Raw genomic sequence first — 72,089 nt, 5'->3', positions numbered from 1 at the left:
TGATTGCACTACTGCACTCCAGCTTAGGTGACAGAGACAGCCCCCATCTCAAAAAAAAAAAAAAGAATAGAACATTGGCTAGTAATCTTATCAGTGCTAAAGGCATTTGACATTACCAGGCACCAGGCACAGGCTGGAGTAAGACAAAATTGTCATGTTTTGACATGTCATGAGACAAAATTTATCCTTGCCATTTTCTAGGCTCTTGCCTTTCTCCTGATTTTCCCTGCATAGGTCAGACTCCTCACCTTCCCGCTGCATTTTCTTCACTCTTCTTAGAAAAGGGGATTCTCTTGTTCTTTATTAGGTGCTTCAACTGATTTAATGAGCATCAACTAATTTCACTTGTTTGTGTTTGGGTCATTCACTTTTCAAAGTGTTCATTCAGTTACTTCATCCATAAAATGGTGACAATGACATCACAGCTTTGTTTAATAATTAAATAAGACAATCTGTGTAAAGCATTTAGCATATTGTCCCACAATAGTAAAGTTCAATGATTTTATAGATATAATTACAATATCATAAATAAGATAAAGATTTTTTTTCTTTTTTTTTCTTTTTTTTTAAATTATAGTTTAAGTTTTAGGGTACACGTGCACATTGTGCAGGTTAGTTACATATGTATACATGTGCCATGCTGGTGCGCTGCACCCACTAACTCGTCATCTAGCATTAGGTATATCTCCTGATGCTATCGCTCCCCCCTCCCCCCATCCCACAACAGTCCCCAGAGTGTGATATTCCCCTTCCTGTGTCCATGTGATCTCATTGTTCAATTCCCACCTATGAGTGAGAATATGCGGTGTTTGGTTTTTTGTTCTTGCGATAGTTTACTGAGAATGATGATTTCCAATTTCATCCATGTCCCTACAAAGGACATGAACTCATCATTTTTTATGGCTGCATAGTATTCCATGGTGTATATGTGCCACATTTTCTTAATCCAGTCTATCATTGTTGGACATTTGGGTTGGTTCCAAGTCTTTGCTATTGTGAATAAATGCCGCAATAAACATACGTTTTATATTATACTTTCGAAAGTTAGATTTCCAAATAGAAATAGCTTGAGAGCTGGAATGACTGTATTTGAAACTCAGATTTATCAGTTACTAGTTGTGTGGCATTAGGCACTGTTTCAACCTTGATTTTCAGTTTTTATATGATGGGAAATATAGTTATCCATTTAACTACTGCTATTGTGAGGATTAGGGTGGGAAAGCCCTGGTCAAAGACTTGGCACTGAAAACATTCATAGTAAATAAATATTAGCTATTTGCTATTATTGTAGTAGTTTAGGAGCAATTTCATATTATGCTTTTTAAAAAATGCATAAAATGGGGAATGTTGATTTTGTATTTTGCCTGTTACTAAAAGTTCATGCAAATAATGATGTCCAGAAGTTTAGGGGAAAGAATATTTCCACAAGAACGAAGAGAGAGATTTCACTAATTGTAACTAAGCTTTGTTCTTCCTGACCCTCTATTTCTGCTTCCAGAAGCTGAGACTTAGGTTAGCATCTCATTGTATTTCTGTGAGAAGGAGATATTGGTGCAAGATCTCAAGCAGACAAGCAAAATCCATCCCTATCCAACAACTCCTACCTATTGAGAAAATGATTTAAAAAGTGGTTACTGTGCCACCAGAAAAACTGTTGGGGATTGATGTGTCTCTTTTTGTTGAACTGGCTGAGTAGATAAGTACACAGAATGACTTATACCATCACTTTATATTTATGCTTACCTAATATGATATTGTTATAGCTGTCTTGTGAAATCAAGTTGTTTTCAGCTTGCTTCTGTCATTCTTCCTTCTTCTTTGTGATTAAATAGAAACAAGTGATGTAAAATATGGGCTCTTTTCTTTACTCTCCCTGACTTATGTAGGGGGGATGGGTAGCCTTTATTATCTGGGCAAACATAGTGCAGGGATAACTTGCATTGTTGAATTGAGTAGTATAATAGTGACAATGCTAAAATCTCAGTGATAGTTCAGGACTAACCACTGAATATTTGTTATATAATATCTCAAAGTTCTCAGCTGGATTATGACATTATTTTATTTGAAATTTTCTTATATTTAATATGTCTTTTTTCTACATTATTTAAATTATTTTTATATTCTTTTTTGGTTTTAAAACATAATGAATAAGAACATAAAATAAAACATACAAAAAGATTTAACTGCTTAAACATAATGCAAATTTGAGACATATTCATGTAATTGATGGTCTGTAAGCAAGTAATAGTTGATTAAATTGTTTGTAATTTGTAGAAAAATAAATGCACCAAAATGTTTGTATGCTATATATTGAAATATTATTTTATTATTTCATTCATGCTTATTCATTGAAGACTAGGAGTGATATCTAGGAGGAACATTTTCTACTTAAAAATTATAAAATATCATTTATTTTTTATTTTCAAAAATCGGATAAGTAGATGCCTTATATACACTGTAATCTCTACAGCTGGGAGTCTTTATAAATTTATTATGCCAAAATATCCAGTCCATATATTTTTGGCTGCTAAACTAAATCAAGGTGGGCAAGGAAAATGGTAATTGAGGTAGGAGTACAGATAAATTCAGAAGAATCAAGAAGACTGTTTAATGTAGAGAAAATAACAAAATTGAAAACAGTGTGTGGCAGTTATCATTGTTATGCTTTCCTGCATCTGAAAATCCTTAATATATTTAGGCAATTATTGTCATTCATTCACTTACAAATTAATCATGTATATGTGGAGTGCTAACTCTATGTGTGAATATTAGACTGTGTATGCAGCGGTGAAGTCACTGCCTTCATTGAACTTACATTCTAGAAGTTTGTTGTAGGAAAAAACAGGCTACTACCCATTATAACAAAAAGAAAGATACTTTAATTCTCAAGTACCCTCAGTACTTCCCCCCATCCCCCTAACTCCTCCTGTGCCCTGCCCCCTCCAGATCCTTTGCAACATGGGCAAGAACTTTAACCTAGCTTTAATCACTTAGAAGGAATCATCCAGAATTTTAGATTAGCAGCTATTGATGCAAAGAATAAAGAACAACAGCAAATCCATTCTGGTCATCTTATTAATGAAGAGAGCAATACCCAATCTCATATCCACAAATTAGATCCCCCATTTATTGATGTTTAATGATTTATATATTTTTACTACATTCTAATATTCTTGTTATTCAAATATAATATTTTCTTTTTATTTTTTTGAGATGAATATTGCTTCAGTTTTATAAATATCTTTGCAAATTTTCCATCTTAAAATATAATTATGCTCACTTCTGCATACTTCTAGAGCTTCCCTATCATTATTCACTCATAATTAACATAATGCTCAGCAGAACATGTATGATAATAAGGAGGCCCAAGCTAATGTAATAATTGACCTTGACTATCTGGGACGCCTAGGATTACAGTATATATACAATATGTTAAGTTCTTATTTAATTCTCAACTGTGGGAAAAGACAAGTGTCTTAAGTCATAATGCTTATAATTCAAGGCTGTTTTCCTGATTTTAAGCCCTGAGTTTATTTATAGATTCATAGTACTTGAAGAAAGGGGTGTCCAGGTATTTTTCAGAAAAGTTCTTACAATAACATTACAAATACATACTGTGAATCATTTCATTATTTTCTCAAATAATCCTATGATCATTCTCTCAGTATTTGAGTATATGATATAAATAAATACATAATAAATGTCCTTCCAAAATGACAAAATAAGTATCATCACATTGATTGCATAGGTAAATAAAATAAAGACTATTGGGTTAGAAGGTCTTGGAAGTCCCTAGATTTCCCCCTTTATCAAGGTAATAAATGAGAAAGCAATACTACATTCCTGAGGGATGGCAAATCTTCATGTAATTGTCAAAGGCTTGAAAGATTCAGATATGATTATATGTATCATATTACCATTTAATTCTCCAGTTTGCTGATTACAGAAGACAAATGAGACATGGAAAATGATGATGGATTATTTCAAACCTAATTTGGTGGTGACTTTAAGTGTAGATCCAGTTCCAAATGTGGTATTCTTGGTGAAACAAATCAGTACCATGTTAGACACCTTAAATGAAACAATTGATGTCACCTTTTTTTTCTCTATTACAGTAGGACTCGAACTTTGAAAATAATTTCTTTCACCCAATAAGAACAGCAACGCACTTTCACTATTATGTCTTAAATCACAACTATCATCTTCTGTGCCACAATTTAGTCTGCAATGACATTGACAATTTCACTATCCCACAAGACACAATACTTGTTGATTATTTTAATAATATACTGATCATGGGAACTAGAGAGCAGGAAGTAGCGGGAATAAATTTGCCTTGGTAAGATATATTTCAGTAAAGTTTCTGCTGCTCAGTATAATGGGGCATATAGGGATATCACCACTAAAGTGAGCAATCAATTCTGCTTCTAAGAAGAGAAAAAAAACATTAAGTAGATATCTTTGACTTTGGTAGCAGTGCACATTTGCTTTGAGCATGACTCGTGCTCATTTACCTCATACCTGAAAATGCTGCTAGCTTTTTGACCAGAAGGCTCTTTAATGGATCTAGGCTGTACTACAAGCTATGACAACTTATTTGCTATGACTCACTGGATCTTATGATAGTTGAAAGCTCTGTGGATGATTGGTGATGTTGTATGGAGTCTGTAGAAAACACAATTAGAAAATCACAGAGAAAGCTCCAAGTTTTTTGAAATAATGCCAAACTTTTTTGGGTAAATAAATATTCTGCTTCACAGAGATATACCTTGGCTTGGGACTTCACATAAGGATCAACCATAAGACAGAAGATAAACTTGTGACTGACTCATTATGCTATATCCACTTAGCCATTAACTTGATTACATCTAGCATTTCTACTGTAGAGCCCCAGTAAAGTGTAAGCAGTTTACATCAGCAGGATCTTTCAAATATCTATCCTTCCACACTATTGACTCTCTCTCAGTGAACAGCTGTGGTTTCATAGGTCATTCCCTATGACCATTTTACTGAGGTGAGGAAGAAACTGAGTCGGAATCACAGATACCATTATGTGATACATTGGCACCAGCCATAGGTGACTGTAAAGAATGAAAAGAAAAAGATACACCTAGAGCAGGCCTCAGAGCAACCAGCTCACTATTCATCTCAGCTGGCTTTAATAGAATGACTTTAGGATTATATCCACATGTCAGATAAACCCATGTGAGCTACCCAAAATTCAACTGGAATACCATAGTACTTATTCTTATCAACAACTGCTATATGAAAAATGTAACATTTCATAATATTCAAAAGTTTTTGCCATCAGGTGGAAAATAAACCTTTGGATCCTCTCACACCTTCAAGGGTCATTAATGATAAATTGGTAAATATACGCACCCATTTTAAGAACAACAGATTTTTAAAAATTGCATTTCGCTGATCAAACTAGGTGGGCGCTACATTACTTTGGTAATCAGATAAGGTGATGGAGTAGTCACCTTTGAGTGTAGTGGCTGAAAATAGAGTAATTATTTTAAAAATGGCTCATTGAAAATTCTAACTATGCATGTTGGTAGCTCTGGGTCTTACACTCAACTGAAACCTGATTGTAAATAACTTCAATTAACTGCTATGATGTCTGTGTTCTTCCTGGATGGCCAAATTCATTTAAATGTGATGTGCTGTGAAACACTTGAGGGTGGTTTTTTTTTTTCTTTTAATGTTATAAGATAGAACCAAACTCCCTTGAAAGTAATTTTTAAAATCACTTCACTTGTAAACAAAAGAAAAAAATAATTTTCTGACTGACTTTATTAGTTGAAATAACTCCTTTTTAAACTTATTACTCATAAATTAAACACTAATTGTTTAAAGAAAAAGAAAATTCCAAAATATTTGAAAATAAAGCTAACCTGAAGGAAGTATCTGTACACCTAATGGTTTTTGTGGATTGATCACAAACTTGGAAGGGGCAAGTTTGGACCATTATCTACCCAGAATTTTGAGCCTGAGGTGTGTGGATATTTGTATTTTATGTAAATGCATTAGAAGGTCCGCACTATGATGAGTAATCTTGATGATCTAATGTAGTGGTTGGCAAACTACAGCCTGCAGGCTAAATCTGGCCCACTGCCTGTTTTTTTAACAGCTGAAAAAAAAATAGACTATTTTGTGGCATACAAAAGTTTTGTTACTTTTTCAGTGTTCAAATTTCAGTCTACAAAAATAAAGTTTTATTGGTACATACTACACCCATTCATTTATGTATTTTATATGGCTATTTTCATACTCTAAAGGCAGAGTAGAATAGTTGTAACAAAGACTATATGGCCTGCAAAGCTTAAAATATTATCTTATCTTTACAAAAAAAGTTTGCTGACCGCTGGCCTGGTGACTATGATGACATCATGACATGTTCTGTGGGTTTCATTGAATATTGTGCATTCCTCGTAGGAACAGAGAATTATTCTAGGTTTGGCTATGTTCTCTCCAACTCCCCAATCTTTGCAATTGCTGTGATCATAGTCATTTTGCATCCTGGAGGCTGTCAATGTCCTGTGCTCTGTGGCAGCAGCAGCAGTGCCTTCAGCTCTGGGTCTAGTTGAATAGCCTCTTAATTTTTCTGAGTGGTCCCAGAGGTATACTGCTATCCCAGAGTTTCTAGAAACTACCCTCTGTTTTTTCAGTTACTTCCTTTTCAGATTAAATAAACCAAAGTGATTACTTGCAAGTAAGAATTCTGGTACAAAACCAAACTCACAAGTAAGTGACCAAAATAGGATTATGAAGATATAAAGTTGGTAAAGTATTTAAGTGGATTAAGTGGACTTACAAAAATGCTGTGTCACATATGAGAAAGCCAACATCGAAGGATTTCATCCTAAGACATCAGAAATCCATAAAATAGAAAGATAGCCCACCAAGGTTGAAGAAATATGAGACATAATAGATAATTGGTCAAAATTGAGGACTAAATTTGAGCAACTTGTAAAATAAGATGAACATGGACAGTGACACAATGAAGACAGTTTTTAAAACTTTTGCTATATTTTTATTTTCTCCTGAAAAGATATTTCTAAACAGTCACTGAATGTGAAGGAGTCAGTGAGTGTCTGTGAGTAGTTCAATCAATGTCACAAAAAATGAGGGACCAAAAAAAGACTGGCAGGAAGTAAAGGAGGGGGAAAGTGCTGCTCTCTACATAACCTCTAAATTTACTAACTCAGGCAAGTCACTTATCTTCCCGCAGTCTTAGTCCTCTCATCTTCAAATCTAGGATAAATTTGACTTACTTTGAGGATGAATTATGAGGACTACATGAGTACTCGTTAAGAGTATGAACTCAAATCAAACAGTCTGGGGACTAAATTGTCCCCTTGAAATGTACTACCCAGGTAAATTTGGGTGAATTATGTAACCTTTCTAATTTGACTTTCTTTCTGTATGTGAGGATTACAATAGTATCTACCACATAAATTTTTGTGCGGCATTAAATAAGAAACTGTATTTTAGCTCATGGTGGAGTGCCTGTAAAAAAAAAAAAAAAAAAAAAAAGCCCAAAAATGAGAGATGAAAGGAAAGAGGCATAATGATGTGACCAGGGTCTTCAGAAAAGGAAGTGAGTTAACCCCCAATTTCCCCTAATTGTCCGCCTTCGAATCATAATGAAATGCTCTCATAATTGGGGCATATTCCCTCTAGATAAATGAGGGTGACAATACATACAGTGCAAATAATTCTTTTCAGACCATGCATTAGCATCTTTCAAATCACATTCCCATGCTCACTGTTTTCTCAGAAGTGGGGAATCAAGTCCTGTGAACAAACCCGTGTGTTGAGTAAGCCTCCTCCCCATTCCCATGTCCATAACTAAGTCTTTTTATAGCATTTCCCAGTCCTATCCCCCTACTAGCTTTGGCTTGTCCACCCAACAAGGTTATGTGCGATGTCAGTACTAATTTTCATTAGCTTATTTAGTATTAAGACAACTTCTTGAGAAACACAACCCTATTTATTTTGGTTCACTATTTATTTTATCTTGCTTAGTGAAGAAAAACTTCATGATATGGTTAGGCTTTGTGTCCCCATCCAAAACTCATCGTGAATTGTAATCCCCAGGTGTTAAGGAAGAGACCTGTGGGGAAGTGATTGGATTATGGGGGCGGTTTCCCCCATGCTGTTCTTGTGATATGAGTGAATTTTTAGGAGATCTGATGATTTTAAAAATGGTCATTTTTCCTGCGCTGTCACATCCTCTCTCTCACCTGCAGCCCTGTAAGAGGTCCCTTCTTTTCCTTCGGCCATAATTGTAAGTTTCCTGAGGCCTCCCCAGCCATGGGGAACTGTGAGTCAATTGAACCGCTTTCCTTTATAAATTCTTCAGACTCGGATAGTATCTTTATAGCAGTGTGAGAATGGACTAATACACTTCAATCACGTTGTAAAATCAAACTTTTCAGGCAGCAGTTGTCTAGGGCACATGAGGGAGTTTTCACCTGCTTCTTTATCATAGCCCCTGGTATGTATAAATAGACATTTATACTTTTGTCTTTATTTTTTAGCTCAAAAATTTTTTAAATAATAAGAAATTTAAAAAGCATGTGAAGTTAAGACTAAAAGTTTCTCAAATGTCTTGGTTTTGAGAGTTGAAAGTAACATGTAATAACAAATTCCAAACATTTCAGTATGACTATGCTTAAGTACATGTGATGGAAGTATTTGGTCAATCTAATTTACTTCAAGCTACTTAAAAAATCTAGAAATGCTTTGTCATTTTTCAGAAGTCTTTCAGAAGTTGTAGTACATCAAAATAATATACTTTTAAGAGGTTTCGTTATTATCTTCTGGTCATAGATACTTGGCTTAACATGAACACATAACTTTAGACCAAGTTGTTTCATTCTGAAATTTCTATTTGTAATTGCCTACTTTTCCTGTAGAGAAGACTTTAAGCACACTTAGAGCTGTGTTCAATAAACTTGCAATTACTGCTTCAAAATATTTGCATGAATTGGACCTACTGATGGAGGACAAACCTGAGGATACTCAATCTAGTCCTCCTTATTTGACAAATTAAGTTCCGTTTATGCTATCTCTTTTTAAAAAGCATGTCTGATAAAAAACAATAAGGTTTATGAAGTTCACTTTTATAAAAATCATAGAAACCGCATTTACTAATCATATTACCTTTATAGATGTTTTAAGGTAGACTTGAATAAATAAAATAAAAGAATAAGAATATAAATGTTTATTTTTACTATAATAAGAATAAAATGGTAAAAATAAAAAATTTTAATACATTCACTTATTTTCTAATCAAACTGGATTTTGGCCAAACTTATATTTGTAATTATTAAAAAGCAACATTGTTACATAAAATTTATTAGCCTATATAACAAATTAAACCAATTTTCAACCTCTTAAATAAACAGCATGTGTTAGGCCAGCATTAAAAACTTTCATCTGAAAAAAAATCACTTAACGATCAGTAAAAGAATATTAAATTTATTATTTGTTACAGAAAATAAAGGGCCAGATGTCAGTAACAGCAATGAGCTCCCTAAAGTGGAAAAACAAAATTAATTCATGCCAGTAATATAGTGGAGGGGCTTACGCTATATAAGGAATAAATACTCAAGAAAACAAAGGCATAGGTAGAACACATATTTAATTTAATTTAATTTTTTTCTTCTACTAGTTTGAGAAGTGAGAAACCCTTATTGGATAAATTGCCTCGTGTTTCTGACAAAGTTGCTCTAAATAAACCCTTTTTAATTGCCATTTTAAAAATTGAAGTATTAATATATTTAAAGGCTGAAATGCAAGATGATCTTAAAGTTTTCCTACTCAAAAAATCATACCACTTCAATAGCTAAACAAGAAGCATCTCATCAGAAACCAACCTCTTCATCTAATGAAAGAAAGAAGTCTGAAATGGCTGATCTGTAGCTTTCTTGTGTCTATCATTTGTGTAAGAGAATGAGTGATGCTGAAAAATATTTAAAAAAACAACAATTTTCTCTTAATGTTCTAGCATCAGACAGAAATCGTTAGATGGGTATTCGTATAGCAATTCCTAGGATCTATGAATCCATTCATTCCCTAAGTATACTTTGTGGATCAAAACAATATGATACCCAGTAATATGTGCACTACTGTTATTCAAGTTAATATAGAGGTATATTAATATGACTATTAATATACATATTACATAAGACCTAAGACCAGAACAGGAAAAGACTAAAGAAAATGCTTGAGGTTTCTGGCTGAGGGAAAAGGAGTACACCTACAGGATGGGGTGTTAATATTTGCCATTCTGGACAGCATCAACAACTATTATAAAAGAATTTTAACTTCAAGTTAACATGAGAATCTGTCTTTCATTTCTGTTTATATAACTTCTGTCATATATCAGAAGCTCTTTCCAGCTCTGTCCAAAAAAGGTGATGCAATAATAGAACAGAATGACTGAAACTGTAATGATAAGAGTAGGGGCAGGCTGGGCCATAAAAGGTAAGGAGAGTAGAAGGGAAAAAGTGACTGATGAGTCCATGGAAGAGAGGGCCAAGAAAGAAGGATCCACAGAGGAATGAGGCCATCCAAGGAAATGAGCGAGGGATGACTGCCTGTGCCCAGGGAGGAGTGAGTGAGTCCACCTGAATTTCTTTTCTTTTTTTTAAATTATACTTTAAGTTCTAGGGTACATGTGCAAGGATCTAGAACTAGAAATACCATTTGACCCAGCCCTCCCATTACTGGGTATATACCCAAAGAATTATAAATCATGCTGCTATAAAGACACATGCACACCTGAATTTCATAGAGGAGTCAATCCAGATTTCACACCCAGAAGCCACTTCTATTAGTTTGGAGTTGGGAAAGTTTCCAGTAGCATGGTTTATGATTTATTGTTTCAGGGCAATTGTTTTTGATGATGAAGGGTAAAATAACTCCATTATGAAACTTTCAGGTCCTTCTTTAGAAGTATTACCGTATTAAAAATGAAACAAAATGAAACAAAACCTCATACCAAATGTCTATAAAGCTGTAGGCTTCTGTCTTCCTTAATAGCTTCTAAATGGTGCTGATTACAGAGGAGCTCTCTTCATGGGAGTTTTTAGCCTATTAAGAACGTGTGGTGCTATACATTTCAATATTGCTATGAGAATACATTTCTAATATTCTCATAAAAAATTTTAATATTTGAAGTAATGATATAGAAATTAGCTTAATTTAATCATTTCATATTGCATTGAAAAGTATAACACCACCGTACACTTAATAAATATATGCAACTATAATTTGTCAATATGTAATAAAAAGAAATACATTTATTCCTTTAAAAGTATGTGTACATGACTATTCTTCAAGTGACAGTCTAAGGGAAGAAACTCAAGCTCTTTGGCAACAAGTTAAATCTAGAAAAAACAATTTCCAAGCTTCTGGGAATCATCAATACATATATTAATGTGTTTATTATGTCTCAATTATTGTTAATGAAGTGGAGGTATATACACATAGACATTTTCAAGGAAAAGTGCTTAAATTACTTTACAAAACATGGAATATGTTAACATTATTCATATCAAAATTAAAAGCTATAAAAAAATCTTTAAAAAGTATGCTAATCTCAACTAAGACAATATAACAGGTTTCTTTCCTATAAATAATAGAAATTCACTATTTTGTAAATTGTTTAGCTTGTGGAAATCACATAAAAACTTTCCAATAATTTTACAAAATTAATATGTTTATCAAAATATAACAGAGTAAAAAGTAGGAATCAATAGAAAAGTTTCACCGATGAATAGTTGTAAAAATCTTGAACATTGTTATAGCAAGTCAAACCAGTGTTTTATCAAAACAACTATACCAAATGCAAGCAGTGCTTACTCCAGTATTACACAGATGTATAAAAACAAAGGAGCTGTTATCTTTAACCTAAATTTTTGCCACACAGATGAAAATATCAGCAGTAGGAAAATGTCAGTACAGAAAACCCTCTGCATATGTAACAACATATATGTATGCATATATAGAGACATAAAAACACATTTTTCTTTAATACAATCACAAAATTTGTGCAATGAAATTTAATATTTTATTGAATTTAAAGGGAGAAGTTCAGTGGGCATAGCTTCAATTCATGTTGCTGCTTTTCTTCTATAGGAATATTTCTAAAATCCTGTAAGAAAGAGACATCTTGAAAAATAAAATAATAATGGAAAATATTAAGAATTTGAAGTTAGTTATTTATGCTTTAGAAAATGTCTATTGAATTTCTGCTCTGAAACATAAAATTTGGAACTGGTTAAAATATGTAATGTAGAAATTAGTATTATGATTAATACTAGTTAATATCAGTGTTGATATTATAAGTTAGTTAATTCCAATAGAATAATGGGAAAAATCTATAACATATTCTAAGTGAAAAATATAAAAGTGTTATCAATAGTTCGATAACCAATTAATTATATAATGTTTATACTGGAAAGCTCTAAAGAAAATAATATTCTTAATTTGACAACATTTTTGTCAGGATAGCTGGTCAATTATTTTTCTTTATCTTCTGTGAATGTATCCTCTTTATTTCTACAACGAATACATCTATTGTTTATAGTAGTAAAATAAGTTTTTAACGTAGGTACAGTAGTATTCCAAGTGTGTACGTGTGCATATATATATATATGTGTGTGTGTGTGTGTGTGTGTGTGTGTATAGCCCCACCCCCACTTTATTGGTAACTTTTGTCATTGGCCACCAAAGACAGACCACCAGTAACATACCTGTAGTCAAACAAAGATAATTTTATTACTTACTGCATGGATGTTTCAGAACATGTTTTGGGGGACTTGTTACAGGATCTGGGCTTGGTTTGGTGATTTGGGCTTATATTAGGAGTTTTTGCTGGATTGGGTCATGTATGAAAGTGGTAGCAAATCTATGATTGGATATTACTAATCTTTACATAGGAGGCAGAAAGAATGAAGATGGCCTAAAGTTGTAACAGGAAAAAGAAACCACAGTCACATATTTTAGGAGCGGGAGAATCTTGACCATTTTTGTGGTTCATGCCGAATTCTACTTTTTGACTGTTGAGGCACACTTATACAGTGATTTTGTTTTTATCTTGTTCATTATTGGTACAGGGTAACTTTAAATTATTTTTGTGTTTGAAATTGTAGGAACATCATAGCCTAGCTCTTAGTGCTAGCTGTCAAGGTTGCTTTTTCCTTTCCCCATTGTTTATTGTGGGGATGATGTTCTTAAAGTGTAGGCACTATACTGCAGCTTAGCATCACCTGAGAAACTGTTTGAAATGTAAACCCTCAAGCCCACCCCAGAAGCACTGAATCAGAAACTCTGGGCATGGGGCCAAACTATGTATCTTTTAACAAGCCTTTTGGTCCAGGTAATTCTAATACTAGCTAAAATTTGAAAACCTGTTGCAATGGTTAATCACCTTGACTACACATTAGCATCCTCTGGGGAATGGGGGCTTTAAAATCATACTGATGGCCAAGACCAATTCCTGTTTAATTGCAGTCAAAAATATCTGAGCATGGAACAAGGATTTGGTAATTTTTAAATGTGCCTTAGCTATTATAATGTGCAACCTTGTTAGAGAACCTCTGTTCTATCCTATTTGGGTAAAGGCAAAAAGAAAATGAAAACAAAAAGCAAACCCACAAAGAAACAAAAATAGATCGCTTCCCCCCCTCCCCTTTCTGTGTTCATCCACAATGGTATTGTTCCTATTGGAGAATAATTTTGAAATGCTAATTACATTTGAAAATTCACATAACATACAATTTAGCAATTCCATTTTGAAATATATGCCATAGATAACCTCTTACATGGGCACAAAGTAATCTACATATGAATATTTATCTCATCACTGTTTGTACTAGGAAAGAATGTAAATATGATACAGTCCACAGCTGAGAGATGGATAAATTGTAAGATGTTTATAAAACATCTGTGGTTAAAATAGACAATGCTGTGGTTAAAATAGACTGTATCAACCATATCAGTGTGGATAAACCTCAAAACATAGAATGATGAGTGAACACAGAAACACAAAAATATTACATGTAATTTTAGTAAAACTTAAAAACCTTGAATAATGTTGGATGTTGTTATAGATACAATGTATTGTCCAGTACTAATTTGAAAGGAAGCACACAAATAATTTGCACAGCTTCAACAGAGGCTACTTACTTACATCTGTGGGAAATAGAGTGGGGATAGAATTCTGGGAATTTTAAAAATATCTGTAATATTTTATTTCTCTAAGGAATAAGTGAAGCAATTACAATAAAGTGTCACATTTTAAACATTAGGCTAGAGATTACCACTTGGAATTCTAACAATACTGTCCTCCTTCAACCCAGTGCTGACACTGCCAAGCTGACTCACTTCTTCTAAAGCTTCATCTATTAATTCTGCATTGACCACAAAGCTGCATGTTTAATAATGCCTTTGAAAATAACTAGATAGAATTTCAAGAAGAAAAAAAAAACAAGGCAAAACTGGAAGCTAAATGTTAGCTATGACTGTTTCTGAACTCCAGGATCAGAGAAAAAAAAAAAAGCAAGAATCTTCATGCAGGATGTCCTAATCGGTAAACTGTAGTATCTCATCTTGTCTCTCAAAATTGAAATTCCTTCTATGAGCATTTTCATGCCTGCTCACCCCCTTTAGGAGAACCTAAACTTCTTCCCATAGGAAACAGTTTCACCCTGAGATTTTCCCCTAATCCTCTCTCTACCACCACTCCTCCAGTCATACAATGTTAGTTACCGTAATCCACAAGGGCAAGACAGGGTTGAAGTAGGGTAGTGCTTCAGGTCACAGGGAAAGTTTTGGCAGAATTGTCTATGGTGAGAATTGCCACATTATATTCAACATTCTTTGAGTTTACTCAAGCAGCATCCTGTGAAAGTATGTTCATTCATTCCTTCATTGAATTTCCAGGTTCTTAGGAAAACCTGTTGGGCAACACATATACTGTCATGTGCACATGCAAATATACAAACCCAAGTGAAAACAATAATTTTTCTTGGTAATATTATAGTCAAAATTTGTGTTAAGGAAAATAAACATTTCTTGGAGAGATAATAGAATATACTCTGCCCAAAACGGAGATAGCATTTTACATTGTTATGCAGATAATTTTCATTGATATTTTCTCTTTCTTCTTTCTTGCTCCATGCATTGAATTGCACTGGGCAAAAATAATGTCCTAGGACTGTACCATTTATCCACAATTACTCCCATTTACAATATAAAAATAGGAAGAGTTTTAAAATAAATATTTGTATTTAACTTCAACCAATTTTTAGGATGACTTTACTTCCAGTTTTTACCATTCCATCTTATTGGTAGAAGACTAGAGTAAAAAAAAATTATTCTTTTTCTAATTGTTAAACAATTATTAGGCTGCAATTACTTTTACACCAACCTCATGTTTGAGATTTTAAAAGAAGCATAATTTTTACAAATAAAGAGAAAATACATTCCCATAAATATGAAAGAATTATGATTTTCATTTTCTTCATGTCCTATGTTTTTCAAGTTTTTAAAATAATATGCATATATCTGGCATCAGCAATAAAAATAAATGTTACCAAAATAAATTTCAGACAATCCAATCAAAGGTATATATTAACTTATTTGAAATTTATTTTTTTAGTTTTATATAAACAAATAGTTTTACATATTTATGGGGTACGTGAGATATTTTGATACAAGCATATAATGTGTAATAATCAAATCAGGATAATTTGGATATCCATAACCTCAAACATTTATTATTTCTTTGTGTTGAGAACATTCCAAATCCACTTCTCTAGTTACTTTGAAATATACAGTAAGTCATTAACCTATAGTTGCCCTATTGTACTATTGAACACTAGATTTTCTTCCTTCTACCTAAGAAATAAAATGTATTTTTGTACCCAGTAACCAACCCCTTTATATCCCTGCCTTCCCAAGACCCTTCCCAACCTCTGGTAACCATCATTCTACTTCCTACCTCCATGAGATGAATTTCTTTAATTCTCACATATGAGTGAGAACAGGTGATATTTGTCTTTCTGTGCCTGGCTTATTCCACTTAACATAATGTCCTCCAATTCCATTAAAGTTGTTGGAAATTACAAGGTTTCATTCTTTTTTATGACTGAAAAATATTCCACTGTGTATATGCACCACATTTTCTTTATCCCTTCATATTTTGATGGACAGTTAGGTTGGTTCCATATCTTGGCTAATGTAAATAATGCTACAATAAACATGGGTGTGCAGATAGTTTTTTAATATACTGATTTCCTTTCTTTTGGATATATAACCAGCAATGGAATTGATGGATCATGTGGTAGTTCTATTTTTAGTCATTTGAGAAGCCACCATAGTCTTTTTCATAGTGGCTATACTAATTTACATTCACACCAACAGTGTACAAACATTTTCCTTTCTCCACATCCTCACGAGCATGTTATTTTTTGTCTTTTTATAAAAGTCAGTTTAACCGGAGTGAAAGGAACAGAATGGGAGAAAATGTTTGCAAATGTTTCAACCAACAAGGGATTAATAACCAGAATATATAAGGAACTCAAACAACTAAATAGCCAAAAAACAAATCATCTGATATAAAAATGGGTAATAGATCTTAATAGACATTTCCTAAATGTCACTAATCATCAGAGAAATGCAAGTCAAAACCACAATGAGATTTTTAAAATTCTATCTGTATATCAATCACCATGCCAGTAAATATAGTTATAAATAACATATGGTCTTTTACCTTGTGGAGTTTGCATCTGAAGTTGTGGTAGACATATAAGAGGGACCAATCTCTGGTGCATATGAATGTCTCTGTTTCTCTCTATATTTGTTTGTTTCTTTATCTATAAACACTCTATTTATAAAGGAGTTGTTTTATAAAGAATAAAATAATTATCTTTTAAAAATATTTTTAAGAAAATTTTCAGGCTAGTGGACAGCTGATATGGAATAGTATGGGATTAAGGATAGTAAGAATCAGCCAACTATAGGAAATTTGAGAATGGCTTTTCAGGCATGAAAAGCATAACTATATGAAATAGTATAGTATATGAATCCAAAAATTAGTATTTAAATATAGTTTTTATTTATTGAGAGAGGCCAGGACATTAGCAGTTCAGGTTGAAGAGATAAACACATTGAGAAAGTCAGACCATCATTGGCTTTCTGAATTATTTAAGAGGTTGAACTTTATCCATTATGGAAGAGGACTTTAGAAGGATTTTAATCACGATAATTAGGTGAGCAGGGCTGTACTTTAGAAAAAGGCAAATATCCTTTGCAAAGCTTCTGTCTATATGAACAATTTGATTGAAAAGAATTTCTGGTAAGACATAGTTATTTAAAATAAAGGAGCGAAAATAGATACTTATGATTGTGAGGGGAGGCCTCATAATCATGGTGGAAGGCAAGAAGGAGCAAGTCACATCTTACATGGATGGCAGCAGGCAAAGAAAGAGCTTGTTCAGGGAAACTCCCCTTTTAAAAACCATCAGATCTCATGAGACTTATTCACGATCCCAGGAACAGCACAGGAAAGTTCCAACCCCATGACTCAGTTATCTCCCATCAGGTCCCTTCCACAACACATGTGAATTATGGGAGCTACATGATGAGATTTGGATGGGGACACAGAAACAAACCATATCAAACACCATGGTTTTGGGGACACGTTTAACTGAACAATACAGGTCTTCTCATCGCTGCAGTTCTCTAACACCATCGATTTAATGCAGGTTACATCATGAGTCATGGCACTACATCATTTATCACAAATGCTGGCTTCCAATGACTGTTCCAACGTTGTTATTCTGCTTAGTTGATTGGATCTACAAATGCAAGTCTCACAAGGACAATGCAGCAAAATATGAATGATGATTTTTTCTGGTCATGTTAAATCCTCTGTCCATCATTTTATGGTGTAAACATAAAACTATGTCTTCCTTGAATTCTTTAGGTTCTAATCAGTGAATTCTTAGACTATGATCTCTTTCAAAGTTGCTGAAAGTTGCTTTTCACATACTGCTCCTAGTGGGGAAGATAGGAAAGGGGCCTGTGGCCAGAGTGAGAATGGTATCATTTATGTAGCATTGCTTATAACTGACCTGAGGGAGCAGAGAGCAGGAAGGTGGACATAGGGCAAATGACACTTGATACCACTCCTGATACCTTCATGTTCTGTAGACTGGAGGTGGCACCAGCATGGGAAGGATGACAGGAAGGAGCTGATTCACAGGCCTACACAGAGTTAAGCTAAGGGTCATTTGTAGGCTGATGATATCCTCTAAGCTCTGGTACCCTGAATTCATCCTGTGACCAAAATGCATGAGAATCACTAAAATCAGTATATCAACACCATTCTGGTAGCCTCATTTCACATGATCCCATGAAACAAATACCTTACCTCCTAGTGGGAACAATCTGCTTTGGAATTTGAGCCCCAGAATGACTCCAAAGTCATGAGTCCCTAAACTCTTTGGGGGTAACTGGTTGACCCCACATGTATTAGTCTGTTTTCACACTGGTATAAACACATACCTGAGACTGGGTGATCTATAAAGGAAAGAGTTTTAATTGACTCATTGTTCTGCATGGCTGGGGAGGCCTCAGGAAACTTACAATCATAGCAGTAGGGGAAGAGGCATGTCTTACATGGTGACAGGCAAGAGAGTGAGCGAGGAGCAAAGGGAGATGAGCCCCTTATAAAACCATCAGATCTTGTGAGAACTCACTCTAACGTGAGAACAGCATGGAAGAAAATGTTCCTATGATCCAGTCACCTCCCACCACTAGAGAGACCACTAGAGGTCTACAGACACATGAGGATTATGGAGATTATAATTCAAGTAGAGATTTGGGTGGGAACACAAAGCCTAACCATATCATTCTGCCTGTGGCCCCTCCCAAATCTCATGTCCACACATTTCAAAACCAATCATGCCTTTCCAATAGTCCCTCATTCTTAACTTGTTGTGCATAATTTCAAAAGTCCAAGTCCAAACTCTCATCTGAGACAAGGCAAGTCCCTTCTGCCTAGGAGCCTGTAAAATCAAAAGCAAGTTAGTTACTTGCAAGATACAATAAGGGTACAGGAATTGGATGAATGGTCCCATTCCAAAAGGGAGAAATTGGCCAAAACAAAGTGGTTACAGTCCCAAGGCAAGTCCAAAATCCAGGAGTGCAGTCATTACATTTTGAAGGTCAGAAATGATTTCTTTTTACTCCATATCTAACATTCTGAGGCACACTGATGCAAGAGGTAGGGTCCCATGGTCTTCAGCAGCTACACCCCTGAGGCTTTGCAGGGCGCAGCCCCCCTCCTGGCTGCTTTCACAGGCTGGCATTGAGTGTCTGTGGCTTTTCCAGGTGCACAGTGGAAGATGTCGGTGGATCTACCATTCTAGAGTCTGGAGGACAGTGGTCCTCTCTTTACAGCTCCACTAGGCAGTGCCCCAGTGAGGGCTCTGTGTGGGGAACTGACTCTACATTTTTCTTTCACACTGCTCTAGCAGAGGTTCTCCATGAGGGCTCCACCCCTGCCACAGACTTCTGTCTGGGCATTCAGGTGTTTCCATACATCCTTTGAAATCTAGGCAGAGGTTTCCAAATCTCAATTTTTTACTTCTGGGCCCTCTCAGGCCCAACACCATGTGGAAGCTGTCAAGGCTTTGGGCTTGCACCCTCTGAAGCCATGGCCCAAGCTGTAATTGACCCCTTTTAGCCACAGCTGGAGCTGAAGCAGCTGGGGCACAGGTTTCCATGTCCTGAGGCTTCACAGAGCAGGAAGACCTTGGACCCAGCCTATGAAATTATTTTTTCTCCTAGGCCTCTAGGCCTTAAGAGGGGCTCCTGGGAAGGTCTCTGGCATGTCCTGGAGACATTTTACCCATTGTCTTGGTGATTAACATTGGGTCCTTGTTACTTATGCAAAATTCTGCAGCTGACTTCAATTTCTCCCCAGGAAAAGGGGGTTTTCTTTTCTAGCACATCGTTAGGCTGCAAATTTCCAAAATTCCATAGCAGAACTTTAATGTTCTGCTTCCCTTTTAAACACAAGTTCCAATTTCAGATTATCTGTATCAAGTTGAAAGTTGCACAGCAGGGACAAAATGCCACCAGTCCCTTTGCTAAAGCATATCAAGACTGACCTTTGCTCCAGTTCCCAGTAAGTTCCTCATCTCCATCTAAGACCACCTCAGCCTGGACTTCATTGTCCGTATCACCATCAGCATTTTGGTCAAAACCATTTGACAAATCTCTAGGAAGTTTCAAACTTTCCCACATCTTCCTTTCTTCTTCTGAGCCCTCTAAACTGTTCCAACCACTGCGTGTTACCCAATTTCAAATTCACTTCCACATGTTTGAGTATCTTTATAGCAGTGCCCCACTAGCTTTGTACCAATTTACTATATTAGTCAATTCTAACACGGGAAATAAAGAAATACCCAAGACTGGATAATTTATAAAGGAAGGAGGTTTAGACTGAATGCAGTGGCTCACACCTGTAATTCCAACACTTTGGGAGGCTGAGGCAGGTGAATCACTTGAGATCTGAGAACAGCCTGGCTTACATGGTGAAATCCTGTCTCTACTAAAAATACAAAAGTTAGTTGGGTGTGGTGGCACCTGTCAGTAATCCCAGCTACTCAGGGGGCTGAGGCGGGAGAATTGTTTGAACCTGGGAGGCGGAGGTGACAGTGAATTGAGATCACACCACTGCACTCCAGCCTGGGTGACTCTGTCTCAGACAAAAAAAAAAAAAAAAAAGAGGTTTAATTAACTCACAGTTCTGCATGGCTGGGGAGGCCTCAGGAAACTTATAATCACGGTGAAAAGTGAAGGGGAAGCAAGCTTGGACTTTCTCACATGGTGGCAGGAGAGAGAAGAGTGAGCAAAGAGGGAAGATCCCCTTATAAAACCATCAGATCTCATGAAAACAGCATTGGGGAAACCATCCCCATTGTGAGAAAACATTTTAAATGGTCCATTTTCAAGGCATGATACATCTAAGTACTGGCAGCCAGACTGCGAATGTAACAAACCGCAGAGCTCATGCACCTAGAAGGTCACAATAAGCAAACAGAATGTAGAGGAGGGGTCAGCCCATAAAACGGAAACAAGTTTTGTTATTGCAAAATTGAAACTTAAGCAGGAAAGGGGACTCAGGAACAACCTTATAAGTGAGATAATGAAACTTAGGTGATATCCAGGAAGATTGTAACCCCATAGTACTCAACCAGTGAGGAACTGGGGGAGGGACTTGTGTGCTAGGAAATAAATTACCTTTTATGACTGCCCTGTGTGTGCCTGCCCCCGGCCCCGATCTTGCAAGATGGTTATTAAAACGTCTCACTTTTGCTGTTCTTAGTGCCTCTAAGTCCATTCTCTGGGTTTGGATGGGCGAGTGTGTTTCTCACACCCATGATCCAATCACCTCCCATCAGGTCTCTTCCTAGACATGTGGGTATTATGGGGATTACAATTCAGATTTGATTTGGGTGGGGACACAAAGCCTAACCATATCACCATGTTGTGAGGGATGTGGGATGAGGAGGAGGGTACGTTTAGGGTTGAAGAGGAAAACTGACTGATGCTTAGGTGGGCAATAGTCTAGTCTCTAGGCACTGTGCTGGATGGGATTACTGACCCGGTCAATCCCAGTCACCAGAGGAGGATCTAAACATTTTAACAAAAGCCTCTAAAGCATGGGGCCCCTAAGGCATAAGACCCATGGTAGGGGCCACACTTTCACATTCTAAGGGTGATACGGACCACTTGAATTAATTAGACAAGTGATAACGTGATGACATTATGTTAGGACAACATAACGTATATTAAAAAGGTACAATTTATATTTTTAATTTGAAATGACAGAGTGAGGGAAGTCTGAGTAGTTTTTGGTTTCTGTCTTAGGTAGATCTGTGTCTGAGGAGGGATTTATTTGGATAAAAGCAAAATTTGGGTGGGACAGACAATAAATTAATATACTATCAGATAATTGTGTGATTTCACCTTTATCAAATCACTTATTATTAAACCTGTGTGTAAACTAGTCACCCAGGGATTGTGCTGAAATGCAGGTTCTAATTTAGTAGGTGTGTTGTGGATCCCAAAATTCTATATTTCTAACAAGCTTCCAGATGATACTAACTTTGCCAGTTGAGGAACTATATGTTGAGTAGCAGAGAGCTAGACTATGGTTCTAGATATTACTGGATTAAAGACCTCCTAAATCTCCTAAGAAGGAATATAATCGTATAAGAGGAATTAACTTATTGCACCCTTTCCTGGTGCTGTTTCCAGACTTTCAATTATCTTTTCCTATCTCAATTACTCACTGATAATAGAAGCAGTCATCCTGAATGGCATGTATAATAATGGTTCTTCCATACATCTAAGTATTCACTATGAAGTTGTAGTTATCTATTACTACAAAGGATACCATCTCAAAATTTACTGTCTTAAAACATCAATTTATTACTCTTCATGATTCAGTAGGTTGACTGGCTTGTTCTTTTGTTTCATGTAGTGTCAGATGGGGTGATGGGGTGGTGGGGAGCTACAGTCATCTGGAGACTCAACTGGCAGCTGGGGTGACATTCATGACCACGATTCTCCACTTGGCTGCTTGGGTGGCCTCATAGCATGGTGGCTAGATTTCAAGAAGGAGCAAAAGAGCAAGCATCCTAAAGAAAATAAGGTATACGAAAAAAGTTAATAGGCCAATCAAGGGCTAGGCCAAGAACTAGCATAGTGTTATTTCTAATATTTAGTTTTGGTTTGTTTGTTTTAAATGTCAAACAGTTACAGTGGTGGGGGGTGAAATACATAAGGTTTGAAATAGGGGCAGAATGGTTAACTGGGAAATCATCAAAGTAACAGTCTACCGCAGATATTTAGAGAAATGAAGGCAGTTATTGAGAAGTTGATCGAGTTTACCTTTTAGTTAATTGTCATTTCCTTTCTAACATGTCATTTCCTTTCTAATGATCAAATACCAACTATTTGATCATTAGAAAATGAAATGTGATTCTCCTGTTTGAAAATAGGCATAGAAAACAGCAAAAGAGAGTAAATGAAAAGAAAAAGAATGTAAAGTATACAGAAGAGCACATACACATGTGTGCCCACAAAAACAAAAATAAAAACTAGAACTGTTTTTGTTCTATCCTCTTTGTGACAAAAAAAAGATGTTCTACGTGTAATACTGTAACGTTAATTTGCTATAGGTCTATGGGTCTCTGAAACTCTGGTTATAGCATCTTCTTGCTTTAAATTTTCAAAGAGCCCATTCAGTTGACACTTTATATCTAGCTCTTGAGGAGCTGCAGTCTGAAATTTCACGCAGCAGTTTCTTTCACACAATCCTTAGGCCCGCTGTGGTTTAGTAGAATTAAAACTTAAATAGAGTTGAAATGTAATTTCTTGAACATTTTCTAACTCAAGTAAATTCGAAAACATAAACAAAATTTCATGGAAACAATATATGCTGAAACAGTAGCAATATTAAGCTAAACACTTTTTTCCAAAGAAATAATATTGCACAATTGTAATCAGTTTCAAGAAGTGTTGAGAGAAATAAAATTCCATCTAATAAATCTGTGACAAGACAAATTCATACAACTGATTTCCTCTCTTTTTTTTCAGTGTACTGAGATTCTCAGATACACATAATAGTAAAAAAAAAAAAAAAAAAAAAGGCTCTAAAGGAACATTTACCTAAACGGGTTTTTTTGTTTTAATGCCTGATTTATACACAGAACAAGCATAGCAGATTCCTTAAACAGCTGTATTGGGAATAGCATAAGATACAATTTTATTTATTGTAGAACAGCTGTTTAGATTTTAATGGCTATCACATTTTATTTGTTTTTAAGTATACTCTAATAGCAGCAAAGAAGAATTCTCTGTGGTGTCTATGATAGTTAAACATGTTTATCAATGTTTTATAAATAGAGGAATATCTTTCCAATCACTTATATATTTTTTAGAAGCTTTAATTCAACATAATTTTTAAGTTTTAGAGGGAAATACAAAGATAGTACAAAGAGGCCTTGTATATCCTATGTCCGATTTTTCCCATTGTTCACATTGTATACTTCTGTGGTTCATTTGTCGAAACAAAGAAATCAACTTTGGTATTTTAACTAAATTACAGAGTTAATTTCAATTTTACCAATTTTCCATTAATGTTATCTTCCTGTTGTAAGAACTAATCTAGAATGCCACATTGCATTTAGTTATCATGTTTTTCCAGTCTCCTGTGGTCAGTGAGACTTTCTCAGTCTTTTCTGTTTTTTTTAAGACCTTCAATATCTGGGGCAATACTCACCAGGTATTCTGCAGGATTTCCTCCAATCTAGTTGTTTTTAAAATGTTTTTCTGATGATTATACTCAACTTATGGGTTTATGGGAAGAATACCACAGAGGTGAATTGCCCTTCTCATACCATATCAGGGGCTACATAATATCCACATGATATCACTGGAATGTTAAGCTTCATCACTTGGTTAAAGTATTGTTTGCCAGGTTTCTCCACTGTAAAGTTTTCATTTCTCCCCTTACTTAGTCTATCCTTTGAAAGCCAGTTACTAAGTCAAGCCCAATCTCGTGTGTGTGTGCGTGTGTGTGTGTCTGTGTGTGTGTACCTAAGAACTTCACTTCTGGAAAGGGCAGCTTCTACATGTATTAAAGGTCATTCTTCTGTAAGAAAGATTTATCTCTTTTCTACCATTTAATTCTTTATTCAGTCCTTTATATTATATACATTCATTTTTTACTGGTTATACTTTAATACTAGGTTATTTGTTTTCTTGCTTACATTGTTCCAGCTTTGGCCATTGGTTACAGTTGTTTCCTTTGTCCTCTAACGTGTCCTCATCACTTTGCATTTTCAGAACTTCCTTACTTTCTGGTCCTACAAAATGTACCAGGTTCATGTTGCATTTTCTATGCCTCAGAGCTGGAATCAATTACTACTCCAAGGAGCTCTGGTTTCTTTTTTTTGAGAATGGTATTTAGAAACTAACATCTAGACACTGGGTGTGCTTATTGCTAGAGCGTCATTGTTTTTAGACCTTAACCACAAACAAATTATTATGTATAAATTTAATAATCTATGTGAAAACATAATTGTTTTGATATCCAGCTATCGGTCCATATATTAAACTAAACTTTAGTTCATACGGATATCCTTGACTCTAACTTAGTGCTGCAGAGGTCATTTCAACCTTCTTTTCTTGCTTGTGCATAACCTCCTTCTCTAAAAACAAAACATTGAACTAAATTATACTTTAGTTTTAAATGTGAATTTAAAATTTATCTCATATTTAATAGTCTTGGGATCAACTGTGAGTGACACATTTCTTACATAGAATATAAGATTCACTAACTAATAAGACATATTTATCCCTTGAATGTATTATATTGTATTCATATGTAGCTTGTTAATTTAAAATATTTTATCATTAATATAAGTACCAGCTGTGCTTGGCATGTAAGAGAGGAATATAGCAAGAGGCTAAAAATAATTGTGAGTAAATAATCGACTTAATAAAATTGTCCTTGTGTGCACTGTGGTTATTTGAAGCTGTAGATCAGTGGTATTCAACCACAGTGGCATGAAAAATCACTTGGGGAGATAAAAAAATGCTGTTTCCTGGTTATCACATTGAGAGAATCTGATTTAATATGTTTGGAGTTCAGAATGGTCATAGGAATTTTAAAAGCTCTCCAGGGAATTCTGATGTGCAGCCAAGGTTGAGCCTAGATTCAGAACTTCTCCTGTATTTGGCTATATTAATGCTGATTGCAGCATCTCCATGCTGTCTTGTTTTCTAAATGGATAGATTCCAAGATAAACAAACTCTGAAACAGTAATATGTATTTGAGTTTGGACAATGGGGCACACCGTATTGTTATAGCAAATGCAGTCATTGCAACACCACTGTAGCAGTGGTGGACATGTAGGTACTTATGTCTGCTCCAAACCAAAAAACACCTCTAGAAATTTAGAGATATTCATATATATATATATATATATATATATATATATATATATATATATATATATATATATATCCTGTGACCCAGTGTTATAAACAGAATTGTGTCCCTTCCATATTTATGTCTTGAAGTGCTAGCCTTTCAATGTGACTATATTTGGAGACAGAGCCTAAATATTTAAGTAAGGTTAAATGAGGTAATTAAGATGAAGTTAAGGTTAAATAAAGGTGGGTCCCTAATGCATTTGGGCTGGTGTCTTTATAAGAAGAGGAAGAAGGATCAGGAATGTGCATGCACAGAGAAAAGGCCATGTGAGAACACAGCAAGAAGACTGCCTTATGCAAGCCAAGGAGAAAGACCCTATAGATACCAAGACTGCTGGCACCTTGATCTTGAACTTCTAAGAAAATAAATTTCTGTTGTTTATGCCACCCAGTCTGTGATAGTCTGTTATTGCAAACTGACAGAACTAATACACCCAGAAATTTCACTTCTCAGGGTATAATCAATAGATATGATGTACATATTCAAGAAGTGTTCAAAAATATTCATGGTAGCTGTAGTCTTGTAGACCCTACTGGACACATCCCAAATGTCTAACCTTAAGTGTACAATTCAATGGGTTTGATGCACAGACACAAAATCCATACTTTTTCACAATATAGATCATTTGCACCACACCTGAAAGTTCCTAAATGCACCTTCCTACTTAATGCTTTACACGCAGACTACGTCAATTAAAATTTTTTCACAATAGATTGGTTTTGCTTGTTTTAGATCATAATATAAATAAAGTCATAAAAGCATGGAGATTAAGACTACATACTTTTTATTGCCTGAAATAAGGCTTTTAGTATCTCAATAATGCTTTTACTAAAAAAATTCAATATTTTCACAAAACAGTCTATAAATATTTAGATCCATAAATGTAACTGCACAGAAATAAAATTTATACTTTTTTCTATAGTTACTTGTTTTCATACTTTGGGGCACATCTCCTTACCTTGATAGTGTAGGTATTTATCACATGTTATCCTATGAATCTCAGTCACAACTCCACTATTCACTTTGAATTAAAATAATGCATCATTCTAACTTTAATCAGTGATTTACGGCAGGAAATATAAAGCATTTGTAGTTGATGATTTATTCCATTTAATAATATTCACTCTGCGCAGGTATGGTTGATGCTTCCTGTGTTTCTAAGTGTTCATTTGGGACAAATTTGGATGTCCATACTATCTAATCTCAGTGCATTTAAAGGTATATCTGGAAGGCATTAAGAAGTCAGTGGATTTGCTATAAAAGAATGCAGTCCTTACAAAATCAGAAGAAAAGTGGTGCACTCTTAAAGTACCCTTTTTCCCAGCACCGTTACTTTTTACAAGGCATACTTCTAGTGCTTTAAAGTACTTACCTTTAAGTTTTGACCAGTATTCAGTTAAATAAGTAGTCATAACAATAAATAATACATAAAAATACAAATTTAGGATGCCAGCTACTCTCTCGCTATATTCTAAAATCCATGATCTATTATTTTGCATTATTTTTAACTGAAGAAAAATAATAATTCTTAGATGGTTTAATTATCATAGCCATACAAATAAATATTTTTACAGTGAATATTTAGTTTCTATGTATACTCTGGAAATACAAATTTATACTTTTCCCTGGGTCTTGGAAATAATTTGCAAGTCTAGATATGTATTTAACATATAATAACTATCACTATGTTTATATACAAATGTTACAGGGTGTTAACTCAACTTTACAATCAGTGATGAGACATTTTTGATGACCTTGTAATTATTCAGATTATTGTCCAGCAAATATCTACTTTCTGTGCTCCCACTTAGGCAAAATGCACCTCCTCACCCCATTGATATGATAGAGGATGTGACTTTCTTTGCCCTGTGGAATGTTGGCAAGTATGATTAAGTAGAAGCTCTGAATGTGTTTGTAATATATTCACTTGGCTCTTGTGCTCCAGTGATCCTCCATGAGAAGAGAATGACATCAGCGGCTGTTACCTTTTAGTCTCTGTCTCAGAAAAAACACACGTGGAGCAGACTTAAACTCAGCCCACAGCTTGAATTCAAGTCCAAACAAACTGCATCTTGATGCAGAGCTGTGTGGTTAATCCCAGCCTTGATCAGCTGAACTGCGGTCAACCTGCAGATTCATGAATGTCAGTTTTCCAGGGTAGTGGTTGTGCAGCATTTATAATAATACCATCTTATACCTAGTTAATAATCAGTTATCAAGTGGCAGATACAGAGGCAAACTAGGACGTGATCCTTTCCCCTCAAATGCTTAGAATCTACTTGGTTGAAAAGCTAAGTGAAAAATACAGAAAACTCTGAGGAGGAAAACAAGAATTAGTTGGATCAGGATAGAGATAGCGAGTGTCCTTGGAAAACTATATAGGTAGGCTATTCTAGTTATGTATGCTAGGTAAGTAAACACCCTAAAACTCAATGGGCCAAACTACAATTTGTTGTTGTTATTTATGAGGGTTAAACTAGCCTACCTGAACAGTTCTCCACCGGGTATCTTATGGGAGTAACTGGATGTCAGCCGGAGCTATCATTTGAAGGCTTCACCTAGCTGGATATCCAAAAAGTCTATTACATAATACTTGATGCTGACTGTTATGGGACTTCAGGTGGGCTCTCTGCTGCAGCACCTACACATTGTCTCTTTATGTGGCTTGAGCATCTCACAGCATGGTGGCTGAGTTCTGAGAGGGAGTGTCTCAAGGGCAAACATTTCAAGAGACCCAGGCTTTTTATGACCTAATCCCAGAAGTCTCAAAATGTCACTATTACCATGTTCTTGTCATCAAACAAATTACTAAAATCAGCCCAGATTGAAAGAGAGGGAACTTAGGCTGCAGTTGTTCATGTGAGAAGCAGCAAGTATCAACAGAACTAAAGAAATTGAAAGTGGCCATTTTCTAAATTTATTTACTACAGCGGCTTTATTTGATTAAATTTGGATAAACAGCTTTGTCTATAGAGTGCCCATATTATTTTTCATCCATACTAGGACATGTTCGAGAGTAGAATAGACAATAAATATGAATACGTATCCTTAGCAAAACTGGGGTGTATTTTAGTGTGTTGATAACTCAGCTACTGCGTATTCTTATTCGTGCTTTATTCTGCCTGTGATGCTTAGGCTCTGCCATTAGGGGGCACTTGAGGGATGCCCAAAGGCAGGTGGAGTGAGAACAGACTTGCCCCTTTCTATTCCCATTGTCTTAGCAGTCTCATTAGAGGCAGTTGGTTCCAGTTTTCAGGTTTGATTTTTCTATATTTCCGCAACCAGCTTCAATGCACTCTCTGAGATACACTAATATCAACATGTGGCACTTATTTTTCAGAAATATGAGGCTGAGCTCTGAGAGGTCCCTTCTATAAGCTTCTAGGTTCTAATAATCCCAACGTCTTCCTTTTGTTCTCTGGACCCAAGAGGTATGACCTGCTCTTGTTAGTCCTACAGTAGAATTCAACCAATTTCTTACGTTAAATTCTCTGTCAGAAAAAAAGGATGTAGTTCTGTTCTTCTATTGTCCTAATCTAATTGAAACCGTTATCTGATCTATTGGTTTTATTTTCCTAGCTTGAATAGGTCATATCAATCTAAAAGTTTTACTAAATAATCAGAATGACATTGGTCTCATGCTGAGCACTAGAGATGTTTTTAAAAAGCAAGAACCAATTTCTAGGGACATTAATATACTTCTTAGAGTGAAGTTGGAATCACTGACATTAATTAAATGGCAAAGCTTGGATTCAAATAAGTTTTATTACTGTTTTAGTATAACTCATTTACTTATTAATAAATATTGAAAGATTTTCCCAAATAACTCTATCAACTTATTTTATGACATGTATATGCCTGTGGCTTCTTTAATATAGAACAAACTGATTTTCAGTATAAAGCAATCACGTGTTGCTTAATACGTCTCTAAAGGTGGCACTATGCTATTGTATATATAAAATTATTTCTACTTTTCTGTTATTGTATTAACATACAGGAAAGGGTGTTAACATAAAATATATGTATGTGCAACCTATAAGAGATTTGAAATGCATCAGTACAAATCCTGGGAGTAGCAAACAAATACAAAGTTCCCAAATGAATTTTGGGAATGTATATTCCACATAAAAGCTTATTTATAGCTAGTTTCAGCTATTCAACTCACACATGTGATCTAAGCAATGGATGTATTCTTCTGTAAAGCTAATTATTTGTGTTTAAAGAACCATGGAAAATATAGGTGAAAATTCTAATGTTACAATTTTTAAAAAAATTAATAGTCAAATTTAGTAGGTATTCATTGAAAAACACCACTAGAAATGCAGCACCTTTTTCATTCTCTAAAATTTTTAGTAGCACACCTGCTTTACCTAGTGCGAATTCCATGAATTTTAATGGTAGAAATTTTTCTCTCTGAGATTGCATCCTGATAGCTTTTGGGTTTTGTTTTCTCTCTTCTTTTTCAACACAACAAGAAAACATTCTAAGCCAGGTGACTATATGATTCCCTTTGTCAGACAGGACACTTAGAGTTTGTGCCATTTTTTTCCCTCTCCTTTGATGGAGCCAGAATAGCACTGCAGATACACAACAAAAGTGTTTTGATGCCTCTTTTACAAAAAGTACTATGCATCTTTCATATGAGATCTGCTTATTTAAAAGCATTTTAAATTGATATTGTCAGGGGTCCTACTGTTAAAGTCTACCAGTTAATTATGCTATGGCAGCAGGACCTACCTACATTTTATAACAGATTACATTGACAGGAGGCACAGCAACATAATTTAGAAAAATAGAATCTAATGATTCTGTCTTTTTCAGTCAGCAGGAGGGGGGCTCCATGCAGATGCACAAACCTGTGTCTGCAAAGGTGCAAGTGATTTGTCACTCAACAGTTATAACTCTTTGGGAATATGGGCAGAGATTTGAGGGATTTAAATAATATAGAGGGATAGAAAAAGGTATTATTGACAAACAAAAGAAGACATACGTTTGAAAGGAGAGAAAAATAAAATGTTTCAGAAAGATAGGACTGCATTTGGAAATTATTGCTAAAAATAATGTGTCTAATTTGAGTATTCTAGTCCTTTTGTTTTTATGGAGATGAATCATTTTGATTTGGACCTTTTTAATGTGGGTTGATTATAAATAAATGCTATGGTTTGAATGTTTCCCCAGAAAGCATGTGTTGAAAACACGTGTTGGTAATCTCCAATGCAACAGTGTTGGAAGGCGGGGCCTAAGAGGAGGTGTTTAGGTCATGAGGGCTACACCCTCAAGAAGAATAAGAGTTTGATATTGCAAGTTCGAGTTTGACCTCTTGCTTGCTCTCACCATCTCTTGTCCTTCTGCATTCTATCATCTGCCATGGGATGATGCAGCAAGCAGGCCCTTGCGAGATATGAGCCCACTGACCTTAGATGTCTCACCTTCCAAAACTATAAAACACAAATCTCCATTCTTTATAAATTTCTCAGTCTGGTATTCTCTTATAGGCAGCATAAAATGGACCAAAGCAATGAGAGCACATAGGTTGAGATTAAAAATACATATATATTATTTATTATAACTTCAGTAAAATAACATTTAGAAGTGTATTTTCTGATTGACATTTACCATCTATGTTTTACATGATTGATGGGAATCCAGGGACCAGAATACATTTATCATTAAACCCTATTTAAAAATCTGTTTTTATTCTTCAGTAATTCAGAAGGCTTTCGCAAACTTGCGGGTTGGCAAGGTTTTCTAGAATGATTCCTCAGTCAAAGTAGAGGTGAGAAGGACTGCTGATGAAAGTGCAAACTTAGGGTACCAATTTTTCTCTGTCCTTTCATGGAGCCAGAATAGTACTGCAGACACCCAACAAACATGTTTTGATGGCTCTTTCACAGAAAAGTGCTATGCATCTTCATATGAGATTTGCAGCATCATTCCTCTGAGATTTGTAGCATCACCACACAAGAGATACTTGGGATTCGTCTCTGGAAGCCTCTCACCCAAGAAATAGCCCCACCTATGTACTCAAACACCACTAATTGTGGTGATTCTGCAGACAATGAGTTTCCTGGTGGCCATCGGCATTCAGTTTGGCTCACTTTTTTTGTCTGCATCTTATCCATGATTATAATCACAGATTCAAATCTTAAAACTTAAAAAGGATTGAACTCAAGTGTAGCAAACAGGGGGCTACATGGAAACACTGTGAGTTCAGAGGATACATCTTTGTAGAGCAAGGGCTTTACAACAGTCAAAATTTGTTAGTTTTCATGGGTATTTTGTTTGGAATTCCTGTTCAAATAGCTTCAATAGAAGGAACAGCTTTTCTAATTTTTTTCTCAATAACTGGTCGGGCCATTTAAATTAAACACTTCAATAATACTAAAAAATCCTTTTACTTACAGAGTTCCACTCAAATAAAGCAACAGGTTTAGCTTAAATTTCTGTTCTTCACTGTGATACTTAGCTTATGGTACTTCAGAAAATACATAACCACATGTGTCCTTCTCCATCTGCTCCTGTCCGCCACCCACAAAACATTTTTGCCCCATGTGTTAGTCTTTATTCTTAGCCTGTTGCTTTCCATCATAATCTATTTTCTTAAACTATACTAGACAGGGATTCTATTGCTCCCTTCTTTGGTCATACTTTTGTATTATTATCAAGACCATGTAGAAATGGCAGTGCTGCAACATGAATTTTTAACTTTGGGGATTTTTCTTACCATGGTACTACTTTCAAGGGGAGGGCTGTTTGATTTTGTTAGATAATTATTGAATTCCATTTTGTCTGGGAGTTTTCTTATGAATAAATGATGTTGAAAGAACATAAATGAGTTTGACCTGCAATGTTAAAGGAACGTTTAGTAAATATATTACCCCACATACACTGTAAAAAAATCTCAACATGTCCTTTCAATAATTTGGGTGTTTCACAATGAAAATAAAAAAATTTAGGTTTCAAAAAAATCTGCAGTCTTTGGCCTTTATTATGTCTCTTCTTATTCAAAAATAAAATATATTTTTTATAATTACGTGAAAGCATTTTTAAATGATTGTGGGAAAATTTACATATGGGACATCTATCCATCTATCTGTATGCTAATAAAAAATGGGCAAATCTGAGGATAACAAACTACATCAAAATAAGGCTTAATGCTATGAGTAAATAAAACATAACAAATGGAATTAAAATCCCCATAGCATACAATTGAGTCTCATTGCTTCAGAGAAAATTCCAACCCTTTGCAAGTATCTACCAGAAATTTTCATGTCGTGCTGAAGTTAATATTCAGGGAATGGTGTCTATATCCTTCTATCTTCAGCCTTACCACCTGCTTTCTGTTCCACTTAACTTTAAGAAAGTGTCTCCAGTAATATAAAGTTTGATATGCTTCTTCTAGAACACAGTGAATTTCATTATTCTACATCCTCTGACACATATGAAAATATAATGGAAAGCAATCATAAAGAGAGAAAGACTCCCAGAATTTTAACCAAAATTCCTCAAGTGTAGTTTTGTCTTTGTTTAGGATAAGACTAATGGTATTTAAATGTACATGTCCTTTGGGTATATACCCAGTAATGGGATGGCTGGGTCAAATGGTATTTCTAGTTCTAGATCCCTGAGGAATCTCCACACTGACTTCCACAATGGTCGAACTAGTTTACAGTCCCACCAACAGTGTAAAAATGTTCCTATTTCTCCACATCCTCTCCAGCACCTGTTGTTTCCTGACTTTTTAATGATTGCCATTCTAACTGGTGTGAGATAGTATCTCATTGTGGTTTTGATTTGCATTTCTCTGATGGCCAGTGACGGTGAGCATTTTTTCATGTGTCTTTTGGCTGCATAAATGTCTTCTTTTGAGAAGTGTCTGTTCATGTCCTTTGCCCACTTTTTGATGGGGTTGTTTGTTTTTTTCTTGTAAATTTGTTTGAGTTCATTGTAGATTCTGGATATTAGCCCTTTGTCAGCTGAGTAGGTTGCAAAGATTTTCTCCCATTTTGTAGGTTGCCTATTCACTCTGATGGTAGTTTCTTTTGCTGTGCAGAAGCTCTTTAGTTTAATTAGATCCCATTTGTCAATTTTGGCTTTTGTTGCCATTGCTTTTGGTGTTTTGGACATGAAGTCCTTTCCCATGCCTATGTCCTGAATGGTAATGCCTAGGTTTTCTTCTAGGGTTTTTATGGCTTTAGGTCTAACATTTAAGTCTTTAATCCATCTTGAATTGATTTTTGTATAAGGTGTAAGGAAGGGATCCAGTTTCAGCTTTCTACATATGGCTAGCCAGTTTTCCCAGCACCATTTATTAAATAGGGAATCCTTTCCCCATTGCTTGTTTTTCTCAGGTTTGTCAAAGATCAGATAGTTGTAGATATGCAGTGTTATTTCTGAGGGCTCTGTTCTGTTCCATTGATCTATATCTCTGTTTTGGTACCAGTACCATGGTGTTTTGGTTACTGTAGCCTTGTAGTATAGTTTGAAGTCAGGTAGTGTGATGCCTCCAGCTTTGTTCTTTTGGCTTAGGATTGACTTGGCGATGCGGGCTCTTTTTTGGTTCCATATGAACTTTAAAGTAGTTTTTTCCAATTCTGTGAAGAAAGTCATTGGTAGCTTGATGGGGATGGCATTGAATCTGTAAATTACCTTGGGCAGTATGGCCATTTTCACGATATTGATTCTTCCTACCCATGAGCATGGAATATTCTTCCATTTGTTTGTATCCTCTTTTATTTCCTTGAGCAGTGGTTTGTAGTTCTCCTTGAAGAGGTCCTTCACATCCCTTGCAAGTTGGATTCCTAGGTATTTTATTCTCTTTGAAGCAATTGTGAATGGGAGTTCACTCATGATTTGGCTCTCTGTTTGTCTGTTGTTGGTGTATAAGAATGCTTGTGATTTTTGTACATTGATTTTGTATTCTGAGACTTTGCTGAAGTTGCTTATCAGCTTAAGGAGATTTTGGGCTGAGACAATGGGGTTTTCTAGATATACAGTCATGTCATCAGCAAACAGTGACAATTTGACTTCCTCTTTTCCTAATTGAATACCCTTTATTTCCTTCTCCTGCCTAATTGCCCTGGCCAGAACTTCTAACACTATGTTAAATAGGAGCTGCTATAAAGACACATGCACACGTATGTTTATTGTGGCATTATTCACAATAGCAAAGACTTGGAACCAACCCAAATGTCCAACAATGATAGACTGGATTAAGAAAATGTGGCACATATACACCATGGAATACTATGCAGCCATAAAAAATGATGAGTTCATGTCCTTTGTAGGGACATGGATGAAATTGGAAATCATCATTCTCAGTAAAGTATCGCAAGAACAAAAAACCAAACACTGCATATTCTCACTCATAGGTGGGAATTGAACAATGAGAACACATGGACAGAGGAAGGGGAACATCACACTCTGGGGACTGTTGTGGGGTGGGGGGAGGGGGGAGGGATAGCACTGGGAGATATACCTAATGCTAGATGACGCGTTAGTGGGTGCAGCACACCAGCATGGCACACGTATACATATGTAACTAACCTGCACATTGTACACATGTACCCTAAAACTTAAAGTATAATAATAATAAAAAAAACAGGTAAACTTAAGTTTGCTTCATGTTCAAGTGTCAATACATATGGAAAAAAAATAAATGTACGTGTCACAATTTAAATTCTGAATGTTTCTTTATATAATAAGAAAAATACTAGAATACAACATAAATGATGGGCCTGCATTTTCACATCCAGGCAAATATTTTCATAAAAAGGTAATTTTTTTGAAAAGTGCAATAGGGTGGCTGGCTTATAAAACATAATTATATTACTATTGCTTTTCAATATGACTATAATAACAGTCATACAATTTATAAAGAACCCTATCAGATCTGCAAAAGAAATTACATAGGAAAAAGTAAAACCTACAAAAAAGTCAACTAACACTTAACTTAAAATGATAAAACTATCATTTTAAGGAGACAATATAATGAATGGGAAGAAAATTCCTGGTTGCAGATTTCTGGTGAGTTTTATGTATATACTTAGTTAGTTTATAGCATCTAGTTATTCAATCAAATACTCATCTATGTGTTGGTGTGAAGGTACTTTGTAGATGTGGTTAACATCTACAATCAGTTGACTTTAAGTAAAGGAGGTTTTTCTTGATAATATGGTGGGGTTTGTCCAATCAGTCGAAAAGCTTTAAGAGCAAAACTGAGGTTTTCCTCGGGAAGATAAACTCCCTGAATACTACAGTGTCACCTCTTGCCTGGGAGTTCTAGGCTGCCAGAATGACCTATGGAGTCCATAAGCCAATCCTTAAGCGTATGCTAATTCCTTGAAAAAAAATCATAAATATATGTATCTCCTTGTATATCCTGCTTGTTCTATTTGTAAGGAGAACCTTGACTGATATTGTGTTAGTCCATTCTCATGCTGCTAATAAAGACATACCCGAGACTGGGTGATTTATAAAGGAAAAAGGCTTAATTGACTCACAGTTCAGCATGGTTGGGGAGGCCTCAGGAAACTTGCAATTATGGCAGAAGGGGAAGCAAACATCTTTTTTTCATGAGGCAACAGCAAGAAGAAGTGCTGAGTAAAAGAGGGTAAAGGCTCATATAAAACCATCAGATCTAGTGAGAAATCACTCACTATAGTGAGAATAGCATGAGGGTAACTGCCTCTATGATTAAGTTACCTCCCATGGGTCCCTTCCACAACACGTGGGGATTATGGGAACTATAATTCAAGATGAGATTTAGGTGGGTACACAGCCAAACCACAACAGACATGACATAGCAGCGTTTAGTAGTGTGATGATACTAATCTATCCCAGAAATATATACATATTTAACTGTATTCTAGTTAAATAAATCTGCAATATGAACAAATTTGACAGAAGCTTAACTAGAAAATATTGAAAGAGTGTAAATATACAAAGGTACAATAGACAAACCGTATATGACTGTATATGACTCAACAATCTCTGTAAAAACTAGCCGGGGAAGTCAATCTACAACTTCTGTAGCTTTTTTTTTTTCTTTTCTTTTAGGAACAGACAGGACTTGTTGAACTATTGTTGACTTTGCCCCTGCTTCCAGCTCAGTAAAAACAGATTAAGCCAAATATGCTTCCAAAACTAATCACATGGAATGCCTTACTTCTAATTAGTGTTCTCCAGCTTCCTCTTTCTCTCTCTCTCTTTCTCTCTCTCACTGTAAAGGCTTCCTCTCCTTTGCCTCCTTTCAGTTTCTGCCAAATCTAAATTATGAAGGCTGATTCCCTTATTACAGCAAGCTCCCAATAAAGAGACTCTGTTCTTATTTGAGTAGCTTTCATTTATTTCCCCAGTTCTCCTGGAGCTTCCACAGAGATACAGTCTGCATTGCCTCTAGACATGGACTCCAGCCTTTAAACAGGTGTGACATTCACAGAGGTCGCTTGTGTCTTGCTGCTTTGCTCATGGCTTGTGGGGTCCCTGCCTATGTGCCACGTCAGCATCAGGTCTGAACTTTACTGTCTTTGCCTTAAATTCCATAGCTATTTATTCTCATTTTGGTAGCTAGATTTTTTTTTTTTGGTTCTAATTTGTTTAACATCCTTGGTAGAATCAGGCAATTCCTTTATATCCACTTTTGCTCTCTTTTGTGCTTTTATTTTTGTGTTGTTCTATCTAACAGTGTTACATGTCGTAAGGAGAAACACAAGTTGAACCAAGCATAAGCCTGTGGTTAAATCTGGTCTTGCAGACTGGTATATTTGTGGTCCTCTCCTAACTGGCATCCATGTGAACAAACTGCAGTGGGTCACCAGTAAAACTGGATAAAGTTCTCCTTTTATTTCTGATATTTGGTCTGAGAGCTTGGCTATGATACAGAGAGTACATTTTTTTTCTGGTTTTTCATCTGCTAAGGATCCAGATTGTCAGGTCTGTGTTCTGAGGTGGCCAGCAATGGAGTTGAGGGTTTAAGTACATAAGTATTGCTTTAGACTTAGCATTGACACTTCTCATGGGATATTCTAAATGGTATCATCCTCCAGGAAAAATCTTCTGTTTCTTGCATGTTTCTATCTCATTATAATTCTAATTTTTGTTTCTGTCTCTCTAAATGACATAATTTCAATAAGACTGATTTGGTCACTCTGGGAAACACTTGACTTGAACTAATTGTTTATTTGGAAGTCTCCTTAGAAAAGGAAGGAGATAAGATTCCTCAGGCCCCGATGGACAGCAATATGTATTAGTACACAGAGCTCTCCAAATAAAACCCTGATTAAAAAATTGCTTTGTTGAAAAGAATCCTTGGCCAAATCTAACAAGCAATTTGACAAACTTAAGCAACAACAAACTAGATTCATTTCCTTGGTGAATCCTGCCCCTACTTGTGCTCCAGTTGTCTTTCTATATTGAGTTCGCCTGCTTCCTGCTATGCTCTAATTTGTCTTTTTTCCACCGCTCTACTCCCCTTCCCCTTGTCCTGACCCTCCACCTTTTCCAACAGCTCTTCTAAGATCTCCCAATGCCAGTTGCCTCTAAAGATTCATCCTCCCGTGAGCCAGGTAGCAGGCAGATGAGGAATTTAAATCTTGTATCTCAGCTGAATTAAGACTGGTAATTAAGAATTTCCCTGAATCCAGATAAAATCAACCACTATTCATAGAATGATTTAGAACATTTCAGTGCCTATGACCCAGTGTTACCTGAAGTTGTGATCAACTTCTACACATGTTGATCAGAACCTCAGAAACCGAATCCTGAGAATAAAAGCTGATTGAATTGACCTGGAAAGAGATAACCGGGATCCCTCTTTTCAAAATATACTTGAAGATCAAAAAAAGTTTCAGAAGGTAGAATAGAGGCTCTTAAAACTGCACTCAAACATTTCTAATGAAAATTGATTGGAACATAATTAAATCATGCAAACAAGGAGAAAATGGAACTATAGAATATTTTGAGATAAATTGGGAAATAATTTCTACTTTTTGGTGTTACAGAAGCTGCTGATATAAAAGTGGTCCTTTCATCTTACTTTGTCAATAAAATTAAACCTGAAGTTTGAAACCTAATTTTAAAAAACAGGATTAAAATGAAAAATAGCCTTTTTATCTGAACTACAATACTCAAAAAAAAAGAAAAACATTTTAAAGGAACTTTAGAACAAAAATCAGACAGGACCCAAAATAAACGTGTTGTTCTACAGATCAAATAGCTAGGTGGCCTACTTCTGAACCAACCGCTTATTGAGCAGGACACTTGTAGCTATTGTAAACAGGAGGAACACTGGAACAAAAAAGATTCTCTCATATTACAAAAGAGAAATCAGGATGAAAAAAGTCTTTTTATAGATCAAAGAGGGTACTTCAAGAAAGAAAAAGAGCTCAGATCCTGCCTTACACTTAAACACTCAAGGTGAATTAACTATAAACATAGATGGTCAAACTTATCAATCTCTGATTTATAAAGGTGTAACCCTTTTTATATTAAATACTGCTATCTTTGTTCCACTTCTTACTCAGAGTAAGCATACCACACTGGGTATAGGTATTTCAAATAACCAACAGATTTTCTCTGTCTCCTAACCATTAACTATCACCCTCCAGTCCATGAGTGAATATATTTCTTCCTGCTGTGTGATATCATACCTAAAAATTTAATAAGGAATGGCTTAAGTTGTAAACGAAATTGCACATTTACACCAGAAGGACTATTTCTTAAGTTTTAGACTCAGGACTCCTCTACTCATAATCAAATTGTCTTCTTTGTACATATTTTTGTCTTCACTATTATATTTGATACATTCCCCAAAGATCTTGACATCACATCTGATAGACAAGGTGCTAAAAATTTCACTGACATAGAAAAATAATTGATGCGGAACCCATTAAGTTTCAAATAGAGTCTACTAAAGTGCTACCCAAACCTTCCCAAATCCTTTAAAACCAGAAGTAAAGGAAGGATCAAACCTGTAATGGAAGTTTGTATACCTGAAGACTTACTTTATCATGCACTGCATTAGTTCTTGTTACTTTCCTGTCCTTTCAGAAAATAAGCCAAATAATGGAAGAAAACTATTTGTTCCAGTAAAGAAACCAAATGAATGAAGAAATCGACCTGTTCATGACCTCAGGGCCACCAACAAAATTATAATGCTTCACTTCCCCATAGTATGAAAGCCAAATGCCATCTTATCATCAATTCTGCCTGAAGCTACTACATTTACTGTACATATCTTTTCTCTGCCTTTGTTCCATGTGCCTTTAGACTAGGAGAATCACTAACTTTTTGCCTTCATCTGGGGAAGACAACAATATACCTAACAGTTGTGCCCAGGGGTCCACTGAAGGCCCCTGCTATTTTTCCCAGGTCCTCAATCAAAACTTAAAAGATCTAAATTTCCTTTGATTCAGTTCTCATACCATATGTAAATGATCTTCTACTTTCTTCAGATAACAGGTACAGACAACAATTTGTAAAATGAATTTCATTTACTTGCTCTTGGCCTTAGCTAACAAAGGAAGCATTTGTTTCAAAAGAAAAAGTATAATTTCATCCCACAGTCCATTATTTGGGGCATAACTTTAATAAGGAAAAATAGATTAAGAATGTCCAAACTTATTATAGGCCCCTTAAACGTAATAGTTGAGATGATTTCTAGGTTTAATGGGATATGGCAAAAACTGCATAGAATAAATCTCAAATACATACTAACACACACCCCTATGCATATTGTATTTAAACTACAGAAAAGAAAATACAAAAGGAAAATCTTGAAGGCCAGAGACAGAAAACCAGCTTAGATATAAAGAAACAAGGATAAGAATTACAGCAAACTTTCTGTCAGAAATCATGCAAGCAAGAAGACAGTGGAGTAAAATCTTTAAATTGTTGAAAGAAAAATAAACACCAACCTGGAATTCTATATTCAGTGAAATCATTCTTCAAAGTGAAGAATAAATAAGTACTTTTTTTCAGATAAACAAAATGAAGAGAATTTATTGCTAGTAGATTTTTGTTGAAAGAAATGTTAAGATGTTCTTCAAGCAGGAGAGAAATTATATATATATATGCATAATATATTATATACAAATTATATATATTATAAATTTGAACAACAATTTTGAACAGCTATATTTACAAACAAAACCTTGTTGGCTTGATTAGTATCTGGAGATACTACTATTTCCTAATCATAATGCAGTCAAATTGTTTTAAAAACCATTTCTATCAGAAAGTTGAACACTTTATTTGTCCTGAGAAACCTTTTGTGTGCCTCCCATAGCATACAATATTGACATAATCTGTGCCCACTCTGAAAGATTCATCTTATTCTTTTTATCCACCCTGTATGATACCAGTCCTCCAAACTTGTTCCAACCTACTCCTTCCTTATCCTGCAAAATTATTTGACAGTATATATGAATCAGTGAATAGCAGTCCCTTTGACCCTGTCTCCATCTAGGCAAACTGGAAAACAAATGCATGGTTAAGTGTTCCTCTGGGAGGGTAAAGAAGAGGGCGTGGGAGGGGATGTAGATGGAAAAGGGCAAGTGTTCTCTTTTTCCTCTATCTTTCAAGGCCAAGGCCACCTGAAAGCATACTCTAATACTGAAAAGGACCCCTTCTTCTTGGTGCCAGTATATAGTGCAAAATGATCTGCAAACAAAAGCAAGGTTTTTCTTCCTCCACTAATTGGACACAGGGTATTTATAAGTCATATTCTTAAGATGTAGGTGTGAGTGAAAGGAGAATACAAGCAGTAGAAATAGATGCTTTGAAAATTTGATCTTTTCATGATTCTTATGTCGTTCAGCACCATTTGATAATGTAGAACGGCTGTATACTAAACATGTTGTTAAGAGAATCAGAAAATGCCTAATTCACAATGGGCAGTTTAGCCTACATTGTCAGTTGGTATTCCAAATTCAAGCCATTCACTTCTCTATCAGGGCCCATTGGCAAAGGAGAGTGTTTACTTGCAGAAGATTACATGATTTCTCTCCAAATCCCGAAATGTCATAAACCAAGGGTGAGCAAAGATTTTCTATAAAGAGCCAGAGAGTAAATTTTTTGGACTTTGAAGACTATATGGTTTCTGTCACAACTACTCAACTCTACCATTGTAATAAAAAAGTAGATATAGACAATATAGAATCAAATGAGTGTGTTCAAATAAAAATTTGTGTGCCAAAACAGATAATGAGCTGGATTTTGCCAGCAGGTTGGAATTTTTCAACCACTGCCATAGACACTTAAAACACATTTGTAACAACTGTGTCACGATTTCCATATAGAAGACAGCTGTGCTGAACTCTAGACTTGCTATAGAGTGTTCCCCTTCACTTGACCTTTCAAAACTGCAAGTTTTATAGGCTACTTGGCAGCTAACTTTTAAAAGCATACGTAAATATGTACATATTCACTTAAAAAATCCAAATTCGCACAAGACATTGGGATTTGGATTGGCTATAGATGGTATAAAGTTTTGCTTACAGACTACTGAATCTCTGGTAACTTCACCAAGGAGGCTGATCTTTTAATTTTTGTTAAGGTTTTTCACCCAGCATTTATTCCTATGACTTACTAAGTTCTTCTAGGATAGCTGGTACTTCCAGCTCATCAATTCTAATAAATATTATGTTTTCTGAGGAACAGCATAGTGTTCTGTGCTACAGTGGCAATGCCCTTTTTGGCTAACATCTGGCAAAAACCAAAATAGTTTAATTATCTTCAAGAAAAGACTAAGAAGATATATCATTATAAACGCATACCTTTCACTCTTATGTGAAATAAAAGTGATTGTAGTTTTACTGGTCAACAGATATGATAGTTAACTTTATAGGTCAATTTGACTGAGGAACTGGGTACCCAGATATTTGGTTAAATATTATTTCTTAGTGTGTCTGTAAGGACATTTCTGGATAAGATTAGCATTTGACTTTATAGGTGGAGTAAAGAAGTTGCCCTCCCCAGTGTGTGTGGGAATGACCCAATCCACTGAAGGCCGGCCTGAAATGAATAAAAAGGAAGGGAGAATTTGCTCTATCTCTTATGACTGACTGAGCTGGATTATCCACTTTTTCATGCCCTGAGACTGGGTCTTACACTATTGATTTTCCTGGTTTTTGGGACTTTCAACTCAAAATTGATCTGCACCACCAGCTTCCCTAGATCTCCAACTTGCCAACTGAAGACTGTGGGGCTGTTCACCCTCCGTTATCATGTGCACCAATTCTGTGTGTGTGTGCATGTGTGTGTATGTGTCTAATAACCTATTGATTCTGTTTCTCTGCACAATTCTAATACAACACATATAGAATAAAATTATTTTCTAGAAAAAAAATGGTTGCATATCAAATTCCGTGGGTGATTTTTTTCCAGGTGAGAGACAATGTCCTGAATAGCAGTTGTGAGGTTAAAGGATTATAATCGGTGCCCATTCAAAACTTAATCAAGTGAGATAAATAAGAAAGTGATAGGACTCCTCATTTCTTTATCTTTGAAGTTAATGGATGATGGCAGTTTTTTGAAATTTCTCTAAAATGAAATTTTGCATTTGGTTTACAATTTTGAAAGGAGGGTGAAGTTCCACAGGTTAATAATTTGCCTTTCTCACCAAAGAATCATCCCTCTATCAGTTGGGGAGCCAATGTGTGGATGATGCAAATTTTACACATGAAAATAAAAGCATAGTTCCAAAATAACATATTTTTTAAATGAAATTAACAATTTACAAAATAAAATATTGTTTTAAAGTATGTTATATCATTGGGATGCAAGAGTGATTTAATATCAGGAATTTGTCAGTGAAATCACTCCACTAGCAGACTTCAGAGGAAAATTTCAAGTGACGTATAAAAAGCATTAAATAAATTGTTTTACTAGACTAAAAATAAAAAGAAACTTACTTAATTTGAAAAAAAACTATAACAAAATTTTTTATAAAGGAGAAACACATTTCCCTGCCTAATGTAGAGCAGTATGACGAGCTACGAAAGATCTTAAAATTTGCAAAATTCAAGATCTTTGCAAAGCAACATTTAGCCTGGCACAGTTTCATGGAAACTGATTAAAAAAAATAAGGCTCTTAGATCAGATACAGGGAACTGTACTAATCGCAGTACAGCAAACACTATGAGCATTAGCATATTGTGTCATTTCTCCTTTTTCCCAAGTTCTACAGGGGCAACTAACTGGGCCTTGATGGAGGTTTCCACATGCAATGGGCTATGTTATAGGGAAAGAAACCTGAAATTAGGAAGCCAAGGTTTTTATAATATTCAGTAACTATGTTTGTACCTTACTGCAGCATGAGATGATATCTGTAGTATCCAGGACAATAAGAATGTCTGCCCTTTACTTTGGAGAAACATACTATCTCTATATTCCATGGCTGTATGAAAGGAAACTCAACTTTTGCTACCCAGAGAATCACTATCTCTAATTTCCAAGGCTGTTTGCATTATAAACATTCTTTAAAAATAGCTATAAATAAAAGAGTCACAGTCCCTTCATAAGGCATTCAGAAATGAGAGACGTATAGAGAATGGTCTTTCATCAATATCCACTCCTCAGTCCTACAGTGCCTCGGCTTCTGGCTAATTTTCCTATAAGCACTTCATTCTGCTGGCTACTCTGATTAATCTCACTAACAGAAACTGAAAACAAATCTATTCAATTTGTCTCATATGGCATCTAATTAAGGCTACTATTAGACTCCAAACAGCAGGAAGAGGCCAATGTGCAGTATTGAACTCAACCATATCCCCAGGGTTCTGCACACAAGCAGCTCAGGGGAACCCTTAGGGCATTCCTCCTTAATTTTTTAATTGATCTTTCCACTTATTCTGGTGCATTAATTTCATTAGCTATTGCACAGACACTGTCTTGACCCCAAAGTTGTAAGCCCGGACAATTTTATCATCCGTAATAATCTTGGCCAGCGAGCAGAGGCTGACCTGAATGCCTTCTGGGGCTGAGGTGGTTTTATTGATCACTTCAGCTAATGTCAGGTATAAATTTCATACCACCTTTTCTAATGGGACCATTCCCATTTAGGTCATTTATTAACTCCCCTGCATAAACAAAGGTAATCTCATTTTGGAGACATTTTTGCCTACATCTGAGAACTGCATAATCTATAATGAAGTTTCCTTCTATAGTTGAAAGTCTTTTGTGATTATTCACACGGCGTAAGACACCAAGTTTTTTGAAAGAAAGGCACATTGCAAGTTAATGCTTGGCTTTCACACAAAAAGCAAAGTTCCTGAGGGCACATAGGTGACCCTGGAAAGAAAATAAAATTTACAATTGTATTCTCCCTGAATGACTTCTAGCAATCACGGTTAATGGTCCCCCGAGAATGGCCTCCTGGCCACTGGTTGGCCAGGTCTAGTTCTTGTTTTTAAAGTAACTACCCAAGTACATTCAGTCCAACCTGCCTTGTTTATTCACACTGCCAATCTAGGTGGCATTCATCTACCTCATGAAATTATTGAGCAATGGCTATGGGATTGGGTCAAGGAGAAACATCCAGAGGTGTTGAAATGTATTTTTTCTCAGTGATTTGGACCTTCCTTGTCTCAGCAGACACTACTAAATTGCCTCTTCAGTGGTGACGGAGGGCATATTCACCATTGTAAGGACGATGACTTCTCCTTTGCCTGTATAAGGGAGAAAGAGAAATAACCAAAGTATCATTGGTCACTTTGTTTTAATGCTTCTCTGTCTGTCCAGCCTCAGTAGCCTACAGTATGGTGAAGAATCTTTATACTCCCACCACCAGTACCACTAGTTGGGTGATGACATACACTATTGGATTCATGTCCTCCATCTGGTTCCATTGTGTTGCCCATACAACTTCAGAGCAGGGAAATCAGCACATTTACACTAGTGCTTCTGCTGTTGTGTTATGAGTAATAGTGTCTTGCTCTTATTTGTTGTGTCTCAGCTCATCTACTACTTGCTATATAGAGTTTTAAGTTCCTCCCATGTACAACGAGAAAGAGAGAAAGGGAAAGATTAAGAGCAAGAAGGAAAGGGTAAAAAATGGAAAAAAAAATAGAAATTATACAGTTCTTATGATGAAATACAAGTTTATGTGATAAAGCACATAACATTTTCAGTCTCTTACAGTTAGTAGAAGACTATCCTACTAAGTGTCATAGTGAACATTTGGAAGCTTTCATTTCAACATACGAATTTCTTCTGTATTGATCAATATGCATATAAATCATTTATTTGTCCCACCTACTTAATTCAGGGAAGCCTATTATTTTTATTTCTAGTTGCTTCCAATCTTCAAATCTTGGATTTGTCAAAACAACACTAGATTTCCAAAAATTTAACATATCTATGTTTAAGGAACTTGCCCAGCTTAGAAATTAAAATAAAAAATTAATACCTAACTAATAATTTACCCTTCAGACTATATTTTTTGTCCCTTCCAGACCACATGAATTCATTTGGTCCCTTATGTGTGTCAGAATCAAGGCTTTATCAGTGGATTGTCTCAATTCCCAAACTATCTAGGCAAGAAAGGAGGTTTAGAGTCAGTTGCTCTAATGGTGACATGACATGCAACAATGGCACGCATACAACTTGAACCTAACAATTTCACCATTTCTTTTGTTTCAGGAAAAATTTTGTCCATATTTAAGCTATATATGTTTTGTAAATTGCTTCAGAGTAGGTAAATTGTCTATTGTGGGAACAGAATTTGGTGTTGTCTTTTGCAATATTGGGGAAAATCTCAAGCTGACATGGAAGGCAACAGCACTTTTATGTTTAACCAAAATATAAACATAACTCTGTACTGAAAAACATAAATGTTTTCCCTGATACTAAATATAGAGTAGACATATAAAGAATTCTCACACAGTACAGGGTTGGAAGTTTGATAAAAATGAATACCCTAAAATAAGAAACTTGAAGAAACTTCAATTTACTTTCCAACATTTGAAAGAAACACTCTCAGTTAAGAATATATATTGTAACTGGCTAGAAGCTTGCCTCATTGATTGCAGTAGGTTCTCGTGAGAAAAACACTCGGGTTGGTGACAGTGGTGTCAGGCTCCAAGAGGGGGCTTATGAAAAATTTCCTCCTTCCCCAAACATCATCTGAATACCAACATAAGTATGACCTTTACGGTTACAAAGTTTGCTTTTGCACGTGTATAGTGATGAATGGCATGTAGGTTTGCAGAGCCAGTCATCTATGAAGTGTGCCAATACATATCATCATAGTCATTTAAAGACCTGATGTCAACAACCTAAGTTACCCTGAAGCTAGACAAGAATAAAAGTGTTTAATATGATGAGATGAATGTTCAAGTATTTGTTATTCATTTTTGTAACTTAAGTAAATTGAAAATAATTAAAATTCTCTTCATCAAGGATTTTGGGAGTTCGTTTTCATTGTCTATGACAGAAGAGAATGGATAATCTTTAAGATCTACTCCTGGATAAAATCTAAACATATGTATGACTCAGATGACTTAATGCTATTATTATGGAATTATTTTACTGTATTACAATACAGTTATTTTTTAGAGGTTCTTAAAATGAATGAAATAATTTTACCAATTTTTGCTAACACTTACTGGGTACTTATTGCATACTGTCTTCTACCTAGACACATTATTATTTATTACATTAACAAATATCCTGGAGAATATTCCCATTCTCATTTTATAGATTAGAGACCTAAAACTGAGAGACATAAAAAAAATTTGCTACTACATTGCTATTATGTGCTGAATCGGAGCCATTGTTTAATTCCAAAATCCCTGGATATTAACTAGTACACATACAATTTTCTTGCTAAATGAACTCTGTTGTTGTGCTTTTAAAATAATCTATTTTTGAATTTTCTATTTTTAACCTACTATATTGAAGATTAATGCATATAAGTATACATACACATGTGTAGATAAACACATATACATACATATATACACACATAGTCACACATATGCATACATATATACACACGTAGTCACACATATGCATAATACATATGTGTATGTCCATATATGTTGTTTACTTACATATGTACACACATACGTACATGTACAAATGTATATAAATTCATTCATTCTATTTAGTTTAGGAAAAGTAGGTAACTGCTTGCTTATGAGACTCTTAGGCTAAATAAACTTTATTTTTAAGCTCTAAAATGTATAATCAGAGTATTCAGTTAAAACAAGCAGAACAAATGGCAACTGAGAAGACATTTGCACTTATATCTTCACAACGGTACTCCAGTGTGTTAAGTTTTAGAACTCTTCCATTTAAATAGATGTCATATTATTATGGACAACAGAGTTCATGGGAAATCATCTTCTAAAATAAACCTTGGAACAGCATTTGGTCATGGCACAAAGAGAAACGATTTTGGAAATTATGTTCACCTTCAATAGTTTAACCTCAAGATATTATGAAGATATTATGGATTACGCTGTAGTAGGATAAATGGAGTATCAGACACTTTTATATTAGTGATTTTCTAAATATAGGTATGAATCATTTTTGAAATCTAGGAGCTTTAACAATAATGAGGTTTTTCCTGAATGTACTTCAAAATTGTATATGAAGAATAAATGTAAAAATTTGAAAATCTTTTAATAAATCTAATGGCATTGCAAAAAGAATATAGCCTACCTTATAGAAGTTTCTTTGAAGAGACAAATTTCACTTTCTTACCTAGTTAAAAAGGGCATTCATCACTATTTGACACACAGATGCTGTTGAAATAAATGTACTTCTAAAGAAATTGATACCTAGTTCAATTTCCTCCTGACAGTAGCTTACAAGTTATTTTCCTGGTAACTTTTGTGAGTCAACAGATAGCATTGTAGAAGTGCTAATTGACAGACACATTCCTCAAGTGACAGATGGTAACACAGACCCAACTGGCAGAGTGCAGTAATGTTAACAGTAGAAATGAGAAACAAGCACGTCAGGGTTCCCTGTTTTACACCCAGATACCCTTGTGTGGGTGTGCTGTGCTTGCGTGCACACTCACACTACATTGAATTCCATATAAAAAGTCACATAATTGAAACCAAATATCACCCTAAGACATAAAGGGCATTAGCACATAATATTCCAGAATGTTCCCTAAAAGAGATAACATCTCATAATGGCCTCCAAGATATGATTTTAGGGTAACAGAAATGATTCTGACAACAATTTCACAAAACTTACACAAACCTTATAAACACTGTTAATGTATAATTTATTATTATTATTATTATCATCATTATTATTTTTAACAGAGTCTTGCTCTGTCGCCCAGGCTGGAGTGCAGTGCAGGAATCTCGGCTCACTGCAATCTCCGCCTCCCGGGTTCAAGTGATTCTCCCGCCTCAGCCACCTGAGTAGCTGAGATTACAGGCACGCGCCACCAAGCCCGGCTATTTTTGTATTTTTAGTAGAGACAGGGTTTCACCATGTTGGTCAGGCTGGTCTCAAACTCCTGACTTCGTGATCCGCCCGCCTCGGCCTCCCAAAGTGTTGGGATTACAGGCGTGAGCCACCGCGCCTGGCCAAAGTATATACAACTTTTCTCAGTCATCATAATTCACTAAAACTGTCCCAGGATAGAGAATAAAAAATTCTGTGCACTATATCATTTTTAAATAAATGCATTATGACTAATTTAAAACCCAATTTCAAATTGTATGAGTCTTAGTGGTGTAGAAAATCAAGAGATTATGGTTTTATATATGAAATCAGGTTATTTACTTAAATATAGCTATTAGTATGCATAAAATGGAACCCAACTGGTGTGTTGTACATTATACTATTTTTAAGACTTCATTTTAAAATGTACATGCTTTAATAAGTCAGCAGAAAAGTTGGAACCTGTGAAGAAGAGTCATATAGAAAGTCGGAAGACAGGAAAAATTGTAATAGGGATCTGTTTTAAAAATCACCCACTTTCTCTTTCTTTCCTCCCCTCTCAGCCCTTTACTCCTTCCCTCTCTAGACACTAGCCTCCAGCAATCCATGCTTACCTAATTGTGCTCTTGCTTCAGAAATTCCAGAGGCTAATCTTGAAACACACCAAGCTAGGAGCCCCTGTGGAATCTTCCCAGTTAGGGAGAGTAGCAGTCTGTCTGCCATCGTCAGGCTGAAGTCAAGAGAATGCCAATCAGATCCTCAGACAGGCGATTACCCAAGATAGCCATCAGAACAACACACACAGCCCTGCATCCTGCACCACAGCTGCATGCTTTCCATACTGTTTCCTTTAAAAAAATTCTACAATAAATTTTAAAATTTAAGATGGTACTTTAGGATACTAGTTCACCATTTTCTCGGTTTGCTGGCTCTGATTAAAGCTTGCTTTTCTTCCTAACAACCCGTACCTTTTGTGTTTGGAATCTGAGTGACCAGCAGCCAAACCTGGTTCCCGTTACAAAATGAGCTTCAAGACTTCCTCCAGTTCTCACATTCAGTTCTAGAAAAATTTTAAACCCTTCTATGTCATTTTATGAACTGGACTACAGATTCAAGATGGCATGAATTTTATATAATGAATCTAAGGATAATTTGCATACTATGCTCAACTTATGATTCACTCTGGTAAAAATGTCAAGCAGATGAATGCATTAATAACTCCTGAGGACCTTTATATTTTTGTCTTGTTTTATGAAATTATTCAGTTAAGTGATGATAGTAAACAAAAACACATATTACAAATTTCATTTCCAAAATTCATATTCATGGTTAATAAAATATTTCTATGGGACTTTAAGGCAATGTAATCCCAGTGATAATATCCAATTTAAAAGCAAATTAATGTATATTTTGGGTGGTTAATGATTTCTAAGCATGGACAAATCAAAAGAATTCAGCTACTCTTTTAGTACCTAAGAAATAATTCTGGGAATTGCCTTAAAAATAATTGTTTTTACTTTCATTTCTCTTCAGATCACATTTTAAAAAATATTTTCAATTACATAGTGTACAGAACAAAAGAACCTTAGCTTCCTTTCCAACTTGCACTAAAGTGACAGAAAAAGGATTTTTAAAGCATAAATACATAAGTACAAAAAAATCCAAGAGATACGATGGTTGTCACAAATTTTGAAATGTATAAACTAAAGGGTAAGTAGAAGCTTACTGATCAGAACCAGAAAATGATTTCTAAAAAGGATTGTAATATTTACCAAATGCCAGTACAAGATGGCCAGTTAAATTTAATCTCAGATAAAGAATACTTCTTTTATAATAAGTACATTCAAATTTACCTGGGAGTCCTGTATCTTATTTGGCAGCTGGAATTCTAATTACTCAATGGAGGAAACTGGAAAGAAATATGAGAAAACATAAAACATAAAAATATTCAAGAATATTTGACAATGGGTACCTCTAGATGTAGAATTTAGGCGGGACACAAAAAGAAATCATACGCTGAAAGATCTTATGAGCAATTACACACTTAGTACTCTTAGTACAATCAGGGGAAGACTGCAGAATTGGCCTCTGGTGGGAGTAAAACAAAAGGCACACAGTATTTAGAAAATTAAGACCCATTTGAAGAGAAATATCACGGTAAAAACTAGGCATACGTTAAATGAGTTCTGAAACCACCAGCTCTCTTCCCAACTTTACTCCCAGAATACTGGCAGCAAAGTTTATCCTCTCTATCTGGAGATTGAACGTGGCTTCATTACGAACTATAAACACAGGAAAAATGACCTGTAGATAATGATAGGAAATTCTAAAATGAAATAGCCCATCCATATCATCCTACATTGATGGCCAGAGGAGATAGCCATACACAAATGGACAAAGACTACCAGCAGAGTCTAGTATTGCCTTTATTTCTAAGTGGACAATCAAGCACAGCCAGACATCTAAAGGAATTGTCTAAGAAGAAATACTGAGATTAAAACATACAAATTATAGCAACTTGGAGGAATAAGAAACTGTGTAAGGGGAGGACAATTCCAAAATTTCTCCATAAGTAAGGAATATATTATGTCCATGAAAAAAGAACAAAAGTGTTCTGGTAACAATACTGGCAACAAAAGTCAATGGAACAGTACTTCAAAAGGCTTAGGAGGAAAATATTTTTTCACTTAGAATTCTATATCTAATCTAATTACGATGTTAGTATGAAAGAAAATTAAGGTTTTTCAGACATGCAAGATTTTAACAGGCTGGGCGTGGTGGCTCACACATGTAATCCCAGCACTTTGGGAGGCCGAGGTGGGTGGATCACTTGAGGTCAGCAGTTAGAGACCAGGCTGGCCAACATGGTGAAACCCCGTCTCTACTGAAATACAACAAGTAGCTGGGCGTGGTGGCAGGCACCTGTAATCCCAGCTACTAGAGAGGCTCAGGCAGGAGAATAGCTTGGACTCCAGAGGCAGAGGTTCGAGTGAGTGGAGATCACGCCACTGCACTCCAACCTGAGCTACAGAGCAAGACTCCGTCTCAAAAAAAAAAAAGAAAAAAAAGAGAGAGAGAGAGATTTTAAATGGATGTTGCCTTCGATCCCCACCTCTCTCCTTTTTCAGGAAATTACTAGAGTTGATATTCCTCTAAGATGAGGTAATAAAACAAGAAGGAAGACTTGGAATCCAAAAGCAGTCAATTCAATCACAAGAGAAGAAAAGGAAATACTCTGTAAAATGGTTATGGAAAGTTTCTAAATGACAGCTATGCAGCAAACCTTTAGAGCAACCTCTCCATAGTAGGTATGACTTTAGACTTTAGAAAGATATGACCTTAGAAAGATAAGATCAATTGATCATCATCAATACTTGATTAGTTTGAATGTATTGAGAAGAAATATACAATTAGGGCATTGTTTGGAGATAAATTAGTTATAAGAATAGAGAAAATAAAACTAATAATAAGACACCAAATAATTGTATTAACCCAAAGGAAAATTAAAAGTTAAAAAAAGAAATCACAAATAATGTATTGACTATCTGTGAGCCACATTTACCTAGTTATAAAAATGAAGATAATGAATACTGATTTACCCAAAGATGTGTAGGGGTGCGTGTGTGTGAGTGTGTGTGTATTACACATAAATATGCATGAAAAATATATATATATATATGGATTATGGGAAACAGAAAACTTACATGTATACGATGGTAAATGGACAGAGGCAGTAAAAGTTTACTAAATACTAATTTCCCAAGGTAGGTAGTCAATAACCAATACCAGAAGCTGAAAATACAAGAAATGTCATATATATTTCTTAGATATATGAACACAAATATGGAGGTAAGCAGCTTAAATAATTGAATTTGATCATTTTTGGTAATAGAGAAATGGTACCTAGTGCTGGGAGGAGGATGAGCTACAGAATATAGTAGACTATATACAATGCAATTTTATCTTCTAGGTGTTCTGAGCTATTTTCCAACTAAGACGTCTCTTTAACCTATAACAGTTAACTACTTTAAGGTGGAGCTTTTAAGAGTATGTTTTCAGAATCTAAGTGAAAATGTCAGGTTAATTTTTTGCTAACTATATGGTCCTTAAAAATCTACTTCATGATTCTACAACCATTGTTATTATTGTGATTGTTATTTAACCTGCAAAACAGGGATAGTCCATCTTGCATCACTACTGTAAGCAGCGAGTGAGATTATTCACTTAAAAACACTGTGTAAAGTGGTTGCATAATAGATGCTCAATTGATTCTGGTAAGTATTACATTTATTATCATGGATCTGTTTGCTGGTGGTTTTTTTCCCTCAAACGAATAATTAATACCTGCTACACTGCTTTTTATTAGAACATCACTTGGGGGAAATTTGTAATTCATATGATAGTTTCCAAACCTAGTTTAACATATACGCTTCTAAATGAGAATCATTTTTTTAAAAATCACTTAATTTCAGCTGATTATGGTTAAATAAAAGCCATTTACAAATGTCTATTTAAACATCTTCAGAAAGGATTAAATCAGCCAATGTTGCTAAAATCTAGGACAACAGATTTGCAACAATCTAGGATGAGTTACCCTTAATTTTGGGTCTGGATTGAAATTGTCGATGGCTGTGCATGTTCTTCCACCAAAAACAGAAAGAGGCTGCTCTCAGGAGATTAAACAAAGTAACTTTTTTTCTCTTCACTACTTTCTGATCAGTTTGTTTATAAATGCAAGTATTGTACCAATGAGAAACTTAAGCGATTCCTCTTCTGTGTGGGTAGTGTTTTCAAAGGAATTCACTTTCTTTCTTTTTTACATGTGATATCACAAACTGCACATTTCTGAAAACAATTGGAGAGAAAATGGAAGTGGAGTTTGCCTGGGAATAGACAATTTCATTACAAAATGGAAAATATTACTGAAACTTTAAGAACAGATTATGTAAATATATTTTAACATATCAATACATGTCATAATTTGAAACAATGCATTAACAGATAATATTAATTTCAGCATATATTGACACCTCAAGTAATTTATTACTGATATGAAACTTATGTCAATAGCCAAAAGACTGAAATTTCAATCTGACTGCTTGTATTACTATCAGAACTTTCATTAGTCTTGCTTTGTTCTGTAATAATTAATTGCACAGGATGGAACCATAAACATGGCAATAATAAATTATTTTTTCAGGAAACAAAAAAATAATGAAAATGTGTACCAACATCTTCACACTCTAAAATGTGTCATTAATGGTTAGATAATACACATAATCATTTTTATTGATAAATGACAAAATTCCCTTTTTATCATGTGATCAATGTGATAAGCACAGTTTGATGCAAAGCCAATTTTAATTAAAACTGAAAAAATAATAAATTATTTCATTAATACAAAATTAGAATGGCACAGCATTCATTAGTACTTTCTCAGCATATTTTGGCATACAAAAGAAATTCAGATTGTCACACATTTCTATAGTTATGCTTTGGAATAAACAAGGATATTTTATGATTACTATTCCAAGGGTGTTTCTTGCTGCCAGTTACATGTGCAATCCAGGAAACAGCATAAACATGTATTACTTTTTTCATGTAGGAAATGGAAGCTATTTATTAGTTCTTGTTTAAGCAGTCCAATCCTTTCTGTCAAAGTGCCAAAATAAAGTCCCTTGGATTCATGGTAACGAATCCTGTAACAAAAAATATCTAAAAGGGCATTAAAAACTAAAGAGAAATTGCATCTTATCTAAGAAATTCAAAAAGTGACAGGGCACATAATGCTAAGGAAATGGCAGAACCAATCTATTTGTCAGTGTTTCCCTTCTGTCTTGTGCTGCCTTTTATGTTAGAAATGCAAGAACAGCTGTGGGTGGAGGGCATTGTGTGCCCATCATTATGCCATTTGATAATTTTTCTAAAATTGATTTACTTCTTCCTGGGGCATTCATTTTCAGCCTCAGACATCTGTATTTATGTAAGCAGCTAAGTATGTAGAACATATCTAATCAAACTTTTGCTAGTATAAGGATTAAGTTTTGTCTTTTGAAATTTGCCCTTTGCAGAATGTAGTTCCTGCCTTTAAGAAACCAGAATGTAAATTTCAACTTTGTAGCCATCATGAAATGCAAACTCTTTCAATGCTGAATATTTTCAGTTACATGAAGAATAAACAGTCAAATACTTTACCAAAAACATGTCAATTGTTTTTAATAGTCCCTTATGTGTATGCCATGAAAATCATTCATATTCTAAAGTGCCTTACATACAGAAACTCCTCATGGTAAAATAAAAGGCTATAAGGAAAATAATAAAACATTGATCAGTTTATAGTTTATTTCTTGACTTACTTTTCTGATTATGGATGCCAAGAGGCAAGTGTGGAATGATTCTAGAACAGTAAAACAGAACAACCTAAATCAGTAGTTGCTCTAACGTATGGCAAAAGTATAAGCTTAAAAATAATTTCTATTTTGAGTCAAAAGGTGTTATTATGCATGATGCCCTCTATAAAAAGGTAACTTTCTGGAAATTATGTGTATTCCTATGAAAAAATTTCCCATTAGTAAGGTGTTAAGATGATTTCTACTCTTCTTTAACCTTCAACTATTAAGTATATCAAAATTTTACTGAGAGATTGTCATACACATTATACTCCGAAAAGTAGTAGAGGACAATGCTGAGGAGGAAACTAATTTCCCACATTCAAAAGGTTCCAAAGCAACATCTGTACTTAGTTTTAAGCAAAGAAAGGAATATATTAGCAGACAGACCTGTACTATATGTCTATGTTGTCTTTTCTGCTGAGCAGTCTGTAACTCATTAAACTGTAGTGCTTTCTGTTTTCTGTTTTTTCCATCAACCCTTCTTGAGGCAGAGCTTTGCTTATTTTGGCTTGAATGTATGTTCTTGTTCCTTTTCTCTATTTAATTGAACTTTCCAGGACAAAGCTAGTATTTCTGAGTAAAATGTGTGACTTAGAATAAATGATAAACCCTTTAAACAAACCCACTTATAAGACATAATTATTGTCCTATAGTAATTTTCTGTAAATACAATTTTTACTGAATGCTTTTTGCATGTGAGGCTCTAGTCTAGGTTCTAGTAGTTCAGCAAAGAATAAAACATACTCTCAGTGGGTTAGTCAGTGGATGTCACCTCTGGGCTATCTCAGAAATAAGTTGGTTTTCTAGAAACTTGTGTGACCAGAATTTTTTTTTTTTTTTTTTTTCTGAGACTGAGTCTTGCTCTGTCGCCCAGGCTGGAGTGCAATGGCACGATCTCAGCTTACTGCAGCCTCCAGGTTCCAGCAGTTCTCATGCTTCAGCCTCCTGAGTAACTGGGATTACAGGCATGAGCCACCAAACCTGGCTGATTTTTGTATTCTTAGTAGAGATGGGGTCTGGCCATGTTGGCCAGGTTGGTCTCGAACTCCTAATGTCAGGTGATCCACCCGCCTTGGTCTCCCAAAGAGCTGGGATTACAGACATGAGCCACCACACTCAGCCTCAGAATTCTTTATTATAGATTCACATATTAAATCACATATTATCTTCATAAAATCATTTGGACTTCTGTAACGTTAAGTAAAGTTTGGTTTTTATCAATCTGAGTTTTTATACCTGATATTTATTTGCTGGCTTAGCTCTGGTAAAGGACTGTGATGTTTTATATTTCATTATTTTCTGATGGAATTTATGGAGCTCTTTTCAAAGTTCACTTTGGGAATGATTCACATGCAAAACTTGATGAAGCAGCATATTATTTGCCATATTTATCTTCTCAATTATAGAGAGAAATGTTCCACATAACAATTCTGAACAGTTTGTATTAATGTGAGTATAGCTTTTCAAAGCAGTGTCTTCTGTCAGGTTATCATTCATGTGGCTTGATTTGCATTATCAACAGCTAAGAGGAATTGGAAGACAAACAATCTATGGCCAATATATCATAAGCTTGATTTACAAAATTTCCACAGGCAAGTCTGTTTGCTGGACAGCAAATTAGCAACATGGGCAAGATGTAATTTACAACTCCTTTCAAGCAATGTGAGACAAAATGCTTAATCATTTATTAATGAATGCCTAATTAATTGTCTGAAATGCTCTAGAGTGAATAAAGAGTAACAGCTTTCTTAAAAAGACACAGTATCAAGTAATTAGCAATATACAAATGGTACTCTTGCAGATTCACATTTGTACCTAATGTCTTCCAATCTCTATGTAATAATGCTGACACTTAATGCATCATCAATTGACTTTCCTTTTTTACTAACTGAAATATATATATATATATATATATTTCAATTAAGGTTAGACACAAATTTTAATTAGATATCATTAAAATGGATAAATTTTTCCTGTCATTTCTGTCTCAGATAATGATGTTTATTATAGAAAAATGTCAGGACAGATTAATATGTGACTGTGGAGAAAAATATTATCATATATAAGGTATCACATATTTATGCAAAATATGCATAACTTCCTTGATTCAATAAATAATAAAACGTCAATATTAAATTAGAAAATGCTCCTTTAAGATATACGTTTTCAAAACATTCATTTTACAAGATTTGGTTAAGTTTATCAGAAAAAATAGATGAGGAAATAATTGAAAAACTTGTTCAAGTTGACAAGCTAAAAAAATGTATAGTAGATTAAGATCAGCAATCATGTTACCAAATTTTCTTCATTCAAGCAGATAACATGGTATCTATCTGAGAACCTTATACAGGTTCTTTAGGTTTTCCCAGGCTTCACCTTCTTCATCTGTAAAACTGAGTAGCTTGATCAGATATTTTTTCAGGCTCATCTCGTAGTCTAAAAGTCTATCTTTATTCTTATCTTTAGAGAAATTGTTGCTCCTTAGTGTCCACATTATCACGATGCTTGATGCTTGTTATTTGAAACAGGGAAGATATGATTCCAGAAATAAGGAAAAAGTATAGTGAGCTATTATGTTATAATTTCAAACAAATTTTAAACGAAATATTGAAGTAGTCTACAATACCCAGAGGGAAACTTTTTGAGCAGATTGAGTTTATCCATGGTCTTGAAAAAACAATAGGGTCTAGGTAGACAAAAGAGTGGTCAATGTGAATATTACCAGATAAATTAACAGATGTAGTCAAACTAAAGATCTCAGAGAAGGAAATTATCTAGGATTATCCAAGCGTGTCCTAAGTGCCATTTCTAAGTGTCCTTAGAAAACAGATGCGAAAGGAGATGAGACACACAGGTCCTGCAAAGATGGAGGCAGAAATTGAAGTGATGTGGCCACAAACCAAGGAACAACTAGGAATGCCTGGAGACATCAAAATCTAGAAGAAGTAAAAAATGGATTCTCATCCAGGGCCTTCTGAGGGAGTGTGGACCCCCTGAAACCTTGATTTCAGGTTTCTGAACCCAACGGTGGAAGAATAGATTTTCCTTGTTTCACTTCATCAAATTCATAAATATTTATTATGGAAGCCACAGAAAACTAATATAATGAGTAAGAGCATAATGTTATTGGGATTTTAATTGAGATAATCCATGTAGGCTGCTTAAAATAACACTCAATCATTTCTGGATGTCATTGATCATTCACTTGATACTTATGATTAAGTTTAAGTTTTTTTGGGTTTTTTTTCTGAGTAAAGGAGGAGTTTTTCTCTTGTCGCCCAGGCTGAAGTGCAATGGCGTAATCTCGGCTCACCGCAAACTCCGCCTCCCAGGTTCAACTGATTCTCCTGCCTCACCTCCCAAGTAGCTGGGTTTACAGGCATGCACCACCTCACCCAGCTAATTTTGTACTTTTATTAGAGATGAAAGTTCTCCATGTTGGTCAGGCTGGTCTCAAACTCCCAACCTCAGGTGATCCACCCTCCTTAGCCTCCCAGAGTGCTGGGATTACAGGCATGAGTCACTGCGCCTGACCAATTAAGTACATTTTTGGGGCAGAGAGACCCTGCATTTTAAAGATACAGCACAATATCACTTGCTCGGCGGACACATAGAGCCTCATGCTTGACCAATGCTCATGATCAAATTTGTATAGAACTGTAAATCTAAGCCATCAAGGCATTTTCCTATATTAGGTTGTGCCATAACCGGATATTTAAATTGCCCTGGAAGTGACTGTTCTCAGCTCAACAAGGGATGGATGAGATTTGACACAGGAAGGTAATTGACACAGGCAGACACATAGTCAGGCAAAGACCTTCAGCCAAGGGTCATTGCCTCTAAAGACATGTCGGGATTCCTGCACTTTTTGTAAGGTGGCAAATCATGAGGGTTAGGGTTGGGAAGGCAATATTTAAGATCTTAATCAACCCACCTACCACACAGTTCAGTCCTATTCTAGTTATTTGTATTTTTCCATTGCAGTATCATTACTCCAGTCATTCTCTACTGGGGTCATTATTATCCCCCAGCTTAAACCTCAGGAACATTTAGAAATATTTGGAGATATTTTTGATTCCCATGACCATTAGGTCAGGTGTCCCAGCATCTAGTGGGAAGAAGCCAGGGATGCTGTTAAACATAAAATAAACAAGACAATGGCCCATAACAACAATAATTAATGGTTCAAAATGTCAATTTTATTAAGGTTGATAAACCCTAATCTAACATAATAAATTTGTTATTTATTCTTTAATTTTTAACCTCTACCATTAAAATATAAGATGCATGAAAGCGGGGACATTTTATGATTTGTCCTCTACTCTATCCCTAGAAACGGTAAGTACAAAATTAGGAGCTCAATCATATTTCACTTTAATGACTGAGGAAAAGTATATTACCCAGGAAAATAATACTTAAAATATTTCCAGGAAAGGATCATCAGAGATAATTATGAACAACTATACACTAAAATATTTTTTTAAAAACCTGAGGAAATTAATAAATTCCTGGACATATACAACCTACAAACATTGAATAAGAAAGAAATAGAAAACCTGAACAGATCAATAATGAGTAATCATATTGAATTAGTAATAAAGCCTCTCAACAAAGAGCCCAGTACCTGCTGGCTCTACTGCTAAATTCTACCAAACTTATCAAGAAGATTGAACACCAATTCTTCTCAACTACTCTAAAAAGCTGAAGAAGAGAGAGAGTTCTTCCTAACTGATTCTACAAGGTCAGCATTACTTTGATACCAAAATCAGACAAGGACACAACAAAGAATGAAAACTACAAGTCGATACCCCCAAAGAACACAGATGCAAAAATCCTCAAGAAAATACTAGCAAACCAAATCCAACAACACATCAGAACGATAATATACCATGAACAAGTGAGATTTATCAAAGGGATGCAAGGATAGTTCAACATACCCAAGGCAATATGCAAATCTACAAATCAATAACTACGATCATATTAACAGGGTAAAGGACAAAAACCATATAAGCATCCCAATAGATACTAAAAATATTAACAAAACTTAACATCCCTTTATTATAAATACTCTAAATAGATTACATATAGAAAGGACATTCCTCAACACAATAAAGACTATATATGACAAACCCACAGCTAACATAATACTGAATGGGAAAAAGCTGAAAATCTTTCCTCTAAGAGCTGAAACAAGATAAGGATGCCTACTTCTGACACTTATTCAACAAAGTACTAGAAGTTCTAGCTAGAGCAATCAAGCAAGAGAAAGAAATAAAAAGCATCCAACTTGGAAAAGAGAAAGGCAACTTGTCTGTCTTTGCAGATGACCTGATTTTATATATAGAAAAGCCACTGAAAAACTCTTGGAATTGATCAATTCAGTAATGTTGCAAAATAAAAAATCAACATACAAAAATAAGAAGTGTTTCTATGCACCAATAATGAGCTGTTTGAAAACAAAATATCAAGAAAGCAATCCCATTTACAAGAGCTAAAAAATTACCAGGAAATTAATTTGCCCAAGGAAATGAAAGACCTCAACAAGGTAAACTACAAAACACTGAAGAAAGAAATTAAAAAGAACACAAACAAATGGAAAGACATCTCATGCTCATGAATGGAAAGAATTAGTTTTGTTAAAATGACCATGCCATGCAAAGCAATTTCCAGAATCGATACAATCTCTGTCAAAATTCCCATAGCATAGTTCACAATAACAGAAAAAAGAAATCCTAAAATTCATACAGAACCCCACAGACCCAAACAGCTAAAACAATCATGAGCAAAATAATAAATACATAAAGCTGGAGGCATCACATAGCTGATTTCAAAATACTCCACAAAGATATAGTAATCAAACAGCATGATATTGGTATAAAAATAGACACTTCGACCAATGGAACAGAGTAGAGAACAGAAACAAATTCACATATTTACAGCCAACTGGTTTTCAACAATGCCTCCAAGAACATTCATTAGGGAAAGGACACCCTCTTCAACAAAAGATGCTGGGAAAAGGTGCCATATACTCATACACAAAACAATGAAATTAGACCACTAAATCTAGCACTATAAAAAGTCCACTCCAAATAAATTAAAAACTTAAATGTAAGATCTGACACTATAAAACTATTAGTAAAAAACCCAAATGTCCAACAATGATAGAGTGGATTAAGAAAATGTGGCACATATACACCATGGAATACTATGCAGCCATAAAAAATGATGAGTTCATGTCCTTTGTAGGGACATGAATGAAATTGGAAGTCATCATTCTCTGTAAACTATCGCAAGAACAAAAAACCAAACACCGCATATTCTCACTCATAGGTGGGAATTGAACAATGAGAACACATGGACACAGGAAGGGGAACATCACACTCTGGGGACTGTTGTGGGGTGGGGGGAGGGGGGAGGGATAGCATTGGGAGATATACCTAATGCTAGATGACGAGTTAGTGGGTGCAGCACACCAGCATGGCACATGTATACATATGTAACCAACCTGCACATTGTGCACATGTACCCTAAAACTTAAAGTATAATAATAATAAAAAATAAAAAAATAAAATAAAATAAAACTATTCTTAGAAGTAATGTCACAAAATAAAAAAATTTATATATAGGAGAAGTTTTTCAAGGCATTTGTCCTGGCAAAGATTTTATGGCCAAGACCTCAAATGCCCACCATCACCACAACAAAAATAGACAAATGGGACTATATTAAACTATAAAGCTTTTGCACAGCAAAGAAAACAATCAATGGAGTGAAAAGACAATTTGTAGAATGAGAGAATATATTTGTCAAACTATTCATCTGACAAAAAACTAATATATAGACTACATGGAACTCAGACAACAGCAAAAAAATAAAATTATGTTAAAAACTGGGCAAAAAATCTGAATATACGTTTATCAAAAGAAGACATTCAAATGGCCTACAGGTATATGAAAAACTACTCAATGTTGCTAATCATCAGATAACTGTAAATTAAAACCAAAATGAGATATTATCTTACACCATTTAGAATGGATATTATTAAAAAGTCAAAATGATAGATGTTGGCAACGATGCGGAGAAAAGGGAACTCACACACCGTTGGTGGGGATGTATATTAGTACAGCCATTATTTAAAGCATTTTGGGGATTTCTTAAAAACTAAAAATAGAGCTACTGTGCAATTCAGCAATCCTACTATGTGGTATTTATCCAAAGGAAAGGAAATTAGTATATCAAAGGGATACTTAAATACCTGGATACCCAGGGTATTCTAAATACCTGAAAACCTGGATACCCAGGTTAATTGCAGCACTATTCACAATAGCTAAGATATGGAATCAACCTAAGTGTTTATCAAAGGCTCAATGGATAAAGAAAATGTATACACAATTGAATACTATTCAGCCATAAAAAAAGAAAAAAGAATACTTTGCAGTAACATGCCTGGAACTAAGAGTCATTACGTTAAGTGAAATAAACCAGGAAAAAAAGACAAATATTACATGTTCTCATTCATGTGAGTGCTAAAAAACAGGTTGATATCATGGAGGTAGAGAGTGGAATGACAGTTACCTGAGGTTGGGAAGGGTGGGGTTTGGAAACGAAGAAAAGTTAGTTAATAGGTACAAACATAGAGTTATAAGGAATAAGTTCTAGCGCTTAACAGCATCATAGGGTGATTATAGGTAACAATATATTGTGTGTATATATGTGTGTGTGTGTGTGTGTGTGTGTGTGTGTGTGTGTGTGTGTATACATGTATTTTAGATGGAGTCTCACCCTGTCACCCAGGATGGAGTTCAGTGACGTGATTTTGGCTCACTGCAACCTCTACCTCCCAGGTTCAAGCCTCAGCCTCCCAAGTAACTAGGATTACAGGCACACGCCACCACGCCCGGTCCTAATTTTTGTATTTTTGGTAGAAAGAGCGTTTCACCTGACCTCAAGAGAGCTACCCTCCTCGGCCTCCCAAAGTGCTGTGATTACAGGTGTGAGCCATCGTGCCCAGCCTGTATATTTTTAATAGCTAAAAGAGAAGATTTCAAATGATCCCAATACATAGAGATAGTAATAATGTAGGGGATTAGCATCCTAAACAAACTGATTTGATCATGACGCATTCTATGCATGTATCATAATATCACATGTACCCCATAAATATGTGCAATTATTATGTATCAAAACTAAATTTTAATACATATTTAGAGAGGTTTACTAGAGAAATAGAACATTTTTACCAATCATACTTATTGCCTTTTATGTAACATAAGATCCACCAATATTTAAATATATGTGTGTATGTATATACGCTTTTCAGTGGATTCTAACTATCCAATATTTCATGCTGCTTTGGGGGAAAAGGGTAAAATACTAATAAAGAAGCTTATATGGAAACCCAACTATATATATATGTATCTCTTTATGTGTAATATATAAATCATTAATTTAATAATACTGAAGCACAGTTCAGTTTATTTATACCAGATCCATGAAACATTTTAACTGATGTGTAATATTCTGAAGCTGTGAATATATTTCTCTGCATTAACCCACTGAAAATATATATTTTATCTAAAGTGCTTATACATATTTTACCACATTGAAACTTCTTTTTCAAAGACTATGCAAAATATAAATTCATGTGATTGATCTTCAACGATTAGATAAATTGTCATTTTTGGAGTTGTACAGCATGATGGCTGTGATTATTCCCACTGGGAACGTATTTTTGTTCTTGCTTGCAATAAATGAAAATTTTAACATATATCAGGCATTTCTCGTTATGGTGAGGACTTGTGCACACTTCCTAATCTCACTGAACTTTAGACTTTCACTTGTTAAGTGAGAATAGTAACACTTTCATGTGCAGGGTTGTTTTGAGGATGAATGAGTTAATATAATACATAAAAGGTTAGAATAGGGTTTTTCCTATAGCATAAGCTGCACAGATTTTAGCTAAGACATCTGTGGTGGCTCTTTATTTTGAAACACCTAATGCATAGCACTGTTTACATTGAGGAATGTAAGCTTTCTTCTTTATTTGAATGTATGTGATAGTGAATAAATTTATCAGAAAGAATATTTTAACCATGTATCAGAATTATATTTGAAGCTTGCAGTAAGAGAGAATTAAATAGGCCTTGAAGGATGAGCAGTATGGAAAGGAGATAGTATTAAAAGAAATAATACAATGCAGGACTATCTGCCTAAAGATCATTAAACTAGTCAATCAGTTGAGTACGCAACCCTAACTTCCCAGGAGTTTTTAATCTCATTAAAGTCTGTAAGAATATCACTCATGTATTTAATTTGGAATAGCAATTATATCCACAAAGGGCTGAATTACATCATGCAAAAATGTTCTGTACCACTGAGGTTTGGGACAATTTTCTTTCTCTAATCCCAATGACAAAAGATCCGTTTAATTGTGTTTTTGTGTGTCTGTGGGGGGGGGGGGGGGGAGAACATTATTAATTGAATTTGTTGTTTATTTGATTGTCTTTTAAATTTCATATACATGTCGAAAATCAGCCAAAGTCTAATTTATACAATAAGCATGCTGTTATGACTAACAGTAATAGCCGTATACACATTGATATGATTCTATTACATAAATTTACCACATTCAGGGAGAATTTCTAAACAAAATCTCCTTGTGACTCAGCTTCCATGGTATATATTTCATGTAGTCTTTACACCAATAATTTTATATATTGTATGCTTAAATTTATTTTTTATTTCCCTTTCTGCATACACACAAACTGTGTGTGTGTGTGTGTGTGTGTGTGTGTGCGCAGTGATATTTAACCCACATAATCCTCCCAGCTTGGTTCTAAGTGATGCATAAAAGTACAGGCAAGAGAATTAACTTATGCCAAGAAAGTTCCTTAAATAAAATAAAACAGTGCTATATTTTTATTACTCCTATTTTCCCAGATATAATAATAATATTTTACTTCCTTATCAACCATCATGTTTAGAGGACAGAAATTAAAAATACAGTGCTTCTTCCTCAGGGATTTTCCATGTTTGTTAGTGTGAGTTATCATCACATGAACTGAAATCTAACTAAAGCATTAGTAATCTAAAGCATATTACTATGCTTTAGAAATCTAACTAAAGCAAAGTATTAGACCAGTATTCTGGGAGAAGATCTTAGGCATATACATATATATATAGGCCTATATATATATACACACACATATATATACACACACATATATATATCTCTCTCCACATATGAAGGGTAAATCTTGCTCTGTAGTAGTGGCTTTTCTCATATATAATAAAATAAAATATATCTAGAAGTAACTTTTCCCACAAACTTGGTTAATGTATATCAAGGATAAAGGAGGACTGAATCCTACAAAAATTAAAAACATAACTTTATTTCCATGCAGCATAAAATGAATCATAAAGTTACTTCAAATAATATTTGTAGCATTTATTTTTGTTATAAACCTATATTTTTACACAATTATTTTAGACTCAGACAGAGTAATTACCTAGAAATATGCTTAATATTTTTCAAAGGTGATGTGGTTTAAAAGAGTAAAATTTGTCACAATGTCTTTTTATAAAAATGGTTATGATTTTTCTAAGCTTGGTATATTGTAAAACACTCCTCTGAATTCCAATTATTACAAGCATCACACTTCAGTTCTCTTGAGACACATTTGCTTGTGTTAGTGATTTTTCACTTTAAGCTTATTACTTAATAATTTCCTTTCTTATATTCCACCAGGAAAATCTATGTATTTTCTTGATTCAGATGGGCAGCTGCAACAATGTGAAAATTATTCTGAGAAATTTAATTCCTAAATACCTTTTTATTCCTAATTTTATTCCTAAATGTAGATCACCTGAAATCTGGATTTTATTTTTTAATGGATTCTGAGGTACCTGCTACCACAATAAACCACCAATCAAAAAAGAAATTTTAAAAAGCCAGTAGCTGAAGTTACTGTCTTTTAGGCTTGGGTTTTCAACAGAGTGTTAATTCTAGATTGCATAAGTATACCTTGAAAAATGATGTTGAAAGATAATGTAAATTACGGAAAAAAGGAAGGTGGGCTTTTTACCACTAGAAAATAGACCATTGAAAGTAAGGACAACAGTAGTCTCAGATAAATAAACAAATCAATTTCCATTTCAAGTTTCACTCAATCCCATGTAATTACTCTTAAAGGCATAGGTTCCTAACTAAAATATTTTTAGATATTCTGTATCTTTCAGTTGTCTGTGTCATCATGGTGTCAACCAACTGCAGAAGCATTTTCCCTAAAGTCATCCTCTGCAGTATCAATTGTTGAATGTACATTGATACGGTTTTGCTGTGTCCCCACCCAAATCTCATCTTGAATTGTAACTCTCACAATTCCCACCTGTTGTGGGAGGAACTTGGAGGGAGGTGATTGAATTATGAGGGTGGATCTTTGCTGCACTGTTCTCGTGATAGTGAATGAGTCTCATTAGATCTGATGGTTTTACAAATGGTAGTTTCCCTGCACCAGCTCTCTCTTTGCCTGCTGCCATCCATATAAGATGCGACTTGTACCTCCTTGGCTTCCACCATGATTGTGAGGCTTGACCAGCAACGTGGAACTGTGAGTTCTCCATTAAACCTCTTTCTTTTGTAAATTGCCCAGTCTTGGGTATGTTTTTATTAGCAGCGTGAAAATGGACAAATACAGTAAATACCCAGTAATACCCAGGAGTGGGGTGTTGCTGAAAAGATAACAAAAATGTGGAAGTGACTTTGGAACTGAGTAACAGGCAGAGGTTGAAACAGTTTGAAGGGCTCAGTAAAACAGGAAAATGTGGGAAAGTTTGGAGCTTCCTAGAGACTTGTTGAATTGCTTTGACAAAAATGCAGATAGTTATATGAACAATAAGGTCCAGGCTGAGGTGGTCTCAGATGGAGATGAAGAATTTATTGGGAATTGAAGCAAAGGTGACTCATGTTATGTTTTAGCAAAGAGACTGGCAGCATTTTGCCCCTGCTGTAGAGGTTTAAGGAACTTTGAACTCGAGAGAGATAATTTAGAGTATCTGGAGCAAGAAATTTTTAAGCAGCAAAACATTAAAGGGGTGACTTGGGTGCGGTTAAAACCATTCAGTTTTAAAAGGGAAACAGCGCATAAACGTTTGGAAAATTTGCAGCCTGACAATGTGGTAGAAAAGAAAATCTCATTTTCTGAGGAGAAACTCAAGCCAGCTGCAGAAATTTTCATAAGTAACAAGGAGCCGAAAGTTAACCACCAAGACAATGAGAAAAATGTCTTCAGAGTATGTAAGAGATATCTGTGGCAGCCCCTCCCATCAAAAGCCCAGTGGCAGAGGAATAAATGATTTCATGGGCTGGGCCCAGGGCCCCTCTGCTGTGTGTAGTGTAGGGACATGGTTCCCTGTGTCTCAGCTGCTCCAGCTGTAACTAAAAGGGGCCAAGGTAACAGCTTGGGCTGTTGCTTCTGAGAAGGGAAGCCACAAGCCTTGGCAGCTTTCATGTGGTGTTCACCCTGTGGATTCAGAGAGATTGAGAATTGAGGCCAGCACCGTGGCTCATGCCTGTAATCCCAGCACTTTGAGAGTCCAAGGCAAGTGGATCACAAGGTCAAGACCATCCTGGCTGTCATGGTGAAAACCCATCTCTACTAACAATACAAAAATTAGTTGGGCGTGGTGGTGAGGGCCTGTAGTCCCTGCTACTTGGGAGGCTGAGGCAGGAGAATTGCTGGAACCTGGGAGGCAGAGGTTGCAGTGAGCAGAGATCACACCACTTCATTCCAGCCTGGTGACAGAGTGAGACTCCGTCTCAAAGAGAAAAAAAAAAAAAAGAAAAAGAAAAGAATCGTGGTTTGGAAACCTCTGCCTAGATTTCAAGAGGATGTGTGGAAACACCTAGATGCCCAGGCAGAAGTTTGCTTTAGAGACAGGGCCCTCATGGAAAACCTCTGCTAGGACAGTGCAGAAGGGAAATGTGTGGTTGGATCCCCCACACAGTGTCCCTACTAGGGCATCACCTAGTGGAGCTGTGAGAAGAGGGCCACCATCATCCAGACACCAGAATGATAGAATCCACCAACAGCTTGTACTGTGTGCCTGTAAAACCCACAGACTCTTGACAGCAGCCAGTGAAAGCAGCCAGGAGGGCGGCTATACCCTGCAAAGCCACAGGGACAGAGCTGCCCAAGGCTATGGAAGCACACCTCTTGCATCAGTGTGACCTGATGTGAGACATGGAGTCAAAGGAGATCGTTTTGATGTTTTAAGATTTGACTGCTCTGATGGATTTTGGCTTTTCATGGGGCCTTTGGCCCCTTTGTTCTGGCCAATTTCTCCCATTTGGAACAGCTGTATTTACCTAATGTCTGTACCCCCATTGTATCTAGGAAGTAACTAACTTGCTTTGGATTTTACAGGCTTATCGGTGGAAGGAATTTGCTTTGTCTCAGATGAGATGTTGGACTGTGGACTTTTGAGTTAATGCTGAAATGAGTTAAGACTTTGGGGGACTGTTGGGAAGGCATATCGGTTTGGTTTTGAAATGTAAGGACATGAGATTTAGGAGGAGCCGAGGTGGAATAATATGATTTGGCTGTATCTCCACACAAATCTCATCTTGAATTGTAACTCCACAATTCCCAGGTGTTGTGGGAGAAACCCAGTGGGAGGTGATTGAATTATGGGGGCAGGTCTTTCCTGCACTGTTCTCGTGATAGTGAATGAATCTCACGAGATCTGATGGTTTTAAAAATGAGAGTTGTACCTCCTTGGCTTCCACCATGATTGTGAGACTTCCCCAGCAACATGGAACTGTGAGTGCTCCATTAAACCTCTTTCTTTTGTAAATTGCCCAGTCTCAGGTATGTCTTTATCAGCAGCATGAAAATGGACTGATACACAACTCATACAGTTTTTTTTTCCCCCCCAGAAACCCAATCTCTGGCCTATAGCTCAGAGAAGTAGCTTTCACGTTGGTGGTAAAACCGTGTAACTCAGGTTAATTTATTTCAGCATCTAAACAATTAAAACTGACATAAAGTGGATCCCCCATTGGAGTTGTATTATATAAGTGCATTTTCTTATGTGTACAAAGTTATGAGAGTTAGGTAACGATCATGATTAGCAGAATACATAAAAACAAGTGATAGAGATTTTTCTGTAATTTTCAGGCTTTATCAAGAAATGATGCCTCGGATATTTTAGGATATGATGTGATATTTTGAAGTGCAAAATTATTTTGATTTCACAAACCAATGCCCATAAGACTTGTTCATGTTTGCATCACATAAACACAGGTAATGTGATAAATAATGTTTTTCCACATTACCCATAAACATGTATTAAATGCTACATTATTGGAGCTATTTTTTTCATTGGTAGAAAATAGCTAAATCCTCAAATTTCATGTCAGATGATTAAAAGAATATATCGTACACTGAACACTGGTTCCATATACACATACCTTTTTTTGCCAGGCACAATAGAGCACATACATTTCATGATAAAAATCACTAGCCCTGCTATACTTTCAGATGGTGGGACCCAGTCACTATACTTGGCTCTAATCTCCACTAGTTAGTAAGACTGTTTGAATTTTTGAAGTAACATAAAGAAAATAAAGCTGTATCTTACAGGTAAAAACTCCCATTAGAAGAAATAGTAGACAATTTAATAGTTATCTCCCATTGAGCTCCCATAAGATCAACTTCAGGAAGAGAAAAACAAAAACTCCCTTCCTTCTTTCCTTCCTTCCTTCCTTCCCTTCCTCCCTCCCTCCTTCCCTCCTTCTTCCCCTCCTTCCTTCCTTCCTACCTTCCTTCCTTCTTCTTTTTTCTGTGTTTGTTTTCCACAAACAAGAGTACTGTGAATGAGAAATTAAATTACTTGCTGAACTCCACACAATTAGTAAGTGAAAAAGCACAGTTACAAAGCCAACTGTCTGACTTCAAAATGCATAGCCTATCTATTACATAATACAACTGTACTCTAAAAGAATGTTTGTAGAATGTTCTAGTTGCTCTCAATATTTTACATATTTAAGGTAGTCTGTATTTTTAAAAATTACTTGTGGAATTTATCTAAATAAGATCCAATTGTACCAAAGTATTTCTCAGAAACTCATCATTAAAAAAATAAGTTCAATTCTCACATTTTCTGGTCACTATGAAGTATTTAAGGTTATCATATAAAACATATGAAAAATAATATAAAACAATGTATTTTAATTCCATTGTTTTATATATATACATATATATACATATACATATATATCAGAAGTCATGAAAAGACAAAAAAATGAAATTCATGCCTACATTTGTATACCTATAGTTTAATTAAACTCTGCAAAATTACAGTACAAAAATGACTTCTGGTATGCATAAGAACATTTGCAAGCCTGGGGAACACTGCCATGAGGCATATCAACTTTTTGCCTGAAGGAAAGAAAAATGTTATACTTATTTCCTAGACATATAAATGTAAGTCAATAATGTAAATTTATTCATCTCATTTATATTCAAATTCAGTGTGAAAAAAACTTTCTGAAATACAAATGTCATATTTAAACATTACCATGTTTTTATAAATATTGTAAAACTGACACTACAGATACCCCACAGTTATCATAGAAAAGTTAAATATTGATTTAAAGTTAAAATAATCATAAGGCAAAATTTAATCATCAGACTATTAAGTAATCATTTTATATTAATATTATTAAGATCTCAATATATTTACTGAATATAATTATTTCATAAATATTTTTACCCTATTGATACCAACATATAACTTGATCAATATCTTTTGTTTTATCTATTTGTGTTAATAGTCTTAATTGCTGACGTATACTTTTTAATGTCAGACCAAATTTTTTTTCCTTGTATGAATCCAAGGAAATCTAAACTACAGATATTTTGTTTACATTTGCTAGCTATTTCTTAAAAGTGGTACGAGGCACCTTCCACTTCTAAGAAAGTTTTTATTGGTCACTACATACTAGTTTTAACTATATATGTAACTCAATGAACATTGCCATATAAACTTACTCTTATCTTTTATAGTGAATTATCCACTTAGCAGTCAGAGAGGTCTTCCTAAAAATATGTCAGATCATATCATTTTTACTCAAATTCCTTCAGAGACTAAAAAAAGTGGTTTCCCAGGACATAGACTCTGGGTCTCT

This window comes from Gorilla gorilla, chromosome 15, assembly GCF_029281585.2.
Source record: "Gorilla gorilla gorilla isolate KB3781 chromosome 15, NHGRI_mGorGor1-v2.1_pri, whole genome shotgun sequence".
Taxonomy (NCBI): Eukaryota; Metazoa; Chordata; class Mammalia; order Primates; family Hominidae; genus Gorilla; species Gorilla gorilla.
The sequence above is the reverse complement of the archived record's forward strand: the minus strand, read 5'-3'. Positions refer to the sequence as shown.